We start from the raw sequence: 72089 nt of genomic DNA, 5'->3' as shown, positions 1-72089 counted from the left end.
CTGGAGAACTCATGAGACAATGCAGGAGTGTTCAGAGGTGAAATGATTAGCTTACGAGGAATATAACCTAGGTGGGTTAATTATTTTGATGATTTAATAATTTGAAAGGAATACTGTACTGGGTAGTAACTGTAGTTAGGTTGGGCATGGCTGAAGGATTATGTCATGGAGCATGACAGTGGGGGTTATTTTATCTCTGGTTGCTTGATATTTGCTTCCTGGAGCTTCCCTCTGCTGAGATATTCCACCATGATGTTCTTCTGTCTGACCTCAGCCCAAGACCAATGGAAGCAACCAGCCAAGGACTGAGATTTCTGAAACCATGAGCCCAGAATAAACTTTTTCTTCTCTAAATTATACTTATCAGATATTTTGGTCACAGTGACTAAAAGCTGCTTAACACAATGTACTACAGGTAAAACTACATATATTATAAAATGAATAAAATTGTATTATTTTGATATTACAATACTTTTCCCAATGTAAATTAATAATAAATTAACATTAATGTTACTTACACAAAATGTTAATAAAACAGCAGATTCAAATAAAAAAACTGAAAAAAATGAAAAAGCAACTTTATAGATCATATTTGCATATAAAAGTATTTATGCTGTAAAGTTAATTTTATAATAGTCCAGAATATTTATTCATTTTTAAAATTCCTCCAGGGGAATTTATATCAAAAGGAAATGAGATATTAATAAAGGTAACATAAATATGAAACATCATTTAATTATTTGTCCCATTTCCAATCTTAACATAAACCACCAAAATGACTAAATATGCATTACTGTAGTTTGTATTTTATGTAAATTAAAAGATTAAAAAAAAGTTATGCCTTTAGCTAAGGAAAAGAAATAAAGTAAAACATTTTACAATTGTATTGTTAATTCTAAAACCAGTGAATTGATTTAAATTATTCTATCTATAAGAATCAATAAAAGACTATTTTTTAGGGACAGGAATCGAGATGAGTTGAAGATTGAAATAATGCTAAACACCTGAGTCTTTCAACAGCATAATCATACTCTGATCACTTGCAAATGAAAAATGATTGTTAATATTTTTAGAGATTTTGAATAAAGAACCTTTGTTAACCTCTGCTTTCAATTTCCAAAAAGCCAATCATCTAACCATAATATTTATGATTAAACAGTGGAGTTTTATTATAATATTCCGGTACAGTTCACAGCATGTTTCCACACACTGTTTCAGAGGGAATCAAGGCTTGAGAAAGTACTTGTCTAAAGTCACCATGAACCCAGAATGGAAAGCTTGCAGTCTGTGGTCTTCCCATCTTACCACGCAGTTTCTTTTCTCTTTTTTTTTTTTTAGGAGCAGAATCATGTCCACCAGAACTTTATATTTATGCAAATTAATTATAGAGTAGTGTGTTTCATTATGACATATAACATAATTAATCTATATTCTCCCAAGCACCTCCCTTTCTCTTCTCTCCACTTTCCTCTCTCCTCTGATTCCTATACTCTACTGGCCTATCCTCTACTGGCCTCCCTTCTACTTTCATGACATCTTTTTTTTTTCCATCTAGGCTTCCATATATGACTGAAAACATATGACATTTGTCTTTCTGAGTCTGGCTTATTTTGCTTAACCTGATGCTCTCAACTTTCACTCATTTTCCAACAAATAACATAATTTTGTTCTTCGTTTTGGCTAAATAAAACTTTATTGTGTATATATACCACATTTTCTTTATCCAATAATTGGTTGATGGACACCTAAGCTGGTTCCATAACTTGGACATTATGAATTATGCTGTGATAAACATGGGTATACATGTATGTATAAAATATGCTGGCTTTAATTCTTTTGGACAGATACAGAGGCATGCTATAGCTAGATTACATTGGTTTATAAGGAACCTCCCTACTGATTTCCATACTGCTTGAACAAGTTTACATTCCCAACAACAATGTGTAAGAGATGCTTTACCCCACTAGAACCCCCACATTCTTGCCAGCCATCATGGCTATTCGTACTCTCCATGACAGCCATTTAGCATCTTAATGTAGTTTTGATTCGCATCTTTTCTGATGGTTGAAGATTTTGAACATTTGTTTTTCATAGAGTTGTTGGTCAATTGTGCTTGTTTTGAAAAGTGTCTGTTTAATTCTTTTGCCCATTTATTTGCCTAATTATTGAATCACACTGTTCCTTGAATCTTAAATCATTGCTTTTACTGCCTTTTGGAATGAGCATAGGTGTTTGAACTTACTTGTATATAAATACACACACATTTATGTGTGTATAAATATTCTGTATATCTATATCTATATATATATATATATATATATATATATATATTCATGTAGCAACATTCTGAGACATCTTTTAACAATAAATATATCTAATAATTGTAAGTTATAAAAATATGAATTAAGTATTGAATTGTTTGACTTTCTAGTCAAGGCAAATGACAGTGACTCACAACACAGGAGTAGTACCAAATAAATGCAGTAATTCGTTCCCTTTACACAAATAGCTGCTGAAAGGCAGATGGAGGTGCCAGTTGTGTGGGGCGCAGGTGATTACGGCCCAGTCCACACACCACCAGGTTGTTGTTTTTTGTTTTCTCCACCAGAAAACTGTCCATTAACTTTCCAAAGAGCCAAAAGCAAAAGGAGAGGAATTTGTGAAGTTGCTAGCCCATATGGCTGGTAGTGAGTTAATCTGTGTCTGAGCAGCAGGTAGCAAGAGCCAGTCTGTCTGTTGGGGCTGTTAGTAACCCAGGGGCAGATCAGAGAACAGCAGGGAAGGGATCAACTCAGGCTGCAAATACAGTCAGGAATGTGGCAGGAAATTATTTCTGAAAACACACTTTGCAGCATAAGGGCAGCCATCAGATGCTACATGATAATCTAATCTGCACTTCATTTTGGTAATTATTTAGAGCTATACATGTAGGTATGAATTTTAGATAGTTGAAGATATGTAGTTATTGTTCACTTTATATAACACCTTGCCTTAAAACAATTATTTAAGTATCCTTGCTTCAAAATAAAATATGCATTTAAAAACATTTTGGAAATTTGAAAAAGAGGAATGGATCTAGATCAGCTATATTAGAAAGAGATAGGGACCTGTTCAAAAGGCAGAACTGAAAAGATAATGGCTTTGTTAAATAACCAAGAGAAAATAGGGGCTGGATAGTATTTCCCTTAATGATCTGGCAAAATAGAGAAAATGAGAAATAAATTAGTAATTGCCTGAAAACAACTAAAAGAAGCCTGAATTATAGGAAAAACTGGGCACTGAAAATTTAAAAAAAAGGAACCATGCAAATGGTAGGATTATTATTGGACAATGGTTATTAGTATCTTCTTTCCTTCCTTCTTTTCTTTTGCTTCCTTCCTTCATCTATCAATAGATCGATCTCTCATCTATCAATGTACCTATATTAATGTTAAACCTAACATTAAGATTTGGCATATTTTTGTGTTCACAGAATTAAACATAAACCATTTGCAAAAATAAACTAGACCAAGGAATCTGTTTACATGTAGTCTTTTTGTTTCTTAACCATGAGAATAAAGCATTAGTTTTCCTAAACTTAGTTAATATAATTTAGTTATATCAAATATCCGTCATTAAAATATTGAAGAGAAAGGTTGAAGATATAAATGATCAAAGTGGACTGAAAGCTGAATTAAAATGATATTCATTACTTAAATTAAAATGATATTCATATTCACATTTTCGCAGCAAATATATAACTAGGATCACATATTTCTAGAAAATCTAAACTGCTATTTATTTTTTTCTGCTTTTAAATTATTTTTTTACATGAGCTCTCATTATTATTATTATTATTATTTGCATTACAATTCTTAAAACACTTCTATATCACAATTTATCATATCTCCGTTAAAACACATTCTGACACCAAATTCACATCTTCATACATTCACTTTGTACAATGAAGAGGTTCTCCTTCCACCATCCATGCTATTCCCCCTCTCTCTCCCCTTCCTTCCCACCCCACCTCCCTATCTAGAGGTAATCTTCCTCCCACGCTCTCTCTCCCTATCCCATCTTGTGTCACCCCCCTTATATCAGAGAAGACATTCAGCATTTGTTTTTTGGGGATTGGCTAACTTCACTTAGCATAATCTGCTCTAATGCCATCCATTTCCCTGCAAATGCCACGATCTTATTCTTTTTTAGTGCTGAGTAATATTCCATTGTGTATAAATGCCACATTTTTTTAATCCATTCATCCATTGAAGGACACGTAGGTTGGCTCCACAGTTTAGCTATTGTGAATTGTGCTGCTATAAACATTGATGTGGCTGTGCCTCTGTAGCATGCTGTTTTTAGGTCCTTTGGGTATATATGTAACCATACAACTTTTTCAAATTCATAAACTTGTGCTTACTCATAAAGAGCTTTAAGAACGAACTCTCTAGAGGGGGAAAGAATTAGAAAGGGCCAAGTCTATGCTCAGGATCAGAATTCAAGTGAACTTCATGTTTCTCTTTCTGAGACCTATGGCCATTAGTTTCAGTAGACTGAATTTCACCTTCTGTCATATCATAGCTGAAATTCTAAAACTAAAAGCTTTACTGTTTGGGGGTCTATCACCTGACCCTGGTGATAGGATGTGGTTATTTCCATAGTGAGAAATATTCTGCTTTTCTCCCCCAGAAACAAGGAAAGTGAAATACTGTTAACTCCTGCACAAAGTCATTGCTTCAGTATGGTTCCTACCATTCTTCAATAGCCAGTATATGTTATCTACCTCACAACTGTCCTCTAACGCTTACATCACTTACATAATTTCAGGTGCTCCTGGGCATGGATCTCAGAGGCCAACTCAAGTTTTCTTCTCTTTGCTCCAAATTGCAAAAACACCTCCAAATATGTTAGTGTGATCAAGGGAGGTATCATGATAAAAATTGCAGCTGAACTGGGCCTCAGAGTTTTGAATAATAAGAATCAGAAGATAAATTGTTATTCCACGAAGATTGACATGCTAGACACAAAGTCATCAAGAAGGATTCCAGACTGTGTCCAAGGGGAGAATGCCGAAGAGCAGGTTGCATAAATTTACTTATATCATTCCTGAAATTGTAATACACAGGTCTCATGAAATATGAAGTTCAAATTATGCTAAAAATTATATTAAATGAGAGCAAACCCTAGAAATGATGATTTGGAAGAAGCTTGATTTTTTGATGATCAAGGAAAATGACAACAATGACAAGGAAAAAAAACTTGTTCAGAGGTATCTATAACAAAAGACTTTAGGGTGAAATTTATGTATATATTAGTAGTATTTAGCAATAATTTGCATTACCTAAGTTTCAGAGAAAATATTAATGTATTTCTATGTAGGAATAATTTGTATTTTTTAAATGGGAGGAATTTTATTTTATTTGCAAATGCACTATATTCTATGTAGCTGCAGAGAAACTAAAAACATATTATTAACGTAAGACACAGACACATGCATATCTCTGATGAATCACACAGTACCCAGCAATGTCACAGTTGCCACTTTCACCTATTCTAGTATTCATTTTCCTTAAATCATACAACCTAATAAATCCCATTTTACTACAAAGAACAGAAGCTTTCTCAAAAATAATAAAAATTAATGTTATTCATCTATGTATCTGAAAGACATCAATGTTCATTGTTTTTAAAACTACATTTTAGGGCTGGGGATGTGGCTCAAGCGGTAGCGCGCTCACCTGGCATGCGTGCGGCCCGGGTTCAATCCTCAGCACCACATACAAACAAAGATGTTGTGTCCGCCGAAAACTAGAAAATAAATATTGAAAAATTCTCCCTCTCTCTCTCTCTCTCTCTCTCTCTCTCTCTCTCTCTCTCTCTCTCTCTTTAATAAAAAAAACTACATTTTAAATTTATTATCAAAGTAATATGCTTAAAAGTAACTCTACTCTTCCAAGTCCACTACTAATTCTTAAAAGCAATGACATCCAGCTTACTTTTTGTATATTTTATTATCCACACTTCAAAATAACATGTGTGTATAATTTCTTAATTTATGAAAATGAAGTCATTTGTCTATTGTCTTCTGATATGTCCAAAAATATTTAAAGCATTTAAACTACTACATTACCTCCATGTACTCCGGGTATGGTTACATCACTATTCTTAAGTTCTTTGGGGGTAATTTCTATCATTTGGAACTATTAGAGAGAAGGAATATAAATTAATATAATAAATAAATGTGAACATCGCCCAATTTAATAAATCTCCAATGTAACACTTGTATCACGTTCTCCTTCCTTTCCTTGCAAATGTTAAGTTCCACTTAAATTTGGTGTTTGTTTTTCCATACAAGTACATATTTACTTATATTTATCCATCTTTCCTGTTACAAACCCTTTTGAAGTCAAAGGTATTTTGAAATTCAGAATGGTTTAGATACTATGAAAATATTACCATAAAGACACTATATACTATATAATATGTAACATCTTCTGTAAGATTTGGAGCAGGCTCTATAATTAAAATCAATAAATATTTCTGAAACAGAAAGCATAAATATCCATAGCAAGTGTGTTAAACAAAAGGAACCAATAGCTTTATGTTATTTTGGTCAGATTTTGTCAGCAAGTGAATTAAGATTACGTAAATTTTATAGCCAATGGATTGGGGGTGGGGTAAGAAATTTCAGTTTTATAGCTCTTAGGATTTGGGAGTCATTCATGAGAGATTGTGAAAATACACTAAAGAATGGATTTCTAATAGACTCCTAATACATTTGTTCCTAACTTTGTTGATACAGATTAGTGTCGGTCCCCTCTGTGAAACGCACTTATCATCATCACTTCCCTTCCAGGGACCTTTCTTCCCAATGTCTACCTCTAAACGAAGGTCTTTTTTGGCTTGATAACACTTGTATTCTGTTACGGAATGCTAACATAGCTTGTTTTCCCTGCTATCTCTGTAATTTGATTTGGAGAGGGCATGTCAATAATCTGCTTACATTACTTTGTCTATGTGAATATGGGTTATGCAGCTCCATGGAGCATATCCATTTTTCTGCCAGCTTTAACTCTATTTAGTTGTGATTTCTTTGCATTATTTTAACAAACATACCTTTCAATTTACCCACAATTACTATCCAAATGTGTTTCCTGTCAGCTACCTGTAAATACTGAACTCAGATCCTGCATTAAAAGTGATTTCCTTTTTGCTGACATTACCCTATGTGCAAGGCAAACATTTGTTTCCAGTTTCCCACCATATCCTTCACTCTTTCTCCATCTGCTTTTATCTTTAAAATTTGTTGAAATACATAATTTGCAAATGACTCTTGTCTTTTATATTTATGTTGAGACTATACATGTAAAAGCATAACTTTTGTAAAATACTATATATATATATGTATATATATATAAACACACAAATAGTATCAGAAAGGAGAGCAAATGAATTTATACTACTAGCTTAACATTTGTTTCTATGAATTTTAAGAAGAAAAATGTTCAAATGATAACTATAAAAGATTATATTATCTGGGAGCAAGGTGGTAAGGTGCAGAACTTAAGCAATAGTTCTGACTTTAAAATGTCAGTAAGTTCAATACACAATGTAATAAAGATGCAAAGTATGCTTTTAAAATATAAGTAAATGACAAAAACCCCCTATATTCTCATAAGGAAATCTAAATATGAGGCTCATTTTATATTCTAAGAACTGTGGTTATCTTATTTTGACACATTAGTAAGAAAGCAAAAATTATAAAAAAGCATAAAATTATAAAATAAAATATATTCCAGCATAGTAGTCATTTTGTTACATGTGCATTTTATCACATCATGTTATATACCTTAAAGATTCACAATAAAATTTATTAAAAATAAAATTTAGAACCATGAAAAATAAATAACTTAAAAATACAAATAATTCAGTAAAAACTGATCCAGTGGCTCAGGAGGCTGAGGCAGGAGGATCACAAGCTCAAAGCCAGCCTCAGCAAAAGGGAGTTGCTAAGCAACTCAGTGAGACTCTGTCTCTAAATAAAATACAAAATAGGGCTGGGGATGTGGCTCAGTGGTTGAGTGTCTCTGAGTTCAATTCCTGGTACTTCCCCTTCAGCCAAAAAAATAAAAAAAATAACTGATTCTTGTTTCACATTGGTGCTGGTGATTTGTTGAGAAGCCAGCACTTTTAAGTTCCCAAATACATGACTAAGTTCATAGCTAAATTATTGTAGGTTATTCAGCAGATTTTATTTAAAGAGGTTAAGCAGTCGCTGTTGAAATTCCACTCATATTCCCACATTTTAACCACTTCAGTCTGTACTCCACACACTTGCAATTGAGAGACTGAATTTCTTTATGTGAGGGCTTCCTCTGATTATTAAAGTCTTTATTTTATCCATGCACTGGACCAGAAATGTCAGGGAACAGATTTCCAGAAGAAGTACTCGTCTGATGACTGATGAGAATTGGTGTATGAATATTTCAGCTTCTGTTAAGGACCTTTATGTTTGCACTTCTCCCTTGGCCCCAAATCTGTATTTTGAAGTCTTAACTTTCAATGTGACTTGTGAAATACAAATATTTGGGTTATGTGTGCTTGGGCCTATGAGGAGGTAATACAAATTAAATGAGGTCAGTAAGATGGGATCAAAACAATCATATTTAGTTTCAGAATATACAAAATATACTGTCCAGGGGGCTGTGGATGGAATGCTTGCTTAGCATGTTGAAAGACACAGGTTCAATTCCTAATACATGGAAAAATATATATATGCACACACACATATATATGCATAATACACATACATATATGTGTGTGTGTATGTATGTACATATGTATATGTTTGTGTGTGTGTATATATATACAAAGAGAGAGAGAGAGAGAGAGAGAGAGAGAGATGAAGAGAGAGACTCCAGATAAATACATAGACCAAATTAATAACATGTTATATGTATTTGATCTTCAGAAAAGGGCAGTTTTTAGGGTGAAAAAATATAGAGTTTGATTAATGCCAGACATACTGAAAATGATTGGCTTTTATACAGACAACATATTTGAGTAAATTTACATACAAGAAATTGCTTGGAAAAATTCTAGTAAAATTAGATCACTGAGTGGAACCACTAATCCCCTGTCAGTTTATCAATTTATCCCTGTATTGATAAGGAATAGCCCAGGTCCATGAAGCAGCCAGTGTTATCATGCTTGCTTTTCTAACCAAAGCTAGAAATTATTTCTTCTTCTCTTCATATCTTTAGACATATTTCTTAGTCATCTGGAAGAAAGGTACTTTCTATTGCCTTTTCCAATATTGTTTTTTTTATATTGTATATTTCAGAATAAATATTTGCATTTTTCATATTTGAGGGTTAAATTTAAACTTTGTTCTCTAAGATCCCAAGTGCTTTTTTCTTTCTTTATTTTTTCATGAAAGCTATCCAAGCCCCTCATATTTACACTGGTTACAGGGTTTCACTTGATGAAAGAACACTATTCAAAAGCAATAAACAGAAGGTAGGCTGACTTTCCAGTTACTGACAGCAAGAACTTGTTGCCTGTGTTCATGATTAAGTAATAAACTATTGTTATAGAGTTTATTAATTCCATCAAATCCTTTAATATAAGCTCATATTAATTGTATCTTTAAGCTTCATTCCTAAGCTTAGCAATGCTGAAATTTCCTAATTGGAATTTGGACTGTAATTATAACTTACTTAACGGGATTTTAAGAAGTGTGTTACCTCTTATAAAACCTAAAGTTGAATTCCAAATCCAAATTTTGGAAAAAGGATTCTGAGGGAGGGTGCCTGAGCCATACATGGAAAGCTTTGTCCCTTACAGGTGTGTCATCTCTGAGAGTAAGGACATTTATACTGTTATAATGCTGCAATGCTGTGTGTGGATAAACAATAATTTCAAACTTTTCTTCCTTCCTTTCTTTCTTTTTAGAAAAAAAAGCATAAAAATTCATTAACTAAGCATTGGAAACCTTTAAAAACATTCAAAGTATAAAATCTTTTGGAGGACGGCATGTTTATATATTACACATCTTCAGAATTATCTTAGGCGTGAAAATTTTCAAATGAGTAAGATGCCATCATCAATTCTCAATAGTCAATGACTTAAGACTCACATTTTCTATATCAAGTTCACATTTCAACTTCAGTATTCAGCTAGTTAAGAAGTTGAGGTCAATAGCAAAAACATCAAGTAGAATATTATTATCACTGAAAGAATGTCCATGAACACATCTGGTACCAAAACTTCAGTGTCACAGATTTGACCCCTGTAAAAACATCTATAGGATTCTTAAAGTCTTATTATCTAATATCTAGGCTAGATGAGACAAAATGATATTTTGACAAAAATTATCACAATAATTCAAATGTAGGCATTTCTGATAGGGTACAAAAATAATATTCAAATAAAGGTATTAAATTTAATCTGATTATTCTAAATGATGTTTATTTAACCTTATAGTATGTTGTGCATAGAAAATATAATAAGCCCATTCAGAACTATACAATCAAAGGCAAATAGCTATTTTAAATAGGATTGAGATGTTTTATTTGTCAATTCTCTCTCCCCTCTCTTAAACCATGAGATGGGTTGAGGGAGGAGAAGCCAAGTCTTGCTGCTGCATTAAATTTGTTGACAATTAAACTTTTACATTCTCATCTGTTGTTTTTACTAATAATGATAATTTCAATTTACTGAGTTTAACTATAGGCCAACTTTTAGGCAAATCACTTTATATAACTTAATTCTAATGTTCTCTATCAATGGGTAAAACAATTAAAGTTTAGAGAGACCAACAGACTCCCCCCTAGTTACACTTTACAAGATGATGATTATTAGGTTTTAATGCAGGATTAAGAATGACAGAGAATTTTGAAAAGAATTTTCCATTTCATAATAAAATTGGCACTTTATGTATTTCATGCAATCAAATAAAACAATGTGTCTAAGTAAGTTTTGCAAACTAGAAAGCATTAAAACGCATTATTATTATTTATCCTTCTTAAAAAATATTAAATATACAAACCAGTAGATGAAACATGCACAGAGTCAAGATGGAGAAAGAGTCACTTCAAACAACTAAGACACTAGATAAAATATATGAAGAATTTGTTCTAAAGATATTGGACACTGGGCAATAAAGGATATGGAAAACTAGAGAAGTAAGAACTGCAATTGCTCTAGCTTCTGTTGAAGAGAATGATGCAGAGACAGGGGGCAGCAGGTGGAGTCGAGAAATCTCTCTGCATTAACAAAATAGATCCTAGAGTCCACGAAGGTCAAGGTGGCTAGAATTCACAGGGCTGAGTGCAGGAGTGAAAAAGAACTGCTCAGTGAGAACTCTGGAGAACAGCAGAGGGTCCCCTATGAGAATTCAGCTGAGTACTAATGATTGCATTCTTTTGAGGAAACTACAATCTAAGTTAACTGAATAGAGTCCTCAGAAGATTTTTCCCTCAATGGTTGCAAAAATTAGTCCTTGACTACATGTATTTTAGTAATATTTGTCAAACCATAAAAGCAAGAGCAAAAAATGGCCAAATATTTTCCAAATAGGTTAATAAAATTCCAAAACAGTTCAAGAATTTTTAGAGAAATATTTTACATGTTTTTATTTTTATTTTAAAAAATATTTAGTTGATAAAGATAGCATATTTTCAATGCACACCACAGAATGATTTGATATAGGTATACATTGTATAACTATTACCACAATCAAAATATATAACAGATCCATCAACATACAGCTATACATGAGATCCCTAGAAATTGTTCATTTTATAACTGAAAAGTCTGGACTCTGTCTATCATATCCCCATTTTCCTCACCCTCCAGACTTTGGCAATCACCATTCTATTCTCTGTTTTTATAATTTTTTTTTGAGATTCCACATGAATAACCAATACAGTATTGGTTTCTGATGAGCTTATTTTGCTTACCATGATGTCTAACAGAATTTCCTTTGTTTCATGCCTGAATAAATAACACTCTAGTGCATGTGTATGTAGGTATGCTCACTGCATCCTCATTTGTATGTTTGTGTCTATATATGTATATATACATAAAATTATATTTACATATTATATATTTTATATGTATTATATGACATTTTATATATTTATTTTATAAATTATATATTTTTCTCACAAATTTTTTATCTTTTTAACTTTCAATGTACCTTTACACTGACTCATAACTTGGCTATTGTGAACAAGGCTGTAATGAATATGAGAGCACAAAGCAGATATATCTTGGAGAAGATAATTTCACAGCTCAGAGATTATAGCACTGGTCTTACAAAATAAAAATGAATAAATACAATTCTCAAGCAAGAAAGTCTGACATCTCACCCTTGGAATCTAAACAAAGACTGTCAGTCATGTAAAGGAAGCTGTTCATCAACTTTCTGTCACTATAACAAATGTCTGGAATAATCAATTTATAAAGAGAAAAGGTTGATTTTGGCTTATGTTTTGGATCCATTACTTTTAGGCCTCTGGTGTGGTGGTAGATGGCAGTGGCAGGGAGAATGTTATACAGCAAAACTGCTCACTTCATGGCTGGAGATCAAAAATTAATCAAGGAAGGGAGTAGAGTCCCACAGTCCATTTAAAGGGCAAAATCCCAAAGACCTAAAGACCTCTCATTAAGCTCTACCTCTTAAGAGTTTTTCTATCTCCCATTAGTGCCTTCCTGGGGATCAAGTCTTTACTACATGGGCCTATGGGGGCCATTAGAGATCAAAACTATGATAAGCACAAAATAATAATTAAGGGAGAGAATGTCAGTCACATGAAACAGACTCAGAAGTAACACACATGATAAAATTAGCAGACAAGGGCATAACAATTATTACAAGTATATAGCATATACACAGTAATCTAGAGGAAAAAATGAAATAAGAAATATGTTTAGCAGAAATCTGGAAGAGATGTTAAAGAGACAAAAAACTGACTTCTTAGGATTAAAAATTATAATATCAGAAAAAAATGGATTTGATAAATAACAGCTAATGCAGAAAAATATGTTAGTGATTTTAAAGACAGAGCAATTGAAACTATCAAAACTTTAAAATATTTTTAAAAATACAGAATTGATAATTTATGGCTTATGGTCTAACATACATGATACTTGGAGTCTCTAAAAGGTGGGGCAGAAAAATGCATTTGAAATATAATATCAAATATTTTGCCGAATTGGAGGCTGCTAAAAATTCACAGATCAAAAATGATCAATAAACTCTAATTATAAGAAGAATGAAGAAAATTATGCCTACATACTTCATAACAAGCTAACTTAAATCCAATGATAAAAATATTTTAGAAGCTAGAATGTGAGGGAAAAGCACAATCCACGTAGAAAAATAAGATGAGAAGGTGAGCGAATGCAGTGTTGAAAACAATCCAAACACAAAGGCCTGGGAGTAACAGCTTCAAGGAACTAAAGAAAAATATTGTACATCTGGAATTCTCTACAGACCAAAACTAATTTTAAAAAATGAAGGTGAAGGAAACACCTTATTTTAGACCTAAAAAAAGCTAAAAGAATATCACAAGCAGACAAGAAATGTAAGGGGAGTACTTCAGGCAGAAAGGAGAACTATACCAATTGGGAATCGGGATCTGCATGAATAAAGATCACTCAAAATCATCCCCCATCCCTCTCTCTCTTTCTCTCCCCTCTACTGTGTGTGTGTGTGTGTGTGTGTGTGTGTGAGTGATACTGGGGATTGAACCCAGCACATCTTTGCCACTGAACAACATATCCAACTGTTTTTATTTTTTTTATTTTGATATGAGGTCTCATTAAGTTGCTGAGCCTACTGAGTCACTGGGATTCAGGAATGTGCACCTGAACCTGGTTAAATATAATATTTTAATTAAAATTTATTTCCAAGATAATTAGCAAAAATAAAATAGCAGAAACGTTTCAAAAAGAAATAATTATAGAAATACGCATGGTATTGTAAGTTTATTATACTATGTGTGATGTGGTATATTATCAACTAAAAGTAGACTGATAACTTAAAGTTAACTGAGAACTATAAACCCTAAAGAAACAAATAATATCATAGTATAGATAATAAGACAAATAAAAAGAAGATGGGGAATAAAAGTATATTCAGTTAATAAAAAAAGGCTGAAAATATAAAAAATGGAAAAAGGGAACAAATGGGACAAATACAAAAGAAATAAGAGTGTTTGATTTAAACCTAACTATATTAACAAGTGCATTAAATGTAAGTGTGTAATTGTCCTGAACACCACAATTATTGTAAGAATGGATCAAAAGTAAAACAAAACCATCTGATGTATGCAAGAATCCCACATTAAATAAAAAGACAAAAAATGTTTGGGACCAATTGAAAAGAGAAGAGCTATTGTGATAACACTAATCTAAAGAGAGCTCAGATGGCTATATTAATACTAAAGTAAATTTTAGAACTAAAAGAGATAAGCAGTATCAAGTCCTTGTTTCTTAAAACAAAATTAATCAGTTGAATATTCCATGATGGAGCTGTGAGGACATCACCCTCAATTTTCTGCCCAAAAGCAATGATAAAACATAATAAAATTGCCAACTTCAACCATTTAAGGTTACTGGAGAAGAAAAAAAAAGATATATAACTAATTGAGAATCAATAATTAATTTAAAAAACTAGCCAAGTTCAAAAAAGTACAATGCATTTGGTGGCCTTCTTGCCTTCTTTTCACATCTTCTCCAGGTCTCAATTAGCATAGCAGCATCAAAAAGAAAATAATTCATTACATACAGGGAAGCAATTATTCTATGAAAATCTGACTCTCTTGATTCTCGTCAGAAGTAATGAAGAGAAGAATGTAGCCAGTGATAAAAGAAAAACAAGATGCTGGGCAAAAGCTAATTTCCAGTAAAAGAATTCTTAAAAAGTGAAGACTTTTATGTGTAAACAAAGACTGATGGAAATTTTTGCTTGCATAATTGTCTCAAAATCCTTAAGCAAGTCCTTTGAGCTGAAATAAAATGACATCATATAGTAAGCTTAATCCAAATTACAAAATACAAAAGTGAGAACATTAAAAAAAGAAAAGTTTCTGGATTAAAAAAACTAAAAGGAATGTATATTACATTTTATAAAACAAATTGCAAAACTGTGCAATTGGTTTTATAGCATATATAATTAATATGTATGATAGTAAGAGAACAAAGTAGGTGGGCAGAAATGACTGTATTTGAGTCATTTTAATATTTTACCAGAGTCTATGTTTGAGTCTATATTTTATCAGAATTTTGTGTAAATCTAACATAGATTTTGTGTGTGTGTGTGTGTGTGTGTGTGTGTGTGTGGTGATGGGGATTGAACCCAGGGTCTTGTGCATGCAAGTCAAGCACTATACTAACTGAACTATATCCTCAGCCCTAAAATAGATTATTATAAGTGAAAATGCATATCATAATGCCTACAGCAAACTACTAATAAGCTTAAAATGTAAAAAAAAAATCAACAAAAAATCAAAAGGATACACTAAAAATATCTCTTTATCATAAAAGGAGTTAGTAAAGGATGAAATAAAAAAAGAACAAGATGTAAAAAATAAAGTCAAAACACAGACATAAATCCAACAATGAGAACTATTATTCTAACCATGTCATTCTAATAAAAAAGCTGAAATTGGATTAAGAAATCAATTTATAACTAAATAGAGCATCCTGAAATTCAAAGATAAGAAAACTGGCAGTATAAATGACAAAGTAGACTTTAAGGCAAAAATATTATTGGAGGAAAAAGTGGCTAATTTATAATTACAGATCGATTCATGTACATTTACCTAACAATAGAGTCCTTAAATGCAGAAAGCAAAACTTCACTGAACCAAAAGGAGAAATACTATTATCGTACAATAATAGCAGATGGAACATCAATATATATGGACATTATTATCACACTCTCTGTAACATATTAGAATAACTAGACAGAACTCAACAAAGATATACAGGATTTGAATGGCATTATCAGTCTACTGGAAACAAATCATTTTCTTTTTGAGCAAACAAGGCACATCTCACAGTAATGTAGGTGAGGCTGTAACCCAAGACTCACTTTCAAAGGCTGAAAAACGTACAAATGTTTTCCGACTCAAAGAAATTAAATGAGAAATCAACACCAGAGTGAAATTTGAGAAATTACTATATATTTAGAAATGAAAGAGTGTCTGTGTAAATAAACCATGGGGCAAAGAAAAACCTCACAAAGTGAGATACAAAGATATTTTAAAATGAATGAAAATATTAACATAGCAAACAACATGTCTAAGCACAGCAAATGTGTTAGAGGAAAAATGGCTTTGAATGCCTATATTGGAAAATAAAATAGAACTTATAAAATCCATAAATTGTACAACTTGAGAAGCTAGACAGAGAATGGAAAATTAAACTCAAAGCACAAGCATGGAATAAAAAATGAATAGAAACAAGTTGACAAACTAAAAAGGCAACCAAGAGAAAATAACAATGAGACTAAAAATTGTCCTCTCTTAAGGTCAACAAAATTGAAAAATCATGGATTTAACAGTAAAAAACTGATAACGACTCAAAATTCCAAAATTGGGAATAAAAAAGGAGCATCATTACTAATAAGGAGAAAGTAAAACACTATAAAGAAATACCATGAAAATTTTTAGAAAATAAAATAACTTTGGCAAATGGATAAATCCCTTGAAAAACAAAACTAAAAATGACACAAAACTAACTCAAAAAGAAATAAAAAGTCAGGAAAAAATCTATTTGTCAACAACAAATTTTAAAATTAAATATTTAAAATCCTTCGTATGAAGACTGAGCCTACTTGTACTCAAAGCTGAATTCAAAACATTTTATAGAAAAAGGTAATACCAAGCTTCTACAAACTCTGTCAGAAAACAAAGAAAGACCAAGTCTCAACTTGTTAGAAAGTGAAATCATAAAAAATATGCAGATAATTACACACATTAACTTAGACTTATAAGTCCTTAACAAAGTACTAGCAAAATAAGTCCAGAAATATAGAAATATATTTCTGAAAAGGTGGAATTTGTCTTTCAAATGTAAGGCTGGTCCCCAAATTAATTAATGTAATATACTATATTAAAGAGAATAAAGAACAGTGGACCATATTATCACTTCAAGAATCACAGAAAAATCATTTGAAAAACATCCAAAACAGAGTCACAAATAAAATTTTAAACAAACTAGGATAGGAAGGGAAATTATTTTACCCGATAACTGAAAGCTGTGAGAAATATATAGCTAGTATTATAATTCAGGGTAAGAAACTGAATTATTTTCTTCCTAAGATCAAGAACAAGACAAGGATAACACCTGTTGCCATTTATTTTCAACATTGTACTGGAGATTTTATCAGGGCAATAGAACAATCAGGGTAATAAAGCAAAAAGCTAAAAAATAAGTAAATAAATAAGTAAATAAATAAATAAAGTCATCTAGATGGGAAAGGAAAAAATAAACTGTCCTCATTAGCAGATAGCATGATTCTGTATACAAATTCTGTGTTATCCACAATGTCACACGATAAAGGATATAAGATCAACAGGATATAAGATCAACAAATAAAAATCATTTTTATTTCAAAATACTAGCAATAAAATACTTGAAACATTTCACAATGATAACATTAATTAAACAAAAGAAATAAATAAGATCAAAGGCATAAAGAAGAAAAGTTCACTAAAGAAAAAAACTAAGAAACTACAATAGATTTATGTTGATTAAAATAATTAATGTTGCAGTATTCTTTTTTTAACTTCTAATAAAAAACTTTAGACCCATGTGGCTTCACTGATGAATCCTACCAAATACTTCAGAAAACAAATTTTACACAAACTCTCTAAAAGTATTAAAGAGAAGAAAATACTCCTCAACTCATTATATGAAACCAAGGATATTTTCTTATGAAACTGGAAAAAAATTCAGACAAAATATCATTGTGAATATAAATGCCAAAATTTTTAGGAAATTTTTAGGAAATGGAAAGCAACAATATATAAAAGGGCTACATGGAAGGCCAATTAGGATTTATTTCAGTAGTTCAAAGTTAATTTAACATTTGAACAGCAATAAAGATAATGTATCATTTTAATAGATCAAAACAACATGTTCATCTCCACAGACTCAGAAAACTCAAAATGTAGGATAAATACAACATTCACTATGACTAAACATTCTCAGCAATCTAGAACAAGAATATCATCAACGCAGCCAAAGAAATCTATGAACAACTTGTAGCAAATGTGTTACTTAATGATAAAGATTAGATGTTTTTAACTTATAATAAGGAACAGGAAAATGATTCTTATTCTCACATTTTCTATTCATCATTTTACTGGAGAATTTAGTAAGTGCAATTAAACAAGAAAAAGAAAAGTTATTCAGTTTGGACATAAAAAATTAAAACTATGTAAAGATAATGCAATTGTCTATGTAGAAAATTCTTCTGAATATCAAAAATACTACCCAAACTAACAGATGACTAAGCAGTTTGCATAAATGAGATTAATATTAAAAACTTATTAGACTTAATATATGAGAATCAAACATTTATCAATCAAAAATTTTATAAATATTTTATAAATAGCATCTAAGATGTGAACTGCTTAGGGATGGATCTGAAAAAAATTTGCTCAAAACCTGTTCACTGAATTTATAAAACATTCCTGAAAATCCTTAGAGTTATACAAATGAGGAGATAAATGAAGATTAAGAACTAGAAGTCTTGAGCTGGGGATTTTGCTCAAGCGGTAGTGCGCTTGCCTGGCATGCGCAGGGTGGTGGGTTTGATCCTCAGCACCCATAAAATAAAATAAAGATGTTGTGTCCACTGAAAACTAAAAAATAAATATTTTAAAAATTCTCTCTCTCTCTCTTTCTCTCTCTCTTTAAAAAAAAAAGAACTAGAAGTCTCACTGTGTTTAAGATGTCAATACTCATAGATTCTGCAAAGTAACAATCAAAATTCTAGTAGCATGCCAGGCATAGTGACAGACACATGTAATCCCCATGACTCAGGAGGCGGAGGCAAGGAGGATCACAAGTTCAAAGACAGCCTTTGTGAGATCCTAAGAACTTGGTGAGACCCTGTCTCAGAAAAAAAGGGCTGGTGATGTGGACTTTAAGATTCTCATAAAGATAAGAATAATCAAGACAGTTGACACAAGTAAATAAATCAATTAATCCAAATGGAGTCAAAAAATAGACCCACATATATGAGCATTCATTAATTCACAAAATAACCATGTCTATTCAATGGAGAAAGAACAATCTTCAGAAATTAGCTTTGGAACTATTAGATATCTGTTGAAAAACAATGAAATTGCTTCTATAAACAATTAACTCAAAGTAGATTATACCTAAATATAAAACTTAAAATTACAAAATGTCTAAGGATAAGGTGATAATATTTGTAAATTGGCGTTAGCTTTCTTAGTTATAGCACCAAAGGCATGATCATAAAAGAAAAAAAAAAGTGATGACTTGGATTTTCTTAAAAATCTTCTGTTCAACAAAAGATAATATTTTAAAAAAAACATGAAAAGACCATGCATATTCATTTATTGAAGGTCATCTAGTTTAGTTCCACAATTTAGCTATTGTGAATTGTGCTGCTCTAAACATTGATGTGGCTATGTCACTGCAGTATGCAGTTTTTAAGTCCTTTGGGTATAGACTAAGGAGTGGGATAGCTGGTGGTTCCATTCCAAGTTTTCCAAGGAATCTCCATACTATTTTCCAGATTGGTTGTAGCAATTTGAAGGCCCACCAGCAATGTAGGAGTGTGCCTTTTCCCACACATCCTCGCTAACACTTATTGTTGCTTGTATTCTTAATAACTGCCATTCTGACTGGATTGAGATGAAATCTTAGAGTAGTCTTGATTTGTATTTCTCTAATTGCTAGAGATGATGAGCATTTTTTCATATATCTTTTTGATTGATTGTATATCATCTTCTGAGGAGTATTTTTTCAGTTCCTTATCCCATTTATTGATTGGGTTATCTGTTTTCTGATGTTAAGTTTTTTGAGTTCTTTATACATCCTGGAGATTAGTGCTGTATCTGATGTGCATGTGGTAAAAATTTGCTCCCATTCTGTGGGATCTCTTTTCACCTCACTGATTGTTTCTTTTGCTGAGAAGAAGCTTTTCAGTTTGAATCCATCCCACTTATTGATTCTTGTTTTTATTTATCACCCTATAGGAATCTTGTTAAGGAAATTGGGACTAATCTGACATGATAAAGATTTGGGGCCTACTTTTTCTTCTATTAGGTGCAGAGTCTCTGGTTTAATTACTAGGTTCTGGATTCACTTTGAGTTGAGTTTTGTGCATGGTGAGAGATAGGGGCTTAATTTCATTTTGCAATGGATAAAGAAACTGTGGTATATATACACAATGGACTATTACTCAGCATTAAAAGAGAATAAAATCATGGCACTTGCAGATAAATGGATGACGTTGGAGAATATCATGATAGGTGAAGAAAGCCAATCCCCAAAATACAAAGCCCAAATGTTTTCTCTGATAAGTGGATGCTGATACATAATGAGGGTTGCAGGGGAGCAAGAGAGGAATGGAGAAACTTTGTATAGGGCAAAGGGGAGGAAGGGGAAGGGAGGGCACATGGGAATAGGTGAAATGAGATGGACATCATTACCTTAGGTACATGTATGAACACATGAATGGTGTGACTCTACTTTGTGTACAACCAGAGAAATGAAAAATTGTGCTCCATATATGTACTATGAATTGAAATGCATTGTGCTGACATGAATAACAAACTAGAACAAATTAATTAATTAATTAAAAAATTTAATTAATAAAAATTACCCAATCTTAAAAAAAGACTATGCACATATAGCAAAAAAATTATTTGCAAATCATAGGTGTAAAGGTTTATGTTCTGTCTTAAAGAATAACTCTAAACTAAAAATCAAAGAAACAGTTTTTTCCAAATTTTAAAAATAAGCATCTTCCAGGTGTGGTGGTTTACACTTGTAGTCCCAGTTACTCTGGAGGCTGAGTCAGGGGAATTGCTTGAACCCAAAAGATCAAGGTAAGCCTAGGCAACATGGCAATACCCTTAGGGGGCAATAAATTTGAATGGACACTTCTTCATGGGATATATGGTTGTCAAATAAACATGTGAAAAATGTTAATTAGCATTAGACATTAAGGAAATGAAAATTAAAACCACTCTGATATACCATTACATATCTATTAGGATGCTCAAAATTTTAAATATGAATCATACCAACTTAGTGCAAGGATGTACAGTTGCTAGAACTTTAATATATTTTCAGTAGAAATATAAAATGGTATAATTATTTTGTAAAATAATGTACTAATTTCTGAAAACAACACACACATTTTAGCCATCTCACTTGTACCATATTTCATATAAAATCTTGTGCACAAAACTAACCACATGTCCATCAATAGATTAATTTATGAAGACATAGTTGACTATACATTTAAAATATTATTCAGGAACACATACTGATATTCCATTAAATAAAATTCTAGAACATGAAAATTAATAGAGATAGATGAGTTCCTATCTGATAGTTACATGTATATATGTTAAAATTTACAAATTGTACATTTTACATGCAATTGTTGTTTGTCAATTAGACCTTTATAAAGTTTTTTTTTTTTTAAGTAGAAAGTACAGAGATTGGTGGAGTACTTCCATAACAGTATAGTATAGCATGTACTATTATAGAAGATTTTGTATAGAAAAGTAAGAGAATATATTCTGGACATAAAAAGAAAAACTCATGAACTTTATACAACAATATGCTTTGAATGATTTCAATTTATGATACTCCCAATAAGCTCTGGTAATTGCTGCATTTATAAACTCATAAAACTTCCAATTTCCCTCTGAATAGCAGAATACAGGGAAACCATCAGTTCCCAAATGCTGCTCTCTCTTTATCCCAACAGGTGGGCTCCAGGCTTTTCTTTACACCTACTTATTGGTGGACAAATCTTTCCCACTCTGTCTAAGCCATTCACCCCTCCCTTGAGCCACAGTTCTTTATGATGAGATGACTCATTAAGCTTTGCTCCTGGTAGGGAGCTGACACCCAATTAATGAGCTGACACTGTTCTGTGTCTGCTCTCACAAGTGCAATAAGGCTCTGTTTACAAACACAGGCTGTTGTGCCTGTTAGGGAGGGCAGGTTAAAATCTCCCTGCTGGGCCAGTTTGTTCAATCTGATAAGGCTTCTTTAAACAATGTCTTTGTGCCTTAAACATCAGACATACTGCTTTCAGCAGGAAGCAAGTCACCCTCATGACAACATCCTGTTTGGCGGGAAAGTCACTAATATGCCCAGGTTTTGCATTATAAAACAATATAAATAGTGATATTTTATCACAAAGTTGTTCTCCAGACTATCTCATGATAGATTTTGTTTACCTCTAAGAATTAAACTCGTAATTTTATGTTTTCAATTTGTTTTTTGTTTTTTTTCAGCTGAAAGTTTGGGTTAAAGCTAGACTCTGTGTTTTACTCCCTCCACCTGGAATTTCATTTGCCCTTCTCCCTCTGTCAAACTGTGTAACCTCAGACCCTAGCTAAAATACCATTTCTTCTGTGAAGTCTTTTTCAAAATTTTCAGGAAGAGGTAAGCTTCCATAAAATGTTCCTATAGTTTTTAAATGCCTCTACAGTAAACATTGCATTTTTCCTTTTTGTTTCTTAAGTCATAGCATAGTCCATCATGCACAGTAATCACTGACTTAGGCTTCAGTTCTGCGGACATGGGCTTCCTACAATTGTGCTCTAAACCTATTATTCCCCACAATTACTTTGTCTCATACTGGTTACTGAAAGGATATCTCCTTCTATACCATTTGGATTTCAAATCTTTCTCACCTCACTAGTGAGTTATCCAGAACAGCCATATCTGTGTAGAACTCATGGGAAGTGCTGACCATGAGCCTTTTTGTTCCAAGTGTGTAAATAAAATAATATATCTCAATACATTCTAGGCAGTGAAGGATAACTATAAATGACTCATCTCCAACTAGCTTTTTCCTTTGGTCATACCTCAGCCTCTAAAATCAGTGTCACTGAAATTGAGAGTTGGAAAAAGCAGGAACAAGAGTTCAGAAATTGCAGGCCATGCCAAACACTATAAACTGTTTTCAAGATTTTGCTTTTTCTTTTTCTTAAGAAAAATGGCAGAGGTGGACAAAGGATGAATTGACACTCCTAAAAGATTATTTGCATTGTGGAGTTGGGATGGGAGGATAATATAAAAGGGTATTGGAAGACCAGTTTGGACTCTATGGAAGCAGAAAATAAGAGTTCATTGTGGCTCAGGTGAGGTTGGCGGTGATGATGGTTGTGATAGTTGTGATAAAGGTGAGAAGGTGTGATAGATTTGAGAAGCATCTGGAAGTAGATAGTCAATGATATACAAAAACACAGTAGATGAAATAGAAAAACCAACGTTTCTTATATCCATACCTTAGTGTATGGTTCATGCCATCAACTGGGCAAGGACAGAATTATTAATATCTATTTGGGGGTGGGAGTAAAATTCGAGGGCAGAGGTGAGGCTTGCTTTATGGATTCCTGTATTCATTTTTGCATATGTTGGATTCAGCATCTTCATAATTCTGATGAAAATGTTCTGATGCTGTCCATAGTCATTTTATCAAATAATTGCACTTCCTGACAACTTCGAACAACTCCCAGTCTTTTACTGTTTACTAATGCTCTTAAACTTAAAAATCATAAAAAGAACATAAATAATCACAGAGGAAATTCCAAGTCTTCTACATGTCAAACAATAATGTATTTATCTCGATTGCTGCCCTATCTTTTTTTTTCCCTTGCTTCCAATAAGAAACTTCCTTGAACTTAGGATTCTTCCTTTCCCTATCTAACACCCCTACTTTTTAACTATTGGACCTCATTGCATTGTTTCTTCTTGGAAACGCACATTATTATGTGTCTCAGATGGACTCTTCTTATGTGATTTTGAAAATACTTGTCCCATTTATTCAACAAAAGGAGGGAGAGCAGTCAACTCTACATTCTTCTCTACCACCTCCCATTAAAACAAATCACTAAAGGAGAGAAATGAGGAGAAGTTAGTGACCAATGGACATTGAATTTCAGTTTGGGAAGATTATGAGTTTTGGAGATGGATTGTCTTGATAGTTTCAGAACAATGTGAATAAAATTAAATCCACTAGACTATACACTCAAGATGGTTAAAATGTTAAATTGTATGTTTTCCATATTTTACCACAATAAAAGGGAGAAACACCCTTGTTTATATTCAATGATGCCATTTCTTTATCTCCCGCTACTTCTTAAACATTTGCATATGTTGGATATAAAATGTTTTGAAGATATTCAATTGCAGGTGCAAAAATGCAGTTCATTTTGGGATCTAGAACTCATAAAAGAGATATTCACAGAGGTATATATTCATAATTACCTGACTACAAAAAAAAAAGGTCAAGATACTAAAATCTTTTTCCTTTTTAAAAATGTTGGTATTCAGTGAGTATAAACCTAAGTTCCCATGTTTTCAGCAGCTTTCAATGGTGCACACATATTGTCCAAATTCCCATTTATAGTGCTTATATTATATCAACAAAGCCTGAAGATAAGGAAGGAAGAGGAATAGTAAAATAAATTGAAATGATAAGATGAGAAACCGGCACTGACTTGCTGTTCACTGGTTAAAAGAAAATGGGTACAGAGCTTCCAAAGCAGAAGGGAGCATGTTCACTGTGCATGCACTTTGGAAATGTAAATATGTATATCTACATGCATATATACAGATACACACATATATACATACATATACATATGCACACTTTTCAAAAAAGGCATTTTCAGTTCACTATCTTCTCTAGAAGACTCAGCAAAACAGTAAAAAGTATTTTTAAAAATTGGAATAACTTTTTTCCTATGAAATAGCCATGAATTCAAACTACAGTATATACTTTTAATTAGGAACTAGATTAAGTTTCTTACATGAATTAATTATATTTGTGTGTGTGTGTGCATGTACCTTGGGAATCAAACCCAGGGCCTTATATGTGCTAGATAAGAACTCTGACTGAACTAATCTCCAAACCCAATTAATTCCTTAATTCTCAGAAAAAGAAAAAGAAGGAAAGAAACCTGCAACTTAGATGCTATTATTACTTATTTCACAAAACGAGGGGACTGATGTAAACAAGCCTAAGAATGTGTGTAGTATTCATAGGAAGCAACAAGTACAGTCAGACTTTGACCAGGCCAGTCTGGAAGTACAGTGTGGGCAATTTTGTGCTATCTGTCAACCACCACTCTATACTGAGAAATCTGAGAGCCATTATATACTATTTCAGACTAAGAATAGGTATACACAATCCCCTAATAAGTGTGTCAGTACTGATAGACCCATTCAATGATCCTTTAAGGCAGCAAGACCCCTTTCCAAACCCTGTCTCACTCAGATACTTCTATTTTAGAATACATGATGAATGAGAAAATACCATATTTATTGTCTCAGACAAAGTCTCTGATGAGAAAGATTATCGGTGTAATATATAGAGCAGGAGAAAGAGGAAGCAGAAAATTTTAGCTCTTTTATAATTTGTGGACAAAACAATTGGGAAGTCTGAATTTTGATGCAAATTTGATATATTAATTTGTGTCTCTTGGATCTCTTTTATACCTTCCACTACTAAATGTTTCTAATTTTATTCATTATATTATTCATTATGTAGAATGGCAGGCAACTTACTTATAGGCTTGTTTTTTAAGTTGATTCTGCAAGAAAACATTGTGGTCATACTGTGTATATTATTTCTAGGCAACAGAAACACAAATACACAAGCATGATTTTGTATATTCCTTCTTCAAACTTGTTTTTCATATAGTTAAGACACTATTAATAATTGAAACACAAAAGTCTATCAGGCATTACTGTCATTGTATTGCAAAATTCAGAGCACTTATACATCCTTGGAACTCTGTGTTTTTTAAATATCATCCTCTCAAGATCTTTGTAAGATTATTATTATTATTATTATTTGCATAAAGGGATTGAGACCTTTATAGTCAAATATCTCGGCCAAGTTCCTGTAGCTGATCAGTGACTTCCTCAGAGTTTGAATCCATCTTTATCTAAGTTCAAGGCTAATGTGCTTAATAATTAAAGAATATTTTCTATCACCTAACTCTACTGGAATTTATTCAAGACATATGTGCAGTTACTTGCAGCTAGTATGAAGAAGTACTTCAAATATTCTGATAGAGATCAGAGAGGAAGTAGTGATTGCTCTTTATCCAAGAGGAGAATAATGGACCTGTGTTTTGAGGAATAAATAGATTTCCCAGTAGAGAAGAAAAACAGTATTAAATATGCAAAGGAAGAAAAGTGGAGAGCATGGTTAGGCTTTGAGAAAATGGAGTAAAGACAAAGAATTAATTACAAAGTCTCATGAATCATGGAAATAAAAGCTGAGGCTTGAAAAACACATTAGAGCTAGATTAGAAGGATTCATGAATACCATACAAAAGAAGCATAACTATCAAGATTTTAATAGAAACTTTAGTAAATATCAAAAGCAATGTCTCTTGTCTTTTTGCTTATAATATTTCTATCACCATCACCTCACACCAATGAATTTATTCATTACTACCAGGCATTTGTTTCTCAAGACATGATTCCTACTTTTTAATTCACCTACTTAGTGATATGTAGATGACATTATATAAATGAAATGTTGACATTATATAAATGAAATGTTGTCCTGTATACTAGACCCCTGAAGATGATGCAGAAAATACATAATAGATACATTAATCCAGATAAGCAAGCAAATGCTTTGTGTTAAGTAAGTCATGGAAGTGTGCATAGTGGTAATGGACATAGCCATTAGAATTATAATGAAGTTGTAGTCCTAATAACCCCCAAATTTGTGTGATCTTGAATAAATTACTTACATTTTTGTTCCTTGGTAAGTAAAATTGTGATTATAATGCATACAGTGCTTGAAACATAATAAATAATCAATAAATATTGGCTAGAAAAAGATTCTTAAGGGCAGGAAATTGTTGACAATGATAAAGATTACTTGTGCATATACAACCTATTATGTACTGGAAAACTCAACTGGCTCTAACCTTTAACCACTGGATAATGTCTTCCTTCATGAAGAGTGATAGGAGCTCTTTCCTACTAAACAGGTCCATGAATTCTGGACTAGAATAGAAAAGCATACTACCAAGTAAACAGTTTTAGGATCAAATGAAAGCTAAAGTTTCTATTATTGTCTTTTTATGATTAGAACCTCCAGAGTCAGAGGATATAAGTGACATTTTTTTTTTTAATCTTGAGGGAAAGAGGCCTTCCTGGCTTTATTTAATTCAAACTTTCTCACTCTTGTTTGATTACTGATAGATTTTATTATGACACACCTGCCAGTAGTCAAAGGGATCACGGTAGTTGGGTTAGTACATTAGACCAGGGCTGCAGCCATCTAAAGTAAAGACAAGGATGGGATTGGGAGCTTCCCTTTCACAGAGTGGTTTGTAGGAGGACTCACATGTACTCCTCCACAAGATTGCTTGAGTGTTCTCATGACATGGCAGCTCACTTCCTCCTTAACAAGTGATCCCAGAGATACAGGAAGATAATCGGGCTGGAGTTGTGGATCAGTGGTAGTGCACTTGCCTGGCATGTGTGAGGCCCTGGGTTCAATCCTCAGCACCGCATATTGGAAAAAAAAAAAAAAAAGATCCATTTACAACTAAAAAATATCTTAAAAAATGTTCTTTAATCACTTAATCTTGAAAGTGATCAAGACCCTCAATTCTAGCACACTGGGTTCACTCCAAGTGAGTCACTAAATTCAGCTCATCCTCTCATGGAGAAGCATTGAACTCTATTGCATGAAGGAAGGAGTGTCAGAGAAGTCAGGGACTGATCTTAGAAACACTGAATTGCCCTTTAGAGGATGGTAGGTATGCTCTGTCAGTATCCTGCATGCTCAGTCACCTTCTAGTTGCAGCTTTGTAAGATCAAAACAGAAGTTAAAAGCATTTTATTAGCCTAGCCAAGATTTTTTCTTTTTCTCTTTCTTTCTTTTTTAAAGAAATGATCTCACTACATTGTCTAGGCTGGTCCCAAACTTTTGAGCTCAAATGAACCTCCTGCCTCAGCCTCCTCAGTAACTGAAACTACAGGTGTATGCCACTGTACTCACCCAGATAATTCTTAACTTAGAAAACATAAATATCAAAATACATGTATGAAGATTTGAATTTGGTGTCAACATACTTTATATACAAACAGAGATATGAAAAATTGTGGTATATATGTGTATTAGGAATTGTAATGTAAAAATAAGTACATGTATAATGGCATAATTTGGCGTGAACATACTTTATATACAGAGTTAGGAAAAATTGTGCTATATATGGGTAATAATGAGTGTAATGCATTCCACTATTGTCATGTATTTAAAAAATTAAAAAAGAACAACAATAACAAAAAAGAAAACATTATAAATAAATACAATATGCATCATATATTTTTACATAAGTATTTTTCTGAGTTCTGATAGTTTTACTGAGAAAACATTTATTTACTTTAATACTCCAGAAAGCAATCTTAGAGTCTTAGTTCTAGTTAATAATTTTACTATCCATGAGTTCTTGGAATTCAGAGATAATTGAAAATGCAGGAAGTGTCATTTAAGAATGGCTCTGAATGCTAGGTCTTAAAACCACAAAATGTTCTCTAGGCAAGCTTAGACTCTCTTGTTTGCAAGAAATATTGCACGAGGAACAACTTGAATTTTAAAATTTTTCACAAGAATATTGAATATTTTATTTAATTCTTCTAAATATGTAACTATACAAACAAGCAGTTTTATACAAGAAACATGACATACTCAGATATTCTTGTTTTTGGTGTCAATTGTGTGAACTTGACCAAATCATATGTCTCTCATCAGCCTGGTCCTCTTCTGTAAATAAATTTAAAAAATAAAATATGATGTTGAATTAGATGGTCTAAGTGCTATTTGATACAAAATTCTCGGGTTTTAGAATTCCAACTTATTTTTTAAGTTGAGTTTTGGTAAAAATCTTAATGCTATAATCTATTTCTATCTCTAAGATGTCTACAATGAGAATTTAAAAGATTAATGTTTTAAATGAGTAAAAATCCATGAGCTAACATTCAGGAAAAAGTATTTTTTTAAAATTTTAAGTTGTTTTCTAGCTTCAAAATATATAATGCAAAGGTTAAACATGAATCTATAGAAAATATGTTTGTATTCTTAACATGAATAGTAAGGTTTATATTTTTACAAGGATCAAATAGATATTTTCCCCTTTAAAGTAAACTACCTTGTGACTAAAGTGGTTTAATCAAGCAGGAAAGCAAAGCACCATGAGGTAAGGTGAGGGATGTGTGCTTATTTGAGAGAGAGAGAGAGAACAAACTAAATTATGTCTCCAAGTATTAAAACCATATTTTACAATCACCTCATAATTCAAAACAAAAAAAGAAAAATTATGTGGATCTTGTGGTAGTTCAATGCTAAGGAATTAGGCCTCTGTTAGATCTGTAACTATTACAGATTTCCCCCAAATATTCCCGAGAGCTAAAATAAAGGACCTGGAAAATGAGAGTCTTAAAAAGACCAAATAAATAACTTTCACTTTACTCAAGGCACATGACCAAAGAGCAGTCAGCTAATCTGATCCAAAACACTGGTGGTCTCTGGCGGGGGAAACCATGGTGTATATTGGCCACATTGCAGAAAGTTTTCAAAAGTTAGAAGTTCTGAGGAGAGAAGCCCCATGGATTTGCACCTGTCTCACTCATCTCTCATTGCAGGACTGGCAGGTCTTGTAGGTAATGCTTGAAACTGCCTTCTGTCACCTAACAGATCCAATTGAACTTCCCCCTCCCCCTGTGGATTTCTTTACCTAGGTATCTAAGTTATAGTTTTAGACTTGATAGATCTGGGTTGAGTTTATTGTTTCTGTGAAATTTACCCTGAAGGGCCAGAACACTTAATGATAATGACTATCTGAAAATCATAGACGTCTTTCTCTGTCTCATTTTTAGTGAACATAGCATGTAAATCTTTCCAGTTTATGTTCATTAACTCAGTTCATCTTTCTGCTAACCCTTGGGATGAGTCAGGTGGAACAAGTGCCATTTTTGGATGACGGCATGGAGACTTCAAGAAGTGAGCAATTTGTCCAAGGTTGAAGCATTAGAGCCTGGTCTAAACAACCTGCCTATAGATCCTACAGTCTATAATGTCCCCCTTCTGTTCTTTCTTATTCCAAGACTCCTATGGGTTTGTTTTCAACAAGTTGTTGGGCTTTGAATATTTAGAAAATGAATTGTAACTTCCTTAAAAATGAAATCTGTTTAAAGCATTCTCAGAAAAAACAAACACTAACTGTTGATGCACACACACAGTCACTCACACACAACACTGTCCCTGTGTGGTCCAGGCACTGCCCATACAGGAGTCTACTGGGTCCCGAATGGGACAAACTGCTTCCATCTGGAAGTTCACCAACAAATATCTCAAAGTTATTACTGACCACCCAGTAAGGGAGGCTGAATAGTTAATTTTATATCATTGTCCATACTATTTTAAATGACCTATAAGATATTTCTACAGTCTAATCCTCAGAAATTAACATAACAATTCCATAAGGGCAAAAATTAAAAGCTATTTCACAAATTTCTTAAAGGCAAAAATTTCTCCATAGATACCCTAGTCAGCCATAAACATCATTAACATTTTTTTAAATATTCAGAAAATTTAGTTTTAGAAAATTTATAAAATTTAGACAATGGTCTAAGATTGAATAACTAAAATCAATAATATCCCCATTCATTGTGACTAATTTAAATAGAAAGCTTTATGGTCCAGAGAATACTGCACCTTAAACATTTGGGACAAAGTATGAGTACCATATACAAAACTATAGATCATGGAAAAATATCTATTTGCTACAGCTATGCGATTGAATGCCAAGAGTGTGTATGATTTTCCAATTTATGTGACATAAGATTCACAGAGTATTTTGAACTATCTACTACTAAAGTTTCAAGAAATTTTCCTTTCTACAGAATATAAATATGCTCTTTATTCCTCAACAGATTAACTCACATCTCAGTCTAACATGTCTTCTCCCAATCCTCTATACACCTGCATTTTTCTCTAGGTAATTTGAGCTAATAGTGCACTTGCAGGGCTTTTTGCTAAAGACTTTCCTGCAGTCCTGTTCTCAAGTGTTCTCTTATTCCTCTGATGGCAATCACACCAATAAGGGGTGACATCTGTGCCTCGGATCATTGTGAGCCATTTCAGGTAGACCATGTGTTGTACCTTGACCTAACATCTCATTTCTTTTCCCACTATTGTGGCCAATTAAATGGGGGCCTTTTAAGGAGCCAGTTGACTGGTCTGGTCGTGTGCTTGTGCCTTGTGCCGGCTATCACCACAAGAGCTTAAGGGCCACAAATCTCTGTTATTACCAAGCTGTTGCTGCCAGAAGCATGCTGATTCCTGACAAAAAGAATAGATTAGGATCAATCAAATCTCCCCCAGGCTTATCAGTGGGACTTTTAACCACACCTTCTACCTCAAACTTTCCCCTTCACCTCCTTCCAAACACCTACGCAGCAGCAAGCTAACAAGGTGTCTGCCAAACCATATGTTCGTAATTAGTTAACTTCTTGCCTGTCGCTAGAGGCACCACTGATTCAGCAACAGCCCTCAAGGGTGTTGGGCATCCAATAAGACACCTCCAACCAGCACCAGCCCCTCCCCTCAGCAGTAGGAGAAGAAGCATACTTAATTCCAGCTGTGGCATTGTTAAGTGAATTAACTTTATCCTCAATTTAAAAAGCCAGCATGAAATCAAAGCAGACCCCAGAAAAGAAAAATAGAGAAAATGAAAAAAAAAAAAAATGCTCATAGGTTAACTCAACAAGTCTGCTGAATGAAACTCAACTGGTTGGCCCCAACCAGCCAATCACTGCAAAGCAGGTTCCTGGCACCGTTGTTACTTCTGGCATAATTCTTCCTTTTATTTCCCAGTTCTGTGGTTAAGGTCTCTTGTTACACACAGAGGGGACTGATGATATAATTGTTTATGAGCCAGTGGAACACATTTTTAGGTAATAGTGAGGTTACCCGGCAATGAGAAATTAATGTTAGAAACAGCAGTGTACGATGCTGGCTAAGAAATCTCATCTCAAGGTAAGAGTTCTACATGTGAAATTAAATTTGCAATCTCCTCTCTGAGCCTATACATGTTTGATTGTATGGGTTTTCTTTATGGGAAAAAGTTGGCAAACAATGTTTTGCAAAAAGCTATAAGGTAATGAGAACTCTGTAGTATTTTTTGTTCCCATTGACTAAACAAGAAATGTCTAGCAAGTATTTAAAAATATGTGCAAGTATTTAAATATGTTTATTTAAATGAAAAGCAGTGATAAATTACTTTGAATGAAACAGTAGTAGAGATGCTCGAATAAATTCATTTGCTTCAGTGAGTGAAAGTAATTCTAAAAGCATATCATGATCCTGAATTTTAGTAATCAGAATTTGACAGTGTCATTTCTCATTTTACAGCTAGTAAGATTATAGGGAATAACTTTTGAAACTTGAAAAAATAAGAATGTATTTTCTATAACTTTAATATTGCAAGTTCTTTATTTCAAATTTATAATATATTCAAATATCATTTATATAACTACTAAAGTTGGAATGAAAAAATATTAGTTAGAGCCATGAAAATTCTTAATGTAGACTCATAAACTGTTATAAAATTTAGGACTGAAAACAATGGTAAAAAAAAAATTATGTTTTCACACAGAACACTTGTGAGCCCAAAAGTGTGGATATAAGTATGGAAGTAAACAGAACATTTCAATTAATAAAAGAAGATTAAAGAATTCATGTGAAAATAATTATAAATAAGAAACCAGCTCATTATTTTAAGCAATGCTAATCATAGATGATTATGATTTTGTTGTTGTAGTTCATATTTTTGCTCAGAGGAAATCCTCTTGTGAAGCAATCTAAGAATTTTGGACAATGCAAAGATTATGGCAGAAAAACTCAAGATTTAAATATCCACCAAACCTAGGTTACTGTTCCTTATGAGTTTATCAGCTTGAGATCTAATTTCATTGTCAATTACATAATCTCTGCTATTATATTAAATGACCCTTGAGGTTGGCAATGTACTCCGGGGTCTTGTCAGAATGACATGTGGCTTAAAGTGAATTAAGAAATAACTGATATGGCTTGGGACCAGGGAATTAGAAAACGTAAGTCAAAGGGAAAATGCAGAAACCACAGATTGGTACAAGTTACAGGTAATTTTCTTAATAACTCCCTTTACAATAATGTTAGACAAGCTATGTCAAGCGTCTTCCCTATCCTCTATGGGACAAATCAGTTAACAATCACAGCCACATGCCTGCTTTCACAGACAAGTGTCATACTAAAAAAAAATACATATATTTTATAACTTAATTGTTACTAAGCAAATAACACTTATTTAAAACAAGAACAATCTGATAAAATGCCCAAAGATTAATACATTTATTTCTCCAGTTTAATCTCTCCAAATTTTCAAATATGACATTTTAATTAAAATAAAGCCTGATTCAACTTAAAAATGCAGTCTCATTTTCATAGCCAAGGGTTTTATTTACGATTCCATAGTAGGAGGTCTTTATTTAGCTTTCAATGTGATTAACTTTTAAAATGAGATTTAACTTATAGCAAGTATTTTACTTAAGGAATATGAAGATATGCTGATTGGAAATAGGAAGCAATGTTGATTAGATATTGAAAATTGATTTTGAGAAGTCTTAAAATTTTTAGGCCTACTGAAATAAAAGTGAACCACTGAACAACAGATCATGGTGATCTAATATGATGAGTAGAACACTTAACAAAAAACTAAGCAGCAATGTGCAGTGCAGATTGGAAGAAAATAAGATGCATGTTGAAGAGGTGGGTTCCAAGTTAGTGCTGAGAACCTGGTCAAGGCAGTGTGAATGAAACTAGATAGGGAGACAAACATAAGATGTATTAAAGACTGACTCAGATGGTTGACTCAGACAATGAAAGAGGGAAATGCAAGACAATAATGCCACAATTTTGTTGAAAAAAAAAAAAGAGTGGCAAAATGATGTGAAGACAAGGAGGGCAGAGCTCAGTTTTTTCGACTTGGAAAATAATGAGTCTAGTTTTAAACTGAATTGGAGGAGTGATTTGCACAATAGGAATGACCACCTGGCAGGATAGAGCCCTGATGATCAGAGGGAGGACATCAGTTTGGAGGCCAGCATGGAGGTACACACCTATAATCCCAGGGGATTGAGAGGCTGAAGCAGGAGGATCACAATTTCAAAGCCAGCCTTAGCAATTTAGCAAGGCCCTAAGCAACTTAGCAAGACCCTTTCTCTAAATAAAATATTAAAAAGGGCTGGGGATGTGGCTCAGTGGTTAAGCAGCCCTGGGTTCAATCCCTGATACAGAGAGAGAGGGACAGAGATAGGAAGGGAGGGAGAGGAGGAGGAGGAAAAGAGAGAGAAAGAATATCAGTAGTTTGAGAGTTATCAGTGCAATGCCCAGGAGTGTATACAGGGGAAATGCTGGGCTTTCTGAGGCAGAGAATGTGAATCCAGAAACAACAGGTCAAGCCCAGTGTATTATACTCCCAAAATAAAGCGGCCCAGGGAAAGAAGTCAAGGATGAGAACACAGGAAGAGTGTTAGGAAAAGAGTCGGATAAGAGAATCTACAAGATAATAAAATTTTACAGAACAAGAGAAAGTAAAAACATCTTGTGGAGATAAGAGGTCAAGTGTGAAGAAAATAGTTAACAATACAAGTAAATTCAAACAGCAGAGAAACTTCAAAATGCTGCTTTTCAAATTTTGATATGAAGGTTCCACAAGGTTACGAAATAAATTGGGACATGTTTCTTTGTTTCTGTGCCCTTATTCTCAACAACAAATTAAGATTACTTTTTGAAAGTTTGATTAAAAACTAATTTATAAAAACATGTAATCACAGTTTATACTTTGGAGGAAGAATTTCAATGATTCAGTTTGTTAAAGTATTCTCATAATATTTTATTTATTAGTTTATCTTGAGTTTTTTCATCTATAAGATTGATCAAAATCACCTACAGTACTAAATTCATTAAATTTTACTATTTACTGATTAATATTATGACTGTCTTCTTATTTTTAATATTTAAACTTTTTCCCCTCATAATCAAATGATCTGTATGTGTGGCTATTTGATAGCCTCATTGAAAAGTAATTAAATAAGCTCATTTATTAGTTACATATTTTTTCAGTTCCATTTGCAATGATTCCCATTCTTTCACTATTGTTTCATTTTTTACTGATTTTTAAATCCCGTTTTTCTCCTAGTTTCTCAGATTAATAATTGATATTTGACTTTTCTTGTTAACTAATATTTTTATTGAAGTTCATAAATCACCATTATAAATTTATTTTGCATGAATTTTTATACAAATCTTCATTTTATATATTTCTAAACATTTTATGACATTCAATGTAGTTTTCTTTAACATGTTAATTTTTTAGGCATTTTAACATTGATTTTTAATTTTTTCACTTGTATTCACTTTGTTTTACATTATTGAAACTTCATTAAGAGTTCAGTAAATTATCAGATACTACTTACTAATCTCTGAATTATGCAATAATTTAAGTGATGTTTCCTGTAAGAATAGCCCAAGACAAAAATTTATGAAAGCTAAGAGGATGGTGATAAGGTGAGGAAGGAAATAATCAGAGAACAAGGGACAAATTTTTCAGATTAAGACATCCTGTGTGACTGTGAGGAAGGTGATAGTGAGAGAGCAGTGAAGTATGGCCACAGGGTGGTGGCACTGCCATTACTGATACGAAGACTGAGAACAAAGGTAGAGATTGTGTCATGTGTTGAGTGCTTGCCATGATACAACAAGGGTGATAAGCAACTATACCAATTTAACTTTAATAATCATAGGTTTGGAATTTGATTTTCTATAATATATTAAGAATCCATATGGTTTTCAGTCATCCACTTAACTTCATTGTTAATGACACTAGTTTGAGGCAATTGTTGCCTGTGTTGCCTGTGAGAGAAAAGAAGGGGATTACAAGAATATATAAATATAATGACCTTTCCTTAAAATAGAAAAGTTTAGGCTAAGTATACAAATTGTGAAACCATCAAGATATAGAAAGTAATTGAAATTATGACAGTGGATCAACTTGGCCATGAAACATCTGCAGCATAAGGAAAAGAACAAGGCTAAAACCTTGAGCAATTCCCATGGTCTTTAGGAAGAATAAGAGTTGACAAAGGGGATTCTGAAGCCACAGGAGAAGACTGAGGAGAAAAAGAGGCATGTGATACCTGGTAAGACAAGATACTGGACTATTTGAAGAAAAGGGAATCATGATGAGAAAACTGAATTCTTAAACTATGATATCCAAACTGTAATCCCCATTAAAACCATTACTAATAATACTTACAGGGATTTTGATATGGCAGGTAGTTCTATGAAGTATACATTTTCTTCTGATAAGATTGAAAGGCACTGTCAATACACTAAGACTGGTAGAAATAAAAATAACAAACTTCCATGTATTGAGTGCCTACCATGTTCCAACAAGGGTGATAGGCATCTCATAGAAAATAAACTCTGAAAAATTTGTAATTTCCATCTGGAACACAACATGCTTTAAACAAATGTGTCCTTTAATAAACATATCAATGAATGATTCAGTTTTGTTTGCAATTTATAATTTGTCCAGCACCTTTCACATGGTCAATCATCACTATTGTAGAAGGAAAAAAATTATCTTCTTTTCACAAATCTGCCTTAATCCATAAAGAGGAACAGACATTTCTGTCTACCATTCTTTCTGTATTCCCTTATTAACCAATAAGGTTTCTGCCCACAGAAACACAAGATAATCTTTTGACTGTTCTGAATGGGAGTCTGTTGGTTTGTTCTTTGCTAGTAGAAGAAGTTCCATTTATATATGAAGCAGGGAAATGCTCTGCTTTCTGTTTACTTATTTATATTTTACTTTTGCACTCAGGTGCTGCAGTTTTCTTGGTGCTTCCTTCTCTGTCCAGAGCATACATAGCCACACAGCTGTCAGAGTCCACCCTTGCATGCAGCCCCCTACTTCATTCTTGGTCCCATCTGTGTGCTGCAAGGCAAGGGTTACTTAATTCGTTTATATAACTATTGAGTTAATAGACTTGGAGTTTGCTCCAAAAATACTAGCCACTCCAGATTCAAAGGAAGATATCTCATTTGAACAACCAGGTAAGTATATTACTCGAACATATTATACCAGAGGAATCCTGCATTGGAGATTTTCAAATAAACACCTAACTTAACACCCACATACACACACACACACACACACACACACACACACACTACTTATTGACATATTCTTTTTATATGTGTGCATACTCCTTTGGCAGGTTAATTCAGAGAAAAAGAGATAAATTAAGATTTGTATTTTATTAATATAAAAATGGGAGTCCAAAGACCTTGGTACTTGACCAAGGTGAAGCTATTAAGATGTAGATCCAAGATTTAAATCCAGGTCTTCTCGGTTTTCTTTTGGTATTCTTTTACCCAACCTGTAATTTCACCTAACATATAACCACACTTAAATTATGATTTGTTAAATTTGAGTGGTTTAGATGTATGTAGCATTTTCCCTTTCATAAAATATTGATTATACTTTATTATATATTCATTATTAACTGCTTTAAAATAGCTTATCTGCTTCACTAACACCCAGTAATACATGGGTTATATGGATTTCAGAATGATTAAAATATTGCTCCAAACTAAAGGAAAAGGTTTTTGAAACTAATAACAAGAACAAGAGAGAAGAAGAGAGAAAATGTTAAATGTTAGCATATTTTCCACACTTGCATAAAAAATACAATATTATCAGTTAAGCTAGTTGGCTTCTCATCTTTTTTTAAATTTTTATTGTTGGTTGTTCAAAACATTACATAGTTCTTGATATATCATATTTCAACTTATTGCAGAATCACATCAGTTGCACATCCATTGATTTACATATTGCCATACTAGTGTCTGTTGTATTCTGCTGCCTTTCCTATCCTCTACTATCCCCCCCTCCCTCCTTCCCCTCCCCTCTTCTCTCTCTACCCCCTCTACTGTAATTCATTTCTCCCCCTTATATTTTTCCCCCTTTCCCTTCACTTCCTCTTGTATGTAATTTTGTATACCCCTGAGGGTCTCCTTCCATTTCCATGCAATTTCCCTTCTCTCTCCCTTTCCCTCCCACCTCTCATCCCAGTTTAATGTTAATCTTCTTCTCATGCTCTTCGTCCCTACTCTGTTCTTAGTTACTCTCCTTATATCAAAGAAGACATTTGGCATTTGTTTTTAAGGGATTGGCTAGCTTCACTTAGCATAATCTGCTCTAATGCCATCCATTTCCCTGCAAATTCTATGATTTTGTCATTTTTTAATTCAGAGTAAAACTCCATTGTGTATAAATGCCACATTTTTTTATCCATTCGTCTATTGAAGGGCATCTATGTTGGTTCCACAGTCTTGCTATTGTGAATTGTGCTGCTATGAACATGTATGTAGCAGTGTCCCTGTAGTGTGCTCTTTTTAGGTCTTTAGGGAATAGACCGAGGCTTCTCATCTTTATATAGGCATTATCCAAATGTGGGTTTCTGGCTGATGTTGCCATAATAAAATTTTGATAGGTCAGAAAATGCCAAGAAATATAACAAGTACAGAGTACCACTTTGTCAGTGGATCAAAATAACATCTATACCAGCCTTGTAATCCTTGTCTCAAAAGGCAGCTGATGGTCTCACAGAATGAAGATGAATTCACAGTAAAATTCCTTGAGCCTTTTGAGGAGCTTGAACACTCTGGCAGAGAACAATTTGACTATGTGTCAACTGGAAAGAACAGAGGTATTGGAACAGAGGAAGTACTGTTTAAAACATATGGATCTAAATATTATCCTATATAAGGGAAGACGCTAGAATACAAGAAGACAGATCAGGAGCCAGGTGTGGTGGCACACGCCTGTAATCTTAGCAACTCAGAAGACTGAGGCAGGAGGATTACAGGTTGAAGGCCAGCTTCAGCAATTTATCACGACCCTGTATTGGGCTACGACCCTGTATTGGGCTGGGAATGTGGCTCAGTGGTTGAGTGTCCCTGGGTTCAACCCCTAGTACCAAAAACAAAAAAATCAATTTGCAATTATGGTTGTAAAAATATTTAGCATGAAATTAAAATAAACTGAAAGGATTGAGTGGTTAATGGAATGCATGGAGCTAAATAAAGAAATGGAGGTTTGACAGATACTTACTAACACTGTGTGTTAAAAATGCCATAAATGAAAGAGAATGTAAATAAATAATTAATGAAAAGAATAATACGATACCAGATTAAAAGCTTTCTAGGGTTTCAAGCCTACAAGAGAAGAAAATTTCAACACCAAAAATATACTTAAAGGTAAGACTATCAATGATAATAAGTAATAGATTACAAAATGAATAATCAAATAGTGCAAAAAAAGAAGCAAAGAATCCAAGTAACTTGGACCCTTCTTCATTAGAAATATGTTGGACTATGTAATAATTTAAGAATGCAAACTAATCATTCATCTCAACCTGCATCACTCTGAGGATGATGAAAAAATCATTGTGTATTCTTTACAAAACTGCCTTAACCTGATTGCCATGGAATTTAAGAGATGAATTCATAAGTTTATTGTTAAATGGGTCTTCATCAAATTGTATTTGTTTCATTTTCTGAAAGAGATTCCTCACAAAGGACCACCACAACTCTCCTTTAATCATATTATTAAGCAATGAGTTTTTGGTTGAGAAAAATCAACTTTGGAATACTAATCTCATAAATAGACTTCTCTTCCATCAATTTCTAAAAGTGCTTCCCCACGTTTTCATAAATGTAAACAGAGGATGGAAAAATTCTAGGATTGGTTGGCATTAAATTAAATTAGTCTCATACTACAAGTCATAAATAATATAAATGATACGTTTATTAAATTTATATTAAATTAAAAAAGTGAAATCACACTTCTTAATTAGAATTTGTGTTTAAAAATGTATATAGTCATCAAGAGAGATTCAACCTTTTCTTTATTCTGTGAAATGCTAGGAAAGCCTTCAGGAGCCCCCTCTAGTGTCTGAAGAATGCAATAGCTCATCAACAAAGGATTTGCTCAAAAGAAAAAGTCAAGAACTCTTTGTCCTGCTAAAAAAGTCTATAGAGATCTTCAAATCCAACACCTATACCATCCAGAAAATGGCAAGACTGAAGGTCCAGCAAGAAGGCTTTTTTCTAAGGTTTGAAGTAGGTTAGTGGTAGGTCAAGCAGTAGGACTTGATTTCCCCTACTACTAGTTAACAGAACATTCCACTGTGCTCTGTGGACTTGGATTTGGGGCTAACAGGTCCAAAATACAACAAAAACAGGGAATTTGAAGGATATGAGGGTTTTTTAAATGAAAGAAGAATTGTAGATATAAGGGAAGAGTCATTGAGATAAAGGAGGAAACGGAAAGAGGAAAATGTTAGGGGTCCACAGTTCCTTATTTAATAATAGGAACTCAGAGGCAGGGTAATTAAAGGATTGATTGGATTTGTGATACTTGAGAGGATACTGATAAATCAGAAACATACTCATAAAATGAGCATGTATAAAAGTATGTATTTTATTTGTAGTTTTGAAGGTGATTAATGACGTTTAGCTACAAATCCCCCACTTATTAAAATCTGTTACTTAATTCTTATACCCTTATTCTTTTTATCTGTGTCAAAAGAAATTACATTACAGCAATGCAGAATATGAAGTTTTCATTACAGAGCAATAAACCTTGATTTCTCACCCAACTCTAGTTCATGGTAACAGAGTAGCACTGGAGATGTTGGTTAAAACATCATGATATATTATCCTTAAATGCAGTGCATAAATTTCTGTCTCCCTTCCTTCCCCCAGAATGCATAAAAAGCAATACTCTCTGGAAAAAGCTTTAAGTACTATCTCTCTCAAAAGACACAAATCCAAACAACCTTGTTAATTTAAGTGTGTGACTTTTATTTGCATAGCATTGTTAAGAAATAGTTTGTGAAGAATGTTCAGCTATTTCTTTTTCACAAGTATTGAATGTGGGAATTTGCCATACAGATAAGACATGCATTGAAGAGTTCATAGTCTGATGGGGAAAACTCAAAAGTAGAAAGGAGTCACCTTTATTATTTGAGTCACCTTTAGATTATCATCCTTTAGTCATATTTTCCATTGTGGAATGTGGTGCTGAAAGGCTGTGGAGATATGGTACAAAAGTACATGCTGCCAGGCATTAAGGATACCTGATACCTGAACAACTCTTCATTCTCAATACCAGTGTAGGAGATCAGACAGACAAAAAAGCTTTAGACAAAAAACTCCCGATGGAATAATACAGTGTGAACATTGAATTAAGAAGGTGCTGAGAATGCTGGGGAATGATAAGTAAGTGGATGAGAATTCCTGTGTTTCTGTTGTTTAAAGGAAGGAATCACAAAACTCCTCAAGACTGACTTGTTCAGTCATTAATTGAACAGTTCTGTGCCAGACAGGAATGGTAAGGGATTTGGAAATAAATTTCTGTGAGGTCACTTTTTAAAAGTGAGAAGACTTCATAGAAATCGAATACTCTTTCTTATCAATTTTTCATGACTTTATCATAAATGAAAGTTCAAATACCTAATAAACTAAAATATATTGAGAACCAAATTTTCGCAATGCACTATTCTTAGTGTTTTTACAAGCATCATCTCATTGAATTTTTACAAGACACCTTCATCCCTGGGGCATTCCTGTTGGGCCACCAGCCTGGGAAATGGCCAAAGCATTACAGCATTCTCATAAAATTTCTTCATCATTTCCTTCAAGACGTTTTTATATTTAAAAGAGTATAAATGATGTTGTATGTTTCATTGCTCTTTGTATTTTATTTCATTTAAAGTGTTGAGAATCAAACTCAGGGCCTCGTGCATGCTACACAGGTGCTCTATCACTGAGCTACACTCCCAGCCTGATTCTTTTTTTTTTTTTTTTTTTTGAGATATTTTATTTATTCTCAAAGTGCTATACTTAGAAAAGTGTTATAAATCTAATGGAGATGCTGTTAAACTTTAAATGTTGGCAACATTCTAAGTGTTGTAAATATTTTCCAACCAATGAGCCTGAAACTGATTGATTCAAGAAATTAGATACTTAATAGTGAATACATAGACGTAAACTGGGTGAACCATGGTAGTGATAGAAAACTGGACACAAAAGAAGATCTAAGTACCACTTGTGATTCTCTGTATGTATTAGAGCTGTTCTCCAAGGCATTCTATAAAAGCTCTAATTATACAAAGTAGAGTTGCTAGTTTTTACAGTTGGCCACATTCCCTTTTTCTTTCTCCATTCACCATACTACCCAGGAGTATTCCACCACTCCTAAGAGGGCCCGCAGTCCAGCATATTGCTCTGTAAATAAGGAGTCCAAAAGAATTGCTAAAGTGAATCCTACACTGTATCCAAGAGGAAGGGATCTAAAGATACCTTAGGAACTTTCACAAGTCTACCTTGTCCCACTATCTGGCAACAAGCCACCATCCAGTAATTTGCCCACTTGACTATTTCATTTCCCCTGATCCGTTCAACCCTTTTGAAATTTCTTTCCTTTTTTACCCAGCATTCTACTACTCCTTTATGAAAGCCTTCAAATCTTTCTCTTCATTGAAGTTCCTTTAAAACATCTCAGCAGATCCTAAAACAGATCAACCCAGATCATCTTCTTTGCTCTCTTTACCTCTATGGTTCTGATCATATAATTCAGTTACCACATCCACAGGCTTTCTCTTCATCTGAACTGTTGGAACTGATGGTCCATTCTCTCTTTTTCTTTCCTCAAACTTCATAGCAGTCTACAAGCTCTACCTTTTTCTCTCCATGGATCTATTGTCTTCTACTTTGTGGAGAAAAATGGAAATTATCAAGTGAATATTTCCTCAATTCTTTACCAAAAGATGTGTCACAGAAAACCTTCCACACCTTCTTATCATTACTTAGTCTCTCTTTCTGTAGTGTATGATCTTTATTCCTTGTCTTGATGTTGAATCTTTTATACTTTGGTCTCTGAGGGTAGGTATCTATTTATTAAAAATTTTGCATTTGGAATAACTAAACTCATGGTTATAAAACTCAATGTTTGAGATATTAATTCTTCCAAAAATGATATATAAATGTACTATAATTCCAACTAAAACCCAGAAGGCTTTGGTGAAAATGGACAGGCTAAAACTGAAAATGATGGTCAAGAAAATGATAAGATTTGAACACTTAATATAAAACCATACTGAGTATGACTGCATAGTATTGGAGAAAACTATCAAATGAAATAAACATAACAGAATAGGATGCACAAAGTAGACTCAAATATATGATCACCTGCCTTATAACAATGGTGACACTGTCAAACAGTAGAGAAAATGAATATCTATTTCATTAAGAATCCTCTATAAGGGAAAAGATGCATAGAAAGATGAAAGTTAACATCTACCCCAAATAATATAAAACTCATACCTAGATAAACCACAGACATTAATACACAAAGTAAAACAAAACAAACTTCAGAAGAAAAAGCAGGTGACTATCTTTCTTAGAGTAACCAAAGATTTCTAGAATAGGGCACAGAAAGAATTAATCATGAAGGAAATATTGGTTAATTGAACTATTTCAAATTTAGAATTTTAGGACACCAGAAGATACCTATAAAAGTACAAGGCAAACTATTTTTGTTTATTATGAAGTCAGTACTCTATAAGCTTTCGATAAGTTAAATGTATGATAGATAAATTCTTGGTTCTTAATAAATATTTGATTATTTTTGGAACTATGTTTCAAGTGACTACAAAACACCAGGAACTATGTAGTGGTCTATTTACATATATTATTTAATCTATTCTTTACCACAACTGTGCAAAGTATGTAGTAATATTTACAGATAAAGAAATCAGTGCCCAGAAAGATTTAGCAATTTACTCATACTCACTTCTAATGGGAGAGAGAGCTACAGTTTAAGCCAGAAACTTCTCTAAAATCCAAATTCTCTCTACATTCGGTCCAGATATTTTTAAGTCAGTACCTACAGGCAAACATATTTTATGTGATCTACTCAGTATTTATAGTTCATTGTAAGTTTGAATAGAAAGATCTAAGTATCATCTTTATATCCCAGAACCTTTCAGTGGGTTCTTGAATTTGACTAATCGAGCAGCTAAGCAAGCTAGAGGCAACACTGAAGAGGAAGCAAAAGAGGAAAGGAGACCTCTGATGGAAAAGAAGAAAAGAGGACTCAGCAGAAGTCTGAGTAAGGAGTCATGGAAATGAACAGGTAGACATCAGGTTAGACTGAGGCAGAGAAGAGTTAATTCTGTGAAATGCAAAGAGCCCGCTGGTCCAGAAATTTGTAGAATTCGTTCAAGAAAGAACTCTGCTAAGTTCTCAAGTGTGAGCCTGGAGGAGTTCCAGAATTTCTCTTCTACTCAGTTGCTCTCTGAGAGAAGTAATCCAAGGGTCTGAAATGTTTCTTCCACCTCTGATATTAAACAAATCTCCCTGTGTATCTACAGGAGGTCCACATATTGAGCCCAAGAATACTCAGCCTTTGCAAAATAGCTGATACCAAATAACTGTTAGCATTTAACTGACACCACATTTATCTACAGCTAATGATTTTTTTCTGTTTATTTTCCAAAATATTGATTAGCTACACTGCAGTCAATGCTTTAAAGAGCTGAACTTATTCAAATCACAAAACTCTTCTTTTTCATTTTCTGTGAACTTCAGGTTTCATTTCTACCAGGTATGTGTGTTATAAATCAAATTCAAGTGGGTTGAATATTACTAGACCAGTAGCACTAATTCAGTGCTCCATATGACTCTGTTGGCCATTTTAGCATATATTCCTTTTACATATGCACCTTACCTATATGTTTCTTTTATGTAACTAACTACATTGTACAACCTCTGGTCCACTCTTTTTTAAAAAGAATAAAAAGAAAAGAAAGTTGTGAATCAGCCAAAGTCCCACAGAGGGCAGTATGGTTCTAGCTGTTTCAGAAGAAATCCTATTTCATAGTAAAGAATATAACTCTAGTCAAATAAATGAATACAAAATGAAACAGTGCTATGAAAATGTGAAATGTGGAGATATAGGTTGAAAGATAATAAAAGAGTAGGGTAGAAGACTTCTGATTGTAAATTAATAAATAAGAATCATAAAATTTTTAGAAATTAATGAAATAAAAATAAATTTTAAATTATCCATTATCCCTAAGGTCAGACAGAATCATTCTGATGTCTGTGTATGTGTGTGTGTGTGTGTGTGTGTGTGTGTGTATACACATACACATATATTCATAAATATATATACATACACCTATATTCATAAACATATATACATATAACTTCTATCAGATTAGTTTTGTATTGTTATATTCTTTATGTCATTTAAGATTTTTCTAGATTGTGTAATTTGTATACTATTTTTAATGGATGGATAAAATTTCTTCATAGTTATATATGTTAACTAACCATTTAGTTATTTTTTTAAATTTTATTTATTTATTTATTTTAACCAGGAATATATGACAACAGAATGTATTTTGATTCATTGTACACAATTGCAGCACAACTTTTCATTTCTCTGGTTGTATATAATGTATCATCACACCATATGTGCAGTCACACATGTACATAGGGTAATGATGTCCATCTCATTCCACAATCTTTTCTGCCCCATGCCCCCTCACCATTTAGCTCATGATTCAACTTTAGATATATTAAATGTTTTTTATAGATTAATGCTATGATACATATTTTTGCTTAAATTTATATATTAATTTTTAATGTTTCCTAGTAACATGTTCTCCTAGCATAATGAATAGTTAATACCTATTTAGGTACTAACATGTAACTATTTCTTATATCTGTCACCAAATTCTTTACAGACATATACTCATTTATGCTGTGTGACTATAGATAGCTTTGACAACATGCAATTATACTCATAATTTTATTTAATACTAGAAAAATGATACTTCAGTTTAATTTTTGATACGATAAAGCTTGGTTGGGAAAAATAGTCCAGAACTCAAAATTATAAATTATATCTGAAAAATCTTGGAATAAGTGGTGTTGAAATAAGAGTACAAAATCATTTCAAAGATCTCCTGGGAGAAGCAAATGAGAGAAGGGAGGTGAAAATAATTTTAAAATATTGTCTTATCTAAATGGAAGGAAACAATAAAGAAATAGAATACTTTTCCAAGATAAATAATTGAGTCTATAAGGTCATATATAAAAATGGAGTTTTGAAACTTTGGTTCAACTCGAAAATACTGAATCCATTTCTTACTATTTGCATAACACTGGGTAAATGCCTTAATTTCTCTGGACAGATTATGTCCACTTTAGAAGAATGTTGTGAGAACTTAATTAGATACTATAGATTATTATTAACACTTGATAGGTACATAACATATACTCCATAAATATTATTAACATTATTTTCTTTTAGTCAATTATCAATAGAGAGACACATGTCTAAGTATGAGCACCAGGAAGAAAAATTCATTAAGTAATGAAAAAATATAATATGATTTCGAAATTAACAAGGTAATAATATGGAACATATTCCAACTGTATCAAATTCACAGAATAAGAATTGAAAGGGGAAAAGATATAGTAAAGTTAAAACTAAGCCAGATATATAAAAATAGTTAATGAAAGAAAAAAATGCAAAGCAAGTGGATTTTTGAGCAGTGAAATTATTCTGAGTGATTCTCTAAAGGTGGATATATGCCAACATGCATTGACCAAAACTCACAGGTTACAGCAAATCATAGAACTCAATAGCAATATATCAATTTTGGCTTATCAATTTTAACAAATGCTGCCTAATTAAAGATTCTAATAATGGGGAAAATTGGGGATGGGTAAAGTAAGCTTGTAGAAATTCTGTTTTCCACTCAACTTTTCTGTAAAGTTAAAAGTGCTCAAAAAGTAGTATATTAAGTTTTAAAAAATCTGTACAAATCTCTGCTACATGAGAGATACTATTTACAATGTATTTTTGTCAACTATGAAATATAATAAATTTATATTAGCTTTTAATATGTTAATCATTTTGAAATTAATATTTCCTTAAGGTATTATTAAGACCTTATGAATTTTAAACAATTCAAATGTATGTAGATTTTTTTGTCATTATAATCTCAAGAAGATATCAAAGGAAAATATTGTGTTTATGCCTTATAAAAAAAATGGCTAACTTTACAGAAAAAATAAGTTGTTGAGTGGAAATACAGAGTAATTCTTCTGGTTTTTTTTTTTTTTTTTTTTTTGGATCTTGGAAAGATTCATTGTTGATCAAGATGCGAAAAATGTTAAAAACAAAAAAATAAATCAAATAAGTAAAAACATATATGAAGATATAAAATAGTTTATCAATCATGACAGAAATTGGGGGTGAACTATAATCTATAAAAAAGATCTATGTTCTTAAACTAGTTTGGAAAATGACAGCTCTATACGATTTATAAGAATCAGATTGAAGCCAGTCTCAAGAAGTCAAGGTCATATATTTCCTCTTATATGCAGAAGCTGTGAAGAAAAATAGGAAAGAAAAAGAAACCGCTTGGAAACAGAAGAGAGAGTGGTAGAATGGAGAAAGGAGGTGAGGAGGGAGTAGAGGAGAGAAAGGGGAGGTACTGAGAAAGGAAATACAACATGTATGTTATCATACAACAATTACATTTTTTAAAAAGAAACTATGGAGGCTGAGGATGTGGCTCAAGCGGTTGCGCGCTCGCCTGGCATGCATGCCGCCTAGGTTCGATCCTCAGCACCACATACAAAGATGTTGTATCCGCTGAAAACTAAAAATAAATAAATAAATATTAAAATTCTCTCTCTCTCTCTCTCTCTCTCTCTTTAAAAAAAAAAAACTATGAAATCTGAAAGTAGGTGCGAAAGAGAGGAGTAACAACATTAGTATCGGAAGGCTGACTCTAGGGTTGAAAGACCTACGTGAATGCAAAGTAGGGATCCATGTATTGATAAAAGACACATTTGTAAAGGAGTTATGCAATTGTCAACTTCTGTATGACAAACTATACAGTAGCTAAACATTAAAGGTAAGAACTACCAATTAGTACATTGTCAACTTGATGAGAATGTAATTAAATGAAAACTTTTAATGTTTCTTTTCAAATTTGAGTAATCTAAGTACTTCATGAAAATTAACTCAATCTTCACCCTAATAACCCTGGAAAGTGGGCATGATTATAAGATGTATTTGCAACTGAGGAAAAGAACAAAAAATGATAAATAAATAACAGATTTTTGTTTTAGAAGTTCCATTGAAAATGATGATTTCCTCATAAGTCAAAAGAAAGGGAGTAAAATACACAAGATTAGAGTAGATAAAACTTAACCACAGAGAATATTAATAGAAAAATAAATGTTGTGGTACAAAATTTTATAGAACAAATTTGTAAATCAAAAGAAATGTATGTTTTTTGGGGGAAGGAAGAGAAATAATAAATACCACAAAAGAGTAAAAATAAACTATTGGAAATTTTTAAATGAATACTTTGAAAAATTTGAAGAAACAGATTCACAGGCAATTTCTATCCAATATCTAAAAAAAAAAAAGATACTTCAGCTGCATTAAGGCAAGAAAATAGTATTCACTACCAAAAAACCTATAGAGATATCAAATAAGCATTCCTAACAATAACACTAAATAAAAACCAGACTGAAAAGAAACTACTTAAATTTAATACTTGGGTATTTGCAAATCACACAATAAGTATTATTGCTATAAATAGCAAATGTTTAAATAATTAATGATAAATAGCAAAGGCTGAAAGCCATGTCATTTTAAGGTCAAAAATTGGACAGGAAAGACTGCTTTTAAGATTAGATTTCAATATTGGCTGGAGGTGCCCTGAAAGCAGTAGGATAAAGATCAAATTAGCGTTGGTATTGGAAGACAGAATTTCATTTCTTTCTTCTCTTAATATAATTTTGTACAACTGAGGAGATTCTAGAAAAATCTATCAAAGTTAATATGGGAAAAAAGAATCTAGATACAAGACACACATTCAAAAATCAGTAGTTTTCTCTTTATCTCATAGTCACCTTTAAATGAAAAAAACTTTAGATCCTCATTCATAGGGCATAAACACACAAGAGAAAATACTTAGAAACTAGGAAAGTGAAATTGATTATATAAATAAAAAATATGCATATATAAATATACCAATGTACATAATCATTTGTATAATACATTATATAAAATATATGTGAAAAATCTTATAGGGCCATAAAAATGTTCTAAATAAATGAAAGAAGTTGTGCAGTGCTGGTTAAAATTGCAGCCAATTTAAATAAAATCTGTCAACATCTGTTAATATTATAAAACCTTTAATTAACTCAGTATTCTCCTGAAAATCTTATACTAAATAAGTAACCATTATGGATATATACATAGAAATATTTTGCTATATAATATTTATGGAAATAAAAACTATGTAAATAATCTAAGCATTCATTAGATGAATTGTTGATTATATTATGTAATATTATGTAGTCAATATAATATTTTAGACATTGTGTTGTGTTACAATCAACAAAAATAGAATGTTTTGAAGTTGTTCCAGTTTTCTTATTAGTACCTTGGAAATTTGATGAAAATATATTTACAATGAGAACTTTTAATATGTTTCTTTTGAAATTTGAACAATCTAAAAACTATATAGACAATTTATGGAGTACCTTGCTATTCCTTTGTAAAATGCTGTTATAAAAAAGTCCTACAGGAAAGAGAGGAACAAATTATCATGTGCTGCATCACAACTGACATCAAAACCTGGTGGCTTAAAGAAATGGTTTTTATATGAATTAATTTGCTTCTTGAGGAAAATGTTTAATTATCAAAGTATATGTCTGACACAAGTTAGTATATCAAATTAGTACCACAACCCAGACATTCTGCTTGTCTTGTCCACACAGTACTTGTCAAGTCAATAAAATACACAATGAGGACTGAGATGGAGCATGACAGCAATATGGTAACTGAGCTCCATAGTAAATCAAGACTTAAGAAGTCTGCCATCTAAAGCCCATATGGCAACAGATTTTTTAGTAAAGGGCTAAAATTTGTTACTTCCTCTTTCTCCACCTATATACCAATAGTCTTTCTCATTAAAGACTTGGTCTGAGACAATAAAAGCTATATTTTGATCATTTGTCATCTATTCTAATATAAAAGGGTTTGAATGGAACAGGGTCTAGAGAGGGGTCTTGTTGCCTTAATTAAAGGACCATTGGGTGGGTCTATCAGGAATGGCACACTTCTTTAGGGAACTCTGTTTCAATTCTTAGTGAGATGAAAAAAAGTATATATTTTCTCTCCGATTTCTGAGATGTTTAGAGTGATGGTTGATGAGGAGTATCAAGTACCCACACTCTAGATCTAGGGTATTGTTAAGCATCCTACAATGTAAGACTAAACTTTTACAACAAAGAATTGTCCTGTTCAAAATGTCACTAGGGCAATGTGAAGAAACTCTTAAAGAAATGACAGTGTTTATTAAATAAAATACAGAGCTAAAATTTGGGCAGGACAGGGTTGGGTAAGAGAGCCCCACTCTCCTCTAATCAGTGTCAGGATAGAGGGCTTACCTGAAATCATGTGAGGCCTCTCTGTTGGAGTTTAATACTAGTTGCAAATGAGACCTGGGCCTGTCAACTGGAATAATCCACAGCTACCTTCTCCTTGTGGTCTTATTTTTGTCTTAAGGATGTAGCTAGACTCCAAGGTTGAGATTTCAAAAGAGAAAAAGAGACAAGCCACGTGACCTTTAAGAATGAGCTGCAGAAATTCACATGGGTCTACCAGATTCTTCTTGATTGGGTTAGTCACAAAGCTTTGTGTAGTTCAAGAGGAAGGGAAATAGACCCCACCTGTCTATGGGCATAGCAAGATTGTAGAAATGTGAGAACAGATATACTGCTATAGCCATTTTGTATGTCTTTTTAAAATTTCTTACTGGCATATTATAATCACATATGATTGTGGGATTAATTTTGTTACATTCATATATATATATACACATATTTTTTGATCCATCTCATTCATCAGTACCTTCCAGTTCCCCACCCACTCCTTCCACTGAACCACTTGCTTTATTCTACTTGCTGTAGCCGGTTTTGAAAAAACTGACTTTCTATTTAAAATGAGACTAATAGTGTTTACTAGAGTTATTAAAATTTCTGATCATCCATTAAAGAATAACATTGATTAATAACAAGTTTGGACAGGAGTTCAATGTTCCAGTTAATAGTTCTAGCTTTTTGCTAAACAATTAACAGACTTGGTGTGGATCTCCTAAAAGTCAAAGGGAAATCAATGGAGGAAAGTGACTAAGGTGTGGGAGGAGGGAGGGAGGGAGGAAGTGCTGGGGAGTGATATTGGACAACTTATATTGTTACACTGTGTTCATGTATAAATATGTAACAACAAATCCCATCATTATATGCAACTGTAATGCACCAATAAAAAAATGTGGGAAAAAACAAATACAGAAGTGTTGGAAATGTTAAAATTGGAGAGAATTTAAAAATACTGTTACACAGACAAGATACAGATGCTTAATGACTTAAAAGGTGGGTGTGATGAGTAAAGAGATGAGAAATATTGGTGGAAAAATGCAAATATCAAGGAAATTCAGATGGAAATTCTAAAAGAGGAAAAATATGAGATTGTGGGGCTGCAGATGTTGCTCAGTGGTAGAGCATACAGTTAGCATAAGGAAGACCCTGGATTCAGTTGCAAGTACTGAAAACAAGTGGGGAAAAAAAAGAAGGAGGAGGAGGATGTGGAAGAGGAGGAGGAAGAATGAAAAAAATATAAGATCTGAATTGAAAATGTCAAAGGATAGTTTTCATAGAATCATAGAATATTTCAAATCAAAGAAGAAATGATCCGTAAAATTAACTATAGGGTAACAAATAACAATTCAAACATAAGCTCAGAGGCAAAAAAAAAAAAAAAAAACCACAAAACAAAAAAACCCCACAAAACTCTCTTGGGAGGGTTCAGGAGATAAGGGGAATCAGATGAATCCATAGACCTAAAACTTTGGAAATAATACAGGATCAATGAAAAAGAAAATAGTGTAGTTCTGCACAAAGTCATGGGGACTTGTATTATTGCCCAAGGTTCAATTTATTGGAGAAATTACCTTACTCAATTTTGTAAACTCGAGCATCTGGAAGGTCACGATTTCACTAAGTAATTGATGATTTGAAAATAAATATGACTTCACTTACCTCATTAAGACCCTTTCATGTCTTTGAATTCCTCTTAGCATAAATGCCTAAATGATCTCAACTCAGTCTGTCTCTCCAGCCTCATCATGTTATCTGTTTCTCATGTGTGTACCAGGGCCTTTGCATGTGCTCTTTGTCATTCCGGATGCATACTTCCCTCTACCCTCACCTGTAGAACTGTTTTTTCTTCAAGTCTTGGCTAAAATGTCATTTTCTCAAGCAATATGGCCTTAACAGTTTAAACACAGGTCAAAGAGGGTAGCAATATAGATGCAGAAACCCACAGTGTTCTAAATTCTCCTTCCATTTCACTTATCAAAGTCTCCATTGACACAACTAAGTGTGCAATATTTCCTCCAAAATACATAAACACCATTGAGGCAGGAATCACGTTTGTTTTGTTCAGTGCTTTATCTCCAGTACTTACATAGCATAGCATAAAATGGAAGAGGAGAGTCTGTTGCTCTTGGAATGAATGTGTTTTCCTATTTTTTGGTCAGTTTATCACTTTTGATGGAACCCTTCCAGGGGTGGACATCCTACTATTCCTGAAGAAAAGTCATTTTTTTTAACAATTCCATTAAAAATGCCTTCAATTATTGGCCATAAATCTGTGTCCTTCTAATTTTGGTTCTTTGGTTTCCAATTTTACATAACGAATAAGTGATTCTTGAGGGTCTTGAGGATCATATGAGACTTTTCTTGTTGAATACATTCATTTTCGAAAGATCAGAGTCACTTTCCACAGTGACAAGAGGGATATTACATGCTGATGCTTGCAAAGAAAAAGCTAAAAAGATAGATAAGTGGGAGGAAAGGATAAAGGCAGAGACATTTCACACAGAGTAAAAGTAAACTATTGCATTTGTGGTTTCTTAGTCTCAATAAAAGAAAGACTTCATTGAAGTAGTCTTCACATTTTCCTTCTCTTCTGACTGCTCTCCTTTTAGCCCATCTTCTCCTCGTATATTTGGATTTTACATATTTATGACATTTAACATATGACTGAGGATATTGACATCCACTATTCACTATGTTATTTTTTTTATTTTCTGGAAATATGGCTGTGCTCACACTCTCCAGTCCCCACAGGCATAAACAGAGCACCTTAGAAATAGAAATATATAGAGAAATAAGGCTGAACTTGGTGACTTTAAACTTCTTCTTGGACCCTAAAGAGTTACCACCCAGTGTAACATAATCTATGAAGGTCTTGCACTCCCAAATCTTCATTGTTTGCCTCTAAAGTTTGAGCCCTTAATATCTGGGGTGGACCCTATATACCATCTCTTTTATTATCCTGCTCTCATCTTTTCATGAATACAGCTATGGTTCCAGTGACTCAGAAAATGGAGAAAAGACTCCACAGGAATGAGGATTGACAGTCACTTAGCCCTGCCACTAGCCTCCTCACACACGGCTGCTTTATCCTGTTTACTTGATACTAAATTTCAGCAAAACTATCAGATATATATATCTTTAAACATGCATTCAAGTTAATTACAAAGACTTCTAATCTCAGAATTACATTGAATTGCGAGTTCTTTGCATTGGAAATAAATTTAAGGACTGTGTTTTCCTGGTAGTAGCAGTGTATGAACAAGCAATAAAACATCTTGATAGTCTCAGTAATCCATCCACTCTGTGGACTTGTCTAGTAACCAAGAGTTCACTTCTTATGGGATAGCACATTCTATCTTTACACATTACTGAGCATTACAAATACCCTATTTATTTTACACTAAAATTTTACAGTTGGTTAGTGTCAACTAATGGGATTAGGTCTATTTACTCTCTTCAACAATTTTGTATTAATTTGAAGATTATAATCACACTCTATTTAATTTTCTTCTTCTACATCTAAGCAAAGCCTTCTTGTATTTTTTTTTGTACCTTGATGTCAAAGACCCACAAAATCTTATATATAAAGTACTTTTCCACTTTTATACAGATTTGCATAATTTTTAAAAACATTTTTGAGTTTTTGAGTAAGAATGAAATAGAACATTTACCTTATACCACAATCACCCCTCAACATGCAAATCCAACAACAGTAGGAACATACAAAATATAATCTGTCATTACTCCTCAAGATACTCAGCTTTAACCATGTTTTTACTCCACAAAAATATATTACTTCTAATCAATTCTGTGATTTCATATATATATATATATTTACATTTTTATGACTTTAAAAACAAAACATCATTCATATAAAGTTTCAGCAATGTACAGGATTGTGAAGAATAGAATCATAATCACACGTCTCTTATGAAACAAGAAACATTATGTAAATGTCATTATATTTATGTCTGTTTTTAAAATTTGTTTTAATACATTGATATACATTTCAATATAGTTAACATCATGGTATTTTTCTAGGTTTTTAGTTTAAAAATATTTTCAATGAATACACAATCCATACTATAGACATGCTCTAATGAAACAATCTCTTACTGTCAAAACAATCTCTTATTGGCCATACTACCCAAAGCACTATACAGATTCTATGCGATTCCAATTAAAATTCCAACATCATTCCTTATAGAAATAAAAAAAAGCAATCATGAAATTCATTTGAAAAAATATGAGACCCAGAATAGCTAAAGCAATCCTTAGCAAGAAGAGTGAAGCAGGAGACATCACCATACCAGACCTAAACTGTAATAAAGATATAGTAATGAAAATGGTATGGTATTGGCACCAAAAATAAACATGTAGATCAACGGTACAGAATAGAAAACACAGAGACAAACCCAGATAAATATAGTTATTTCATACTAGTCAAAGGCACCAACAACAAACAGTGGAAAAAAGATAACCTCTTCAACAAATGGTGCTGGGAGAATTGGAAATCCATATGCAGCAAAATAAAAATATTCTTGAACATTTTCTTAATGTTTACAAATGTCCCTTATATTGATGTGATGTCCTCAGTTGTAAATTGTGCTTAAATTTGTTTACTTCATGAATTAATTTTTTTTGTGCTTGCTGGCTTAAAAGGATGGATGTTTTAAAGTTCTTAAAATATCTGTAATCCCAGTGGCTCAGGAGGCTGAGGTAAGGTGATCATAAATTCAAAGCCAGCCTCAGCAACTTAGCAATACCCTGTCTCTAAATAAAATATAAAAAGGGCTGGGGATGTGGCTCAGTGGTTAAGTGCCCCTGGATATATATATATATATATATATATATATATATATATATATATATATATATATATATATTTGCATAAAACTGAATGTCAAATATATTACAATTTTTCTCTTGGTTACTTTTACTTTTTTATGACAAAGTATTTGATTGTTTTGTATATAATTGTGTTACCTTTAGCATCAAAACACAAAACTTTATGGTGAAGCTTTACTTGCATGTATACTTTTAAATAGGCTTCCTAATATGCATTTCTTATTAATATAGATTTAATTTATTATGAGTGATGCTAGGGGTACAATACAACTCCAAGTGGCACAGAGCTACTTGAAACTTTCCACAGGAGAAGCAGACAGCCTGTCACGTAGACACTGACATTAGTGTGGGACCAAATGCTCCTTTCCTTCACCAATCAAAGAAATTTGCATTTATGTGAATTATTGTCGCTTTATAAAAAATATAAGATTGGAGAATAACTCTTTATTTGTCAACATCTGAACATTTCCAGGTGTGTTTTAAAGCCTTGGGTATCACTGACTGCTCCAGATGCCTGAATTTGTACATATGTAAAAACATAAATAGGCACATACAATGAAGATGTATTAATAAATGCCAAATAATTCATAAAAGCAATTATAAATAAAAGTTTTTAAAAGATGCACATTATGCAGTTTGAGTTCTTCTCAGTTGTACTCATGAACAAAAAACACTTTTTTTTCCTTTACTTGTCTTTCAGTGCTTCCTTCCCTAAAAGGAAGCTATTAAAATGTATTGGTTTGTGTAAAATCATCAGCTATGATTCAGTCATGCAATGCTGATACTACCCAGAAGTGGCAGCTGGGAGGCTTCTGGTTAAAGAAAAAATAAAAAATTATATGTACTACTATCACCAAAACATCATTTATCTAATGTCATAGAGGATATTTGGAATTTTACTTTATTGTTGATAGGGTAGTTTCTTCATCTTATAATACTTTAATTCATTCTAATTATAGTAAGCAGTATTAGTTTCATAACAATAAAAAATCTCTATATTTTTCACAGATTGCTTTAGAATATATAAATGATCCCACCGGCTGTAGATTGACATTATGCTTTCATTTTCTAAAATAGAAATATGGCAAACAGAAGTTGACTAGAAACATCCAAATTGTATTAATACCAATATCAAGTAAGTTTCTTTGATTTGATTGTAAATAAGATGAATTTGTCAAAAATTAATAGGTCATTGAGAAGTAAGTTAACTTCACAGATTTTATAGATTACAAAAATACAGAATTATACCTTTATTATAGCTGAACATTTGTATTTAAATACATTTATTTGTCTTATTTTCATGAAAGAAGTCAACTTATTTCAGGTTCGCTAATAATTCCAAGACTAGAAGGAACCAGGTCCCAGTTGTTCTATTTTGGTATTGAAATCTTAAGCTTTTTTGAAAAAAAGCAGGCCTGACTTCCTTTTTCAGCATCTTCTAGAGACACATGTCACAGTCACTGCCGATTCACCTTTCAGGCCTTTACTGCCTGATCAGCAAGCTATCCAAAAACCTCTGCATCAGAAATCCTTGGGAGGAATCACTTGAGCAATGAAGTCACAGAAGCTCAGTTTGTGAAGATACTGGTGCTCATGAAGCAGAGATTTATTGTATTTTAAGTTACAGCTGCACTAGCATAACTCTGATGTATATTAATCCTAATACCTGTTTTAATCGTTTTCTACTACGGTTGAGTAAAGTGTCAGGGTTGAGATGTATCTGTCTTGTTTTGTTTAAGTTCCACATCTCTAACCTTGGTCACAATACAAGGTTCATTTCAATGTTTTGAACATATTTTCATAGTGGTATTGATATTATTTCATTCCATTTGAGCCAGATAGGTTACATGGAACCAGACCTTCCCAACTGTTGTACCCATGCATAATAGGTCACAGGCCTGTGAGATAATGATATCCTCTGTTCTCAGGGTGCCCTGGTGAGGTCTGGGGGAAATGAGAACTCCCATAACTATCAACAGCCAGGAGAAGCCTTAACAATTTTTTCTAACTTGCCACAAATGTTATTTTGAAGTGCTATATTATGAGAAAAGCCAGAAAGCAATGCTATCAAGTACAGAAAAGGTTTGTCTCACTTTTCAATGAATACAGAGTGGGATATATTTCCTAGTTATCTTTCAAAGATGAAGTGAATAGTTGCCATTTGAAAGATATGCCCTTAGGCTGAAAATAGTTTAAACTTGTGAGGATTACTATAGTATGTGATTTGCCTTGATAAAATAAATAAAGAGCTGAAGGTAGTTATAAAGATATTAAAGTAAATTCTGACTGAAACTTCCAATAAAACAATATCACAAATCACACACACACACACACACACACACACACACACACACACGTGCACATGTGCATACACGTTTCCATACAGAGCTGATCTGACTCAGTTCCAAACTGAATATTTCATTCCTGAATGCATCCAAGGCCTTTCTCTTTTCTATTTAGTAAATTGCTACAATTTTTTCCAAATTTATTATTTTTCACATTTTTGTTACCAGGATTAACAATTGACTCTATTTTTCATGCCTTTTGTTCATGTAGAAACAGTTTTTTTCACTGCATAGGTTATTGAATATATACTGGCTACTATACAGATATGGCAAGTAGTAAGTCTCTATCTATATTAAAATTATTGATTTCTGCATATTATTCTGGTGGGGTGAAATTCAAAACTATGCTTCAACAAATGAAATGTGTCAGGTTCTTCAGACATGCTAAAAATTCAAATGTTAAATTTTCCAATGTAAAACATCTTCTCTAAATATACTTTCTGTAAATGCAATAATTTTCTTTACAAACAGGTGAAATAAGAAATGCTATCTTTATTATTACCTGGAGATTCAACCATTGAATCAATAGGAAAAGCTGTATTTATAGAAAAAATTTAGAAATTGTTTATCGAATCCACTAATGGGATAATCATGGAGTTAAACAAAAGAATATTCCATATGCCAACCTATTTATTTCCTGACCAAACTCTGCTCATGCTCTAACCTTCTCTGTCTGCAGACTTGTTTTTTGTGCAAAATAAGAGGTCAAATTACCTCTTATTTTGTTATATTTTTGCCCAGACAGGAGGTAGTACCCTCATTCAACAATTGGCCTGTTTGGAGCCACATGCCCTTTAACGCCATTGCTTTAGGCACAACACAAAAGGCAGTTTTAACTAATCTTATTATTCGCAGAAGAAAAACCATCTATGTGGGTTACATTGACATCACTAAGAAATGTGAACCTCCTTCTTTCATAAATGTGGATAAATAAGTGTCAAAGGATTTCCCATTATGGTTTACTGGATGCAGGTTTCAAAATATTAATCATCATCATAACAGTAATAATTAAGTTTATACCTTAGTAGTGGAAGTTAAGTAAGATGTCATGCATAAATCAAATCTTAATAATTAGTTTTTTCCCTTAGTTTTTGATTTGAGAATAGATTTATGATCTGATTTATGTTTAATTGTCAATAGCTCTTTGCTGTTTAGGGGTTCTCCACCATCATGTATACTCCCAACCTACCAAGCTAAAGTATTAATGATTTGCCAAATATTGTTGTGCTTAAAACCAATGAGAAACTTCTTAAAATTATGTCTTACCCTCAGAAAAGAAAAACCCTGTTTTATAAGTGTAGCATTCTTTTTCAGTTACTTTAATAAACAAGACACAGGAGCATCTGTGTGTTCAAAGGCAGAGTCCCTCACCCCTAATAGTAAAAAGAGATACTATCCATTATTTAGTCAACAAATTAGGAAATAATTAAGCATTAATAAAAATGGCTGGTTTTCAAGTAACTTCTAATGTATGTATTACTATGCTAATTTCCCAAATAAGATAAGAGGCTTAAGATAACCCCAAGTGACTCAATCATAGCATACCCGAAGCTGAAATCTGGTATATTTTGATGCAAAGCTTATAGTCCTTTTTTGTATACCATGTTTAGTCAATTACCTACTTTGTATCATTTTTGGAGTCAAAAGAAAATCTATCTTGCAGAGGCTCCTGTGTCATTTGTGAAAGTTTCCAAAAACACAACTCCATCCTCCTTTTTCTGTCCCTGCTGCTCATCACAAATGAACAAGGGTTTTGCCAAACAGATTGTGTTGCTGGCAGAACTAAAAGCATGAACAGTTCTTTGCCTTGAAAAAGATCACTGATTCTTACAAATTAAATACATTTTAATAGGTTCTCCTTACCCATCATCTCAGGGCCTTACAGCCATTACATCTTTTTTTCTTGTTACAGTTAGAGCAGAGATGGACCAGTCCTTCATGTCACATACTGAAATGAGTCAGTGTTGACTGATCCAGTTCATCCACATTCCAGGCAGGGATCCCCAAACCTACTACTATTAATCTGAAAGTGTTTTTCAAATAAATGTCTTTGAAGCAGGAGAAAAGGACTGCACCAAGAGAAGCACCTTCCTCCTCCTTTCCTTTCTTAATTTTGGATATAGAGTACTTAATTAACATCCATTCTGTCCTAGTCATTTTGCTGAGTGCTAAGAGCATGAGTAGAGTACAAAGAAGAATGAAGAAAGTTCAAAGCTGGAGTACAGAAAGGGCTGTGCAAGCCAGAATCAGACTTTATTTTCAGTTCCTACATCTAACTACAGTAACACTGGGTACAGGGCTTCAACATATGACTTATGGGGAACACAACCCAGTCCATAACAATGCCCTTGATCAACAGCAATAACATGCAATAGAGAGAAGTTAAAGTCAAATGCCATAGGCATAGTAGTTAGTCAGAGGTTCAAATCCAAAGCCTGCCATTTCCCAATTGTGTTAACATTGGTGAGTTTTCTTAACCTTAGTGCTTCCTTCCTTAGTGGATGTAACAAGGACAATAAGTATCCTTTCTCCTATGGCTATCATCAAGTATTTTATATCTAATTAGAAGGTAAATTGAAATGAGAAGCTACTATTAGTTGTAGATAAATAGTTTCAAAGATGTTGTTACTCTTCTTTCTATGGTAGGCATAGTATTTTAGGAATTATGAGAATCAAATGTAAGAGAAAAGACAGAGGAAATTAAATGCTTACACTATTTTTTCTTAATGAATTTATTTTATATAAATATAGTTGTGAGGCTAGGCCTACACAGAGAAAGATGCTTTAGATTTCAGAAATGTGTAGCTTAATTCATTCTTTTAAACAAATCTTTACTGAGCATTTATTATGTGTCAGAAATTGTGCCAGGCATTTTGGAGACAGCAGTGAGCAGAAATCGCTATTCTTGGGGAATTTATATTCTAGAATTGAAATATGTCACCTCCACTTCCGGAACTGGGCAAAATAAGATCCATCAAATAGGGAAAATAAATTAATTAAAATAAATTTACAACATAATACAAGTTGACATTAAATTGTTATCATGTGGTCAAAAGATAGATAGGCATAATACTAGCTCTGGGGCTGTAGGACTGGCTTCCACAAGTGCCACCCCATCCCTGAAATACAGGTTTGAGACCTGCCATCCCTCACCATCGCCCAGGCAGACTTTCCGCCCCGCCCTGCCCGGCTGTTCTTGTGGCGCAGGAGGAAGCGCTGGCCTTAGGGTCCCTCAGGGCTGCGCTGCCACCGCCAGCCTCTGACGTCCCGCGCCAGGTGCGCAGCCAGCGCGCATAGGCGCGCGGGTTTTGAAGCAGCGCAGCATACCCGGTAGCCAAGAGCAGGCCGGGAGCCCAACCCGCAGGTCCCAGATCCTGCGGTCGTGGTCGCTGGAGTGCGAGTGACTCTGGCTTCAGCTGGTGTCTGCAAGCTCACGTCACCTGTTTGACAGCCTCCCACCAAATCAGAGGGCAGCGCTTCCCAGGAGCCCCGAGCGTCACCGGCTCCCGCAGATTAGAACTCGCCTCTCATAGTTCCTCCCTTCATTCCATTTAAAGCTCCCACTGGCTTTAAGAAAAAAGTTGAGTGTGAGCTCAGTTTCTTCAGCGCTTTCTTCCACTGCAAGATGGTAAGTGAGGAACGGGCATTTGCTAGTCCTCTGGCAAAACCTGGGGCTCTGAAAGCGAATAAACTTTGCACTGAGAATTTATTCCATTTTTGGAGCAAGCTTTCTTTGCTATCTACCAATTAAAATAGATCCTCTCCTGTTTCCTTTTTATTATCATCTGTCTTCTCTCTTTCTCCCTTCCTTTCCCGCTGCCTTTCTCCCTGTTATTTTTATTCTTCATATTTCCCCCAAATTTCACCTATTCACCTGCACTTACTATTCATTCCTCCTCTTCTTCCAGATTATGCACATATTTGCAAACACTTGGAGTTGAACTACTGTAAGAGTATTTGGGGTTTGTTTTCTTCTCAGGTGTCAATTGCCTAATAGTTTAGCTCGGATTCCAATAGTAACCTCAAAGAAGGAGTCTGCAAACATGCTTTTAAAATGAAAACAAGAAAAATAGCTCTTGATAAACTTTTGGCTTAACTTCTTTGGTCTGCACTCCCCAAGCTGCACTTGCTTCTGAACTGTTTTTTTTTTTTTTTTTCCAAGACTTAACTCACTGGGAACATTAACAAAGTGAGACTTAATTGACTCATTTTCCCCCCTTCTGTTTATGTTATGACCAAGAAAGTACTCAAGCCAACAAAAGATTCGTGGCAGTCAAACAGAGTTTATCTAAACCTAGGCTCTGCTGGAATAAATGGCTTTTACCTGATTAAACATTGACAAATAATTAGGAATGGACTGTTGTACAAATTAACCCAGGAAAGCTGCATACTTGTCCTTGTTTGGAGATTTGGAAAGAGTGTATGTTTGAGGTTTGAGAAGTGGCAGGCAGGAAGGTACTCCTTGGATCAGAACACAGTGAGAACACACGCCAGGCAGTTAGTGGTGGCAGGATAACTTTGCAAGGACATTGAGCCCTAGTGATGGAGAGATCTAGAGCTTGCAGTCTTTGCTTATTTCTTTCAGCTTTTTGATGTTTACTTGGAGTGATGTTGTACTCCTCTGACTGGAGCTGGGGCAAAGTTTATTTAATAATCACCTACAAGGAACAATGTTTATTTAATTATCTATAGAACAGAGATAGAGAGAACATATATATATATACATATGTACTTATGTCTATATATGCATATGTCTATATGTATGTATATTATACAAGTATGTATATGTATGTTCATAACTGTATGTATGTGTATGTATATATATGCATATGTACATATATACATTATATATATATATATATATATATATATATATTTGCATATACTTTATACACAGCATGTGTTTGTATGTATCTCTATTCAGATTCCCATAAGATCCAACAGAATGTTAGTTTGGAGGAGAAGCGGAAGGGAAGCATAAGACAATTATTGATTCAGAAGTTAGTCTATAAGATGCCATATTCTGGTTTTTCATCATTTTTAATGGGTTCTTTGTCTTCCAAGGTGATTATAAATAGAAATATAATTAAGATAGTTCTGACTGGCTTATTAGGTGAGCTAGGCATTACAAAGGAAAATATAAATATGATTCATCCAATAGTAGTCTATTCTTTGTTCAAGAGACCTGTGGTAATGTTAGGAAAGTCATAGGAGCCGATTCCTTTTTAGTTATTATAATTAAACCACTCAAAATTTAATCTGGATCTAAATTTAACACCTTCACTGTTTCTTGATTAACTGCATGTAATTTCTGTGTGTTTCTCCCACCCTTCTCTCCCTCCACATCTCCATCGCCCAATCTCCTGGGACACCCCCCTCCACCCCAACTCCTTATACTGAATTTCACAGAACACCATTCTGCCTTGCCAAGACCAGTATTTTGCAGGAGACCAGAGTTATAATTGCCCGTATTCCACTACACCGTCAGAAACTAGTGTTGACGTTTCCAGGGAGACTTGGGTCTCTTTCTGGGCTGCTGGTCTCCTGGACAACAGTGAGCCCCAACAAGCACCACAGGCACAGGGTAAGTTCTGCTCTTCTGCTTTAGTGGTAGACCTGGAGCCCTTTTCAAGCAATGTGGCTGCAAAGCATCATGGTCTGGGACTCTGGAAAAAGGGATGTTATAAAAAATTTAAGTTATTCCAAAGAGTCTTGAATTTTACAACCTTAACTTCTGCTATTTTGTACTTGCCAAATAGTGAAAATGAGATTCTTCCTCTTTATTGCTGGACAACACGTGTTTCTCCCTCTACTTTATAGTACTTGGAGATTCCCAACTCACTAAAAGAACCTTTCTGGGTCATATTTTATAAACAACATCCTAGTAGAATGTTTTTGGAGTCAAGATACTAGTTACAACATTTCTTTTGAAACTCAGGAAAGTTTCCCAAGTATGATAAAGAAACAAGAATGAATAACTTCATCTTTTATTTCATAGAGGAGATTCTATAGACAATGCCTTGTAAGTAGAAACAATTATTCTGTTTCACTCACACACACACACACACACACACACACACAGGATTTCAAAGTGGGAGGGAAGTATAACATTGATGGGAAATTATGGATGGTATTAATCTTGACTTGAAGGTTAGTGAACATTTTTATAAAATTAAATGAATTTCTGTATAAATAGTCAAGTTTCTCTAAAAAGTTTTAGATATCTTAGAATTAAATACCTATACTATTGTTTGCCATATGCTCCTTTGGTGGACACTGGGGTTAAGGAAAGGCACACAAAAAATGAAAACCTAAAAATGTTGAAGCACACTTACATATCATGGATAAAGTTGTTCAGTTTTACTTTTTCACTATAAGCAACAGCAAAGACAAAAATGCCCAAAATCTGAACCCAAACTGTTTATAAAATTGGATTACTGTTTTCTTACTCATTACTCTATTTTAATAAAAAATACTTCAGTAACAGCAGTTTAAGTAGAACAGGGAAAGAGAATGGTATTAATGAGGGGGAATAAAGTAAAAAACCAATTAAGCATGCCCAAATGCTTTTGATTAAAAGGCATAGCTTGCTGTCAAATATGAAAAAAAATTCTTTGTAAAAGCATAAAAAATATACAGATGAAAACAGTTGAAACATAGAAGGTAGAATTTTGCAATTTTTATCATGGTCTTCAGAGAAACAAGGTACAAATTATTTAAAAGTAGAAATTGCTACTACATCAAATTCTGAATTCTATCCACTAGATTTAACAGGTAGGCAACAGAAAGGGAAATAATAGCATAAAAATGTTATTACTTTATCAAGCCAAACACTATATTATTAAGTGTTGAAGCTTAGAAAATAAAATAAAAATTATAAAAAGATAGTGGGATTGCAATATTATGCCTAGTGGGAAGGAATGGCTAATAAACATTTGAATAAATTAATGATGCAGCTGAGAGAGTCTTTATTAATATTAATTTAACCAACAAGAATATACATATAAAGGGAAGAATGTGACCACTTAGTTCCAAAAAGAAAAAAAAATCCCACCTCTTTAACCACTTTGGCATAGATTGTATAAATATTTGTCTGTCACAGCTTGCTTCCTTCTTCTGAAAGCTTTAAGTATTTTCTTCTATTGTGAGGAAGCAACAGCTATTTTTAGAAAGGTAATTGAACCTATTGCACTTTGGGAATGGTTTAGTGAGTTCATTGCACATAAGTCAAAAGTGTGTTTTCTATGCTACCCATTTTGTGTTTTCTCATAGAGTCATCTTCTAATTCGAGTTTTCCTATTCTGGACTCATGTTCCTGGGAAGAGGCTCAGCTTTCCTCACAGCTCTACAGAAATAAGCAGGTATGTGTGGATCGTCAGAACATTGAGACTGGCCATGCATCCTGCAGTCCACTGGCATCCTCCCTTAGGTTCATGCTGCTCCTTTTTCCTTTTAAAATTCACATTAACTCACTCACTTTAGAACTAAAATGAGCATATGTCGAGAGAGAGAGAGAGAGAGAGAGAGAGAGAGAGAGAGAGAGAGAGAGAAGGGGGGGAATAAAGAAGGAGGGAGGGAAGAGAGAGAGAGGAGTTAGATGAACAATCTCTCTTCCCTCCTTCCTTCTTTATTTTCCTCTCTCTCTCTCTCTCTCTCTCTCTCTCTCTCTCTCTCTCTGTCTCTGTCTCCCCCACCCAATACACACACACACTTATATACACAAATACCTCTTGAGGAAGACATGCAGTCAGGCTCTGACTATATCACATTTTAGCTGTGTGACCTATCACGTCCACCTTTTCCTCATCTGTGAAATTGGAATATTTATGCGGCATATCTCAGAGGGCTAATGGAAAGACCAAATGGAATCATGTCAGTGTTTTTAAATGATAAACATGGATAATTGCCTGGAGAATTAATGATGATGACAAAGGTTTTTCCCCAGATATTGTTTCATTTTCCATATTTTGTTCTTATTTGTTCCCCCAAAGTAATATGATCTACTGAATATATAGGCAGATCAATCTGAGTGTGGCACAAGTCAACCATCTTTTCTTTCTTTCTTTCTTTCTTTCTTTCTTTCTTTCTTTCTTTCTTTCTTTCTTTTTTTTAATGTGTAAGGAAGGAGAAATGGTAAACCTTTCTAAACACCCTTTTCTATATTTAAACAGTTGAATGCTGCTCATTTTCCTTTACACCTACCTGACTCCATTGTGGTTAAAATTTTAAAAGTCATATGATACCCTCAAATACTTTGTAATGAATGAAAAATTCAGAGCACAAAACTGAACAATCAGGTGGTAGGGGGTTGTTGATTTCCGTCTCGTAGGACGAGAACTCCCTGAAATTGTGTTCATAAAACAAACAGAAGAATAATCAAGTTTAAGAAGGCTGAGGCACAGTGGCATTACTATAGTGTTACAAAGTCAATACAGTGGAGCAACCTTCACCATTGTCTGCTTTTTGCAGCTCCAAGATACTCTGGTTCAGAAGGAAGAAGAACTTGCTAGGCTACATGAAGAGAATAATCACCTCAGACAATACCTGAATTCTACTTTGGTTAAATGTCTTGAAGAAAAGGCCAAGGTGTGTAATAATCTTTTTTTATAAGGTCAGGGCAGTGATTTAATAAAGGAAACCATTAATGTAAAATTTCTTAATTAAAAGCAAGAAGTGTACTCAACAACATGTCGTGGGATATGTGAATAGAATGGATAACATTTCTTAAGGAAGTACATGACTTTCACTAGAGCTTTTATGTATCATTTATTAGAAGTATCTAGATTGCAGATTCTATCCAGACATTATTACAAAAGGAGTTTCTTATATATCAAAAGCTAGGGATTGCTGAGGAAACAGGTTGATCAAAAGGAGAGTTAGGTGGAAATCAGAGATTTAAAAACTCAGTTGTTTTAATTATCGTCTGGCTTTAGGAAAATCATTCTCAATTAGGAATTTGGTTACCTGTAGCTACAAAAACTAAAAATCTGTGAAAAATCTCTCTCAATCTAAGATGCTGTGATGATAACTGGAGCCTAGTATCTTGAGCAGCAATTCAGTATATACAGTTACATTATCTTTTATTCACATTTTTCTTACACTTTTAAATGAGCTATTTCTAACTCAAAGATAGCTTGCCTATAGTCTCTTTGTGTTCCTTTTTTCTTTTGTTTTGTGTTTTTCCTAGTATGTGTTTGCTTCTATGACCAATTTTTACTTTACTCTTAGACAAACTATTATTTGATATTATGTAATCTAAATTGATTATGTGTCTGTGCTTTTACTGAATCTAACAGTTCAGAGAAGAAAAGATACTCGATTTGACTACTTTACTGTATAGTAAGCTTTCATAAAAAAGGACTAGCCTTGGCTTCTAACTCTAGCCACCATTCCTTGAAAAAGACATTATTAAATTATTAAATGACATTAATTAGCTTTACCTTTCTCGACGTCAGTTCTCCAAGCTTTAATATAACAACTTTTTTTCAAGGGATTGCTTTGAAAGTTAATGAAATAATATAAGGAATGTTGTATAGTGTTTAAACAAGAGTTCTGTCTATATTCAGATAACTTAGGTTTAATTCTAGGCGAAGGGATACTTAGCAAGTCACAAATATGTCTGTGCCTTAGTTTCCTCATTAATGGAGATTTTAAGAGTATCTATATCCAAAGAAATAGTGCATGTGATCAATTATTCTTAAATTATAACAAATGATAATTTGTTTACTTTATCAGTGTTAATTCAATAAACAATTGCTTTCATTGTCATCATTGTAAAAATTATTACTTCCCTGATTTGAAATCTTCAAGACATTATCTGCTTTTTTCAAGTTTCAAACTGAGAGTAAGAAATGAATTCAGGTTCCTAAAAAATAAGATGTTATCATGGATTTTACTTTAGTAATAGACACTAATCTAATCCATTTTACTTGTATATGAAAAAATATTAGAAATTTAACCTATTTTTCCTAAAGAATGAGGGTAACTAGTAGATACTTAAAGGAAGTATAATTTTCAAATGTCACTTCTTCAGAAATTGTTGTCATCAGATGAGTTCTCCAAAGTGTGTGGAAAATTCAGAAAGGGGAAGAGGAAACACAAAGAGCAGGGATACTCTCCTGCTGAGATCCCCCATCCCAAAAATGTCAAGAGAAACCTCTCTAATGAGTTTGCTAACTGTGAAAAACCACCTGGGCCCCATGTTGATCCCTGGGTGCTTCAAACACTTGGATTGAAAGACCTCAATACCATTGATGACACCTCATCAGCTAACTACAGTGCCCTCTCCTCTCATCCCAGAAGAGTGACTAGCACATACTCCCATTTTCCGAGTGATGCCATTGATTATGAAAATGTCCCCAGAGAGGATGTGCCAATCAACTATGGAGGTGAAAGAACAACCCCCTTGCACAGCACTGCCAGCCATGGGGAAGACTTCCACTACTTTTCTCAACTTTCAAATCCCCCAACAGAGGTGCAAACACTTCCTTTTCATCCAGCTGATGTGTCACCCAACAAGACAGAGATGGCATTTTCCACATCCTTGAGTCCTCACTGTAATGTCAAAACTCATTCCTTCCACCAGGGACAAGCCTTTGTGTGTAGAGATGAAGAAGGAGGCTGGAAGTTTACCTGGGTCCCTAAACAGCCTTAGTGACCCCTCTTGTATCACAGAGCACTGCCAGGAACTCTGTTTACGAAGACCTCTCTTGCACTTGAACCTGACTATGTGGAGCACAGAAGCTATTGCCCAGACAATCTTTAGCCACTTTAAATGTTACTCTCAACTACCACTTAAATTTGTAGGGAATAGCTTCCAAGAATCCATATGAGAGGCATATGCTCTTCCTCCACCTGAACTTGACTAGTTTGCACATCAAGGTCTGCTATCAACTTCTTCTCTTTGCCCTGTACTTGAAAAGGTGTTTTCCAATCTTCTGTAGATTTCTTCAAGACCTAGATATACTTTGCTTATCATGACCTGTTTAACACCTTTTGTTCTCTTGTCAAGTAGTTTAAATATGTATGGTCTTTATTTCTCTCCCTCTTCTACATTTCTTTATTTCTGAAAACTGCCTTTAGAATGAGCCCTACTTTTGTTTCAAGTACTTCCTCCTGGTTGTTTAAATTGCTAGAGGTAGGGTAAAAGCAAGTGTCTGCCCATCACCACTGCTGAAGAAGTATTGTGGATATGAGTAACAGTATGTCCAGGGCAGCTCAAAGAGTCAAGTGTTGCAGGGTGGCTTTGGCAAAACATCTCTAAGACAGCTGCAACTCCACTGATAAGCAATACCACTGAAAAATGACAAAAGTTAAAAAGAATTAAAGTTACTTCAAAATGTCCCAATACCTGCTTCCATTGGCACCTGGCCATTGTTTCTTTAACCGACATGGCTCAAAAATGATATTTTTGAGGAACTGTTACACAACAAATCATCATCTTAAACTGCACAGATGCTGGCAAACTCATCTCTAGCCCAGCTCTGACAATGTCACACTCATTCCTTCTGTCAGTCATGTATTCATGCAATTCACCTAAAATATCTATAGAATACCTCATGCTCACTGTGTAACACACATTGTAATTTGGGATGGTGATGAAATGTGAGCAGTTTGGGCCCTGTGCCCACACTCATGAGACCTAGAGCCATTCATCTGCTGTCATCCCTGAGAAAGCTATTTCCTTTGTATGAAAATTCAATTTTCCCAACTGTGGAATACAGAACTTGATTAGATAACTTCTAACATTCTATGAATGAAGGCTGGATCCCATCAGCTTTATTTCTATTTGGTCATTCAAGGCCATTTTTCTCTTAGAAAGGTACTGCATATACTAGATAGGGTGAACTTTATCTGCAATGGAAAAAATAGAAAAATAAATGAGTCATTTGTAATGAGCATTAGAAATCATTTCTCTGATCACAGGATTCTTTTTTTCCAGTATGAGCCCACTTTGCAGGTTGATTCAGTCTGTGTGAGAGTAACCTCTACCTAAAAAAAGATATATTTTAATTTGTAAGTAAATGTGAATAGATTGAATGCAAGCATGATATCAAAGATCTCTTCTTCCCTAAATTTTTTAAGAATATTTTTGGTGTTTTTGACTGTTTTCTTCCTTTCCATCCTTCAAGCTCCCTATTGTTCCCAGAATAAATTATGCATCAATGTCGGGCACCTATGCTTTTTTGGACAACATGATTAAATTCACCAGGTTGAAAGCCATCTCCATCTTTCTCTTTCTATTCTCCTCTCAATACTTCACTTTGCACAATCAACTTCTTTGTGTGTGCCATTTGGAATTCTTTGTAACCAAGACATTTCTTTTGTGTTTGATCATTGCTTTATTTATGTTGTGTGAGAAAATATCTATTTTATAAAGCTTTGTTATCCATTAGTTTTCTTTATAATTCATGAAGGTGAATACAAATTAGTAATTAATATTATTCTCGGGAGTATTTTAAAACTAAGGAAGAGATAGAATATGTTCTACTCCCCCCACCCAAACCTCTCAAAACACAAAAAGTACCTTTTACATTCTGGTATCTATGCCTCTTGTGGGTGAAATTTATCTCTAGAATAACAAATTTAATTAGAATTGATTATACTTTACTACACAAGGAATTGAGTAAACAATGGAACTATTTAAAACTCTTATAATCAAGCTGTAAAACAAAATTTACCAGTTAACACATATTTATTTTGCAATATCCATGTGCCATGTTATGTTAATTACCATGAGGAAACACCCAGGCTTCTCACAGTGCATTTGGTGCACAAAAAAGTCACCAAAAATATCAAAGCTTTTGAAAGCTTTTAAATGAAACTTGGTTTCAGCCTGGTTAAAGAAACTATAGGACATTTATGTGGCAAATTATGATATCTTCTTCTAACTCATATCATGAATGATAGTATGGAAGAAAATTACCATATATGTTTGCAATTATATTTACAAACATTTAATATTCATTTGAATAATGTATACAAAATTATTTTGTTAATGTTTGAGAAATTGGAAATTCGTTTCACTTAAGTATATGTTCTAACTTTTATAGTTTTATCATGCATTTCCAGTAAACCAGTTAATATTTTATTAAGATAAAGTGGGAAATGAAACTAAATACCTTTGTGATTATGATGAATAATTTTATATTGTACATAACATTTTTAATAATGGACTTTTTTCTCCTGGATTTTTGTGACCACAATCCTGTATATTTGACACTCTTTTGTATGATATATGATATGGCCAGATTAATATCCTCAGAAGTTAATGGTTCCTTCTCTCCTCTAGGATACATTAATGATTTTTCCCATGTTAGGTGGCCTGAAGAGTCAAATGCCTTAGGAGTACAGCCCTCTCTTACTTAATCTCACAGAAAAATTAGAATTCAATTTTTTAAAATTTGATGACACTTCCAACATCCTCTGATACTCTGAAAACAATCCTGTGTCTTACTGGTATCTGGAAAATATGGACAATTGGAAAGTCTCAGTTCTACAGATGATGTTTAATAAGTAGGGTTACTTAAAATTGCAGTGATGTTAAACTATAATTTTGAAAAGATTAAAGAATGTCAATAAATAAAAAGACTTTAATGTACTTGATGTAATTGAAGAAAGCAGAATATGTTTTTAAATATGACAAATGGATTCAACAATAAATTGAAGTACCACAGGTATAGCAGAAAATATAGTTAGTACATTTACTGATAACTACTTTTATTTTGTACTAGGGATTGAATCCAGGCATGCTTGTCCATTAAGCCCCATCCTTAGCCTTTTTAAAATATTTTGTTTAAAGACAGGATCATGCTGAGTTGCTTAGAGCCTGGCTAATTTGCTGATGCTGGCTTTAAACTGCCTCAGCCTCGGGTGCCACTGGAAGTACAAGTATGCACCTGGCATTTGGCCATCCACTGATAACTTTTTAAATGTATAATTTTTTGCCTGTGTATGCAATTAGATAT

General features: G+C 33.4%; 1 protein-coding gene across 1 annotated transcript; it reads left to right on the top strand.

The window, feature by feature from the left end:
• Window positions 1-38975: 38975 nt before the first annotated feature.
• Gmnc (geminin coiled-coil domain containing) lies at window positions 38976-68776 on the top strand. The gene is made up of 7 exons (XM_077110333.1): window positions 38976-39087; window positions 44424-44555; window positions 61253-61398; window positions 63532-63706; window positions 65395-65483; window positions 66592-66708; window positions 68156-68776. Exons 1-7 carry the CDS (start codon window positions 38976-38978, stop codon window positions 68774-68776), a joined length of 1392 nt encoding a protein of 463 aa, XP_076966448.1.
• The last annotated feature ends 3313 nt before the right edge of the window (window positions 68777-72089 follow it).

Source organism: Callospermophilus lateralis, chromosome 10 (genome assembly GCF_048772815.1).
Source record: "Callospermophilus lateralis isolate mCalLat2 chromosome 10, mCalLat2.hap1, whole genome shotgun sequence".
Taxonomy (NCBI): domain Eukaryota; kingdom Metazoa; phylum Chordata; class Mammalia; order Rodentia; family Sciuridae; genus Callospermophilus; species Callospermophilus lateralis.
Note: the sequence above shows the minus strand (reverse complement) of the source record. Positions and strands in the feature narration are given on the sequence as shown.

What these genes read in the sequence shown, in the direction of transcription:
- Gmnc (XM_077110333.1), top strand. Translation starts at nt 38,976, where the DNA reads ATGGTCTCACAGAATGAAGATGAATTCACAGTAAAATTCCTTGAGCCT. An exon ending in AGGACTCAGCAGAAGTCTGA is followed by an intron (nt 44,556 to 61,252) that starts GTAAGGAGTCAT and finishes CCTGAAATACAG; the next exon opens with GTTTGAGACCTGCCATCCCT. An exon ending in ACAAGCACCACAGGCACAGG is followed by an intron (nt 63,707 to 65,394) that starts GTAAGTTCTGCT and finishes GTTTTCTCATAG; the next exon opens with AGTCATCTTCTAATTCGAGT.